Below are 72089 nucleotides of genomic sequence, written 5' to 3' on the forward strand. Positions count from 1 at the left end.
ATTCTCAAAATTATTTTTTTTAATCTACAACATTATCAAGAACTAAAACTGAGGTCAGTCATCCCATTTTTGTTACATTAATAAATCTATTCACTCCAAACATGTTATATTAATTTAAGTCAAATATTTCCCATTAATCCCTAGAGAACATATTGCTATGACACACTTAGCAGAAAGGCCAGAATAGGAGATGTTTAATTAAATGTATTCAAATTTTTCAAAAATGAATATCTTTAGATATTCATATGGCTCTTGATAGGCTCTGAGCCAAGTCAGATATTCTAGAATACATATCCTGAATTTGAGCAAAGGAGAGAAGAGTTATAACCCATCTTAAGGACAGAAATTTAATCTGAGCAAAGCAATTATAAGTCAAGTCATCCATGTTTAGTCAAATTGGAATACCAGTTTTCTTACAGCAAGCCAGAGAGGAGATCAGGGCAGGGATGGCAGAGGCAGTCCTAGGATGTAATGCGACATAAGAAATGTCTCTAATGAAAAAAAAAAAAAAACTGCCTTAGAGAGGGAAATTGGGAATAGAATTGTTATTTGTAAGTTCTTCTGTTATTTCTAAGTTTTTATCATACCATTACTTGTGGCATTTATGACAGAGAATTCTCTGTGTGGTATTACAAGCAGTGTATACTCATCACCAAGAACATGTTTGCTTCAGTCTTTTCCATACCCGCTTCCACCCTTTTTTAACTTCACTTTTTTCTAGATATCTAGGTTTGGAACATGACAGCATTGACACCATGAGTATTGTTACAATTACCATGTTGGAAAGATTAGTTTGTGTAAGCAAACAAACTCTATTTTATCACTGTATATATCAGATATGATGCATTTTATGTATATAATATATATTATATGTATACACACATACACACATACCGATATTTAGTGATATAAATAGCATCCACTTGTTCTGCTCACTATTTTACGAGTCAGCAATTTGGCTAAGCAGTGCATCTGCTGGGCTTGACCTGGCTCATTCATGAATTGGCAGTCAGCTAGCACTCCATGCTTTACTTACCTGTTTGGCAGGTGGCTGTCCCGTGATTCAGCGGTACTGATTGTGTGTCTCTCATCACCCTATGTCTGATCATTGGATAGGTTGGTCTGGGTTTGTTCACATACTGGGTGTGACAGGGTTCCAAAAGCAGCAAGCACAAAAGCCCCAATTCTTTAGTGTTTTGTAAACTCCTGCTTTGCTCACAATGTGATGTCTCATAAGCTAAAACAAGTCACATGGCTCTTATCCAAGGGCTACATCCATCTTTTAAGACAAGGGGACAATGCTTTGGCCACAAATAGGGGAGCTCTAACTCAAGCTTCAACAGTGAGGGAATATAATATCTGATGTATCAAGAAGCCCAGAGATAAGGTATCACTCCATGATAACTGATTTGGGAGCTCAAGAATGACACTGAATCTCTTTCAGATTCTTTTACCTCTCCTCTCTGATATCTGCAGTATTCATAGCATGTATGGACTTAATGTGATGACCACAGAAGTTCCAGACATCAGTTTTTACAAAGAAAAAGAAAAGGCATAGAAGATAGTCTCTTCTGAGGTTTTGTTATCTGAGGAATAGGAAAAATTGTTCAGAGTCTCTCAGAGACCCCCTTGTAGACAGCGTTGGTTATGTTGATGTCACAGAACCAGTCCTGAAACACTTCTTTCCTCAGACATTTCAGTGCCATGAATACCTTAGACTGAACACCTGGCAAGGACTGCACCATAAATTCAACAACTGTTTATTGTGTGCCTGCTATGTGTGAGCATATGCCAGGCACCAGGAATGCAGCAATGAATGAAATATTCTCAGCCCTCATGAAGTTTACATCTGAGTCATAAGGACATGCAGTGAATATAAGTACAAAGAACATATAGCTGATAATAAACAAAATCTACTGAGGAAAAAAAAAAGTGTTAAGGAGGGTGCTGAAAGAGGATGGGGTAGGGGCTCTAATTCATATAGGAGAGCTAGGCGAGGCCTGAGTGGCTGGGTGATCTTTGATCAGAGTCTTGTAAGACAGTGTTTTGCCATGGAGGGAACTGAAGACCCCCCAGCAGAAGAGAAAGCACTTGCAAAGGTCAGGCCTTAAGGAGGTTTGTTTGAGAAACTGTAAATAGGAAAGTGAAACTGCATCAGAATGATCTAGGGATATGCTGAGTGTGAGAATCATATGCAGCCTGGTAAATGATCATAAGGTTCATGAGTTTTTCTTGAAGTGAAAGGGGAAGCCATTTGAGGATTTTGAGCTCATTGGTGACATTCCTGACTTTATTGTAAAATATTCTGCTACGTTTCTACTAGTCAATATGGGGCGGGGCAGAAGTAGCAGAATACCAGAATGTCCCAGGTAAGCACGTGAGGTGACTTTGACCAAGGGGGGACGATAGAGAAGTGCTCTGGTTCTAGATACATGCTAACCACAGAACAGAGAAAATATGATGAGAGATTTGATATGTATCATGTAAGTATCTTTTCTGAGCTGTAGCTTCCTCATCTGTAAAAATAATGGCTACATCACAGTATAGTTGCAAGGATTCTGTGATATACTTTATATAAAATTTCTAAAAAGTCTCTAATGTCAGTCTCTCACCTCATCCCAAAATGATTATAATTCATCATGCTTGCACATAGAATTTCTAGCTAGTAGAAATTTCACATACCATGTTGTTGGTGTTTCAGTCGTGTCTGACTCTTGTGTACCCCATGGACTGTAGCCCTCCTGGCGTCTCTTTCCATGGAATTTCCCAGGCAAGAATACTGGCATGAGTTGCCATGTCCTTCCCCAGGGGATCTTCCTGACTCAGGGATCAAACCTGAATCTCCTGCATTGCATGCGAATTCTTTACCACTAAGCCACCAGAGAAGCCCTCACATACCATAAGTCTCCTAAATGAGGAGATTGGGATGGATTTGGGCAGATCTTGAGGAACAGAACTTGAAAGAGAACCTGGAAGCTCAAACACTGTGAACAGAAAACAACAAAGCAAGTGGAATGTAATAAGATAGAAGTATTTGCCTGTAGCTGACTTTTATTTATTTGTTTGTTTTTCCTGTACTGTCAGTGATGGATGAGTAAGCCAGCCACATACAAAAGTTCCTGGACTAAAACATCCTCTTCTCCACTAGGTCTTCTCATTTTGAATAAACCTTAACTTTCCTGAGGGTTCCAAATAAAATACCTAGAAATATCCTGGTGCATATCTAATTCAGGGGCTAATTCTTGTGATACATTTGCCACCCCATAGCTTTCCCAGGAAGCATACATCAGTGATATCTTTATCACTATATCACTGCACCTATTGTAAGCTCAGATTTGTGTAATGTTACTTATTTTGTTTTCCAACACTGATTTTAATAGGACTTTGAATCAGCTGAAAATGTTATATATTATTATTTCGTCTAATAAACAAAATCGTATTTTACACTGGTATACTTCAAGCGTATCACAAAATCAAGCCTGGCTATCTCTACTCGTGCCTTTAATTATATTAGGATTTCAGAAAATTCTGTTATAAATGTATTCCCATTTATGTGGATTTAGTTTTAAGGTATATCAAAAGATTTGGCTTCAGTATAGCCCTCACTATTCTATGGAATATTTTTCTTGCTCTCAACAATATGGCCTGATTATATGGCCACGAGAATACAGAGATTTAAATGGCTATTAAGTGACACCAGATTTTATGGAGGATAATTTGATCCATAAAATTTATATTTGTGAAATACACTCAAGAACTGCTTTATACAAGGCATTTTATATCTATTGCTGCTTTTCTTTTTCCTCCTGATACAGAAAACTGGCATGTTATTTTTATTGTAGGCATAGACATGCAACTAGAAAGCAATTACTTTTGTTTCTTTTAGAAATTATTCCAGCCAGGATCTGGTTAGACCAGCTGTTGTATGTGTTTAAATTAAGTCTAACAAATCAGTACTTAGAGCCACTAGCACATTTTAGATTATAGATCATAGCAAATCTTCAGCAACCTGATTTCATATTCAAAGATGGATTTTGGCTACTGACTATACGGTTCATATGTTGAGATAAAAATGTGGTTATTTAGAAGCTGGCCAGGCTGCTTCAATAGATCAGTGCTGCGAAGTATCTTGCAAAGGACTTAAGTAGGCAGCACAACATAAATTCTGCCTTTTCATAATGATACCAGAGCTGTGCAACTACATATATTTTAGTGTTTATGGAAAATGTGAAAAAATGATGCTACCTTATTTCTAAAATTACATATAGTCTTGGTCGCAAAACTGGAAAAAAAAAGTATAACCATATTTTGTGTATATGAAAATGATTTCAATATTCAAATGTTTATGTATATGCTCTATAAGTTGAGCAATATGAAGTTGCAAGTATTCAACCATTCTTGACCCTCAAAAATGGTAATTTCCTTTGATTCAACTTAAAATTTGTGAAAATCCGGCTACCTGAAAAATCTAGGATTGTATTTTACTTCTAACTTATTAGTTTCATGATTATCTCAAGTTGGAAGCAAATCAACATTTCAGTCAGGGGCCTGCCTATTCTGAGACCGCAGCAAACAGTTCATTACAAGTAAAACACACAGAAGAGGAAGCAGCAGGAGGTTTTCACTTCCTAGGTCATCACTGCCAGATCAGATTTAGGATTTTATTTTAGCCAACTGGCAGTGATTAAAAGCTTCATTTTAGGCTTTGGTTCAAGATACAGAAAAGATGGAATTCAAGGATGAAAGTTGAGGGAAGTGACCAAGAAAATCACAATTTATTCATTACATATTTGGGCTTTGCTGGTGGCTCAGTGGTAAAGAACCCAACTTCCAATGCAGGAGACAAGAGTTCGATCCCTGGATCAGGGATATCCCTTGAAGAGGAAATGGCAAACCATTCCCGTATTCTTGCCTGTGAAATCTCATACACAGAGGAGCCCAGAGGGCTACAGTACACGTGGTTGCAAAGGATCAGACATAACTGATTGACTGAGCAGGAACACACACACATAGATGTATTTATATTTAGATCCTATCCAAATAGTTTCTTGGACCAAGTGGGCAAGGGCCATGCACTTAATTAACAGGGCTGCTTCACTGACTGGGCCGGCAATAAGTGACTTGACAAACTGACAGAGGAAAGGCACTTTCCTCTGTGTTTTGATAGTTCCTCTACTGTGCTTTATTCTTAGCCTCAAAAATGAGCTTTGTTCTTGAATGTTCTTTATCCCAAAGAGAGTAATGGGGTGACAGTGACCTTATGATGTATGTGAAATGGTCCACAGCCAGCTCAGTGCACTCTAGGGAAACACGGAGAGACTGATGTTGTGCTTTTAGATGCTGGTGAGGCAAGCTGTACTTTTATGCTGATTGAGTGTTTTAGACATGACTTATATCCCATGAATCTAGGGTCATTTTTATGACTGCCTGGACAGTTCCAGTCAACAAAGGTGATTACAGGAGATGTTACCTTTTATATTTTAAGTACTAGCAGGTATTTTTCTTCCATGAGAAAGAGTCATACCCTTATCAAAGCAATTTTAAAACTTATCAATAACTTGGTAGCATAATAAATAGCTAAATATGGTTATAGGTTTAGAGGATAAATTGTGTTTACTTTTTTCCAAGAATTTCATCACAGCCAACAACTCAGGTGAGACATCCTTTACCTAATGTGTAAGTCATAAATATGTCATTGTCCCTATACTAACATCCAGACTATGTTCTCATATATTTTTCAGGGTTGTTGAATGTCCTGTACAATAATTCAGCAAGTTGGTATTAAAAGTGCATCTTCTGCTTCTTTTGGGGTCATAACAATGTACAAAAGATATTCCTGCAGAATACAGGCTCCAATTGCATGTTGGAAAGTTTTTCTTAACAACAACAATAAAAATTATGTGCACTAATAAAAGTAGTGGAAATCATTATGGGTATAAATAAAATAGATAAGATAGTGTGAAAATTCTTTATCTGAGGACATATGCTGAAAAATAAATGTGTCTCCCTATAAAAGATAAAAGCTTGAATAACTCGCTTACTTGCACAAATTAAAATTTAGGATTAAAGCAATGATCTGGAACAGCTAAGAAAAGAGTGATTCAGTAGGAGAAGAAGGACCACAATCTAGCCATTGAAAACAGCCAGTCACTGGTGACAAATCCGTCAATTAAAATTCTTCAAATTCCTTGGAGTCAACATGCATGATCTGCAGGTAACCTGTTTTTAATCGGTTGGATTTTGTGACTTTCCTCTTTTAAAATAATAAAATAACAAAAGCCAAAAGAATACTTATATTTCTAGTAGAGATAATGTGAAAGTTTGTGTAAGTGTCAAGCAAATTGGTTATCTTAAAGTATTTTCAAAGTGATAATTAGACATAGGCCTAGAAAGTAATACAGCTTGCAGATACTGAATCAGGCTACCATTTCCTACTCCAGGGGATCTTCCAGACCTAGGCATCAAACCCAGGTCTCTCGCATATCCTGTATTGGCAGGTGGATTCTTTACAACTATCACCACCTGGGAAGTCCTAGAAAGTAATACAGCTTGCAAATACTGAATCAGGCTACACTTTTAACATCTTTTTTTCCTTTTTTATTGCAGTTTAAATGAAAATATATTGTATTTTTGTGTTAAAACTGGATATGTTTTGTGAGTTAAGAACTGGGTTCAGTCTCTACAGATCACTTATATAGTAAATAATTCAAAATATTGTAATATGTAGAATGCTTCTGGTAATAGAAAATACATTGTTAAGGACTATTTGCATATCTATCGTACTGACTCAAATTTCAGCATTCTGAAGACTATCGAAAGTTTAAATACAGACACAACTATAGATTTTACTTTATATTCTTTATTCTAGACACATTTTACATGCAGAACCATCAGTCACAACTCCGTCTTCTTGCATATTTGCATAATACCCTTTCTTTTCCAGTCCATTTAGCAAATAGAACCATGCCTGATATATCATAAACAAGTGGGAAAAAATCAACTGCTTCACATGGTTGATACATAATTTTTAACTTCATTCTAGTAATAGCTTTTGAAAACAGTAGATTGTGAAGAAAGTGGATCTTTTTAGGAGGCAACAAACTATATATATTCATATACACAAATATCACTTGAAATATGAAGAATTCTTCGATTTTGACCTTTTATGTGTGTGTACAGGCATCCCTCAGTATCTCTGGGGCATTGTTTCCAAGACCCCCAAGGATACCGAAATCTGCAAATGCTTAAGTCCCTTATATAAAATGCTGTGGTATTTTATATCACTTATAACATCCTCCCAAACACTTTTAAAATAATCTCTAGGTTACTTATGATACCTAATGCAATATAAACGCTATGTAAATAGTAGTATACACAATGTGAATGTGAATAGTAGTAAACACAATGTGAATGTCAATAATTGTCTTTGCAGCAAATTCAAGTTTTGCTTTTTGGAAATTCTGGAATTTAAAAATCTTTGTTCCCCATTTGGTTGAACTTGTGGTTGGCAAATGGGGAGCTCGCAGATAGGGAGGGCCAACTGCCCTGCCTTTCCGTGTCTTTTACTTTCATTTATATGTATATATATTTAATATAGATAAATATTGATATATTTTTATATATTTAGATCATGAAATACCTCCTTGGTTTCTATCATCTCCATTCTATCCATCTCTCTTTACCTACTTCGTTGTAGACAAAGTGTTATGCCAGCAGGTTGCATAGAATTTTAATGGTTGCATCATATTCTAAAAGCCAAATTTTCATTCTTAATTATTTATTTTCTCTATACCATTTTTTGCTAACTTACTTAGGTATAGTTGATGCAGTATTTATTTTGCTTTTATTTTCTATTTGCTGATGGGATTCTGGCTGACTGCGCTGGCTGTACACCTTTATTTTGTTAACACACTTCTGACTTCTACTGTTTATCAGCTGGATTTCAGAATGTTCCCAGTAGGGTTTGTTTTCTGACTTCAAGAAGTCTTTCGTTCATGTTAATACTTGTCTTGGAAAAAATTGTATATACATTTAGTCTCATGCATGCATAACTATGCGTCTTAGATTGTAAACACTAGTGACACAAACCATGAAATTACAAATAGAAGATCTCAATAAACCTTGACTGAATGAATGAATCATGCCTAAATCTTATAAAAATAAAAATTATATATGCATCAATTTTTCTTCAGCATCTTGAAGACAGTATTGGTTTGGTTTTACTTGATAATTTGAAAGATTGCAATTTTAGAAGAGTGAATCTTTCTATTTTACTCACTTATGGAGGCCAAAATCACCCCACTACTCTTGTTGTTTATGAATTTTGCATTCAATATTACTCTGCAATATCAAGTCACTTCTCAGGGGTCTTTTAGGGCTTGAATAAAGAATTACCAGTTGACTCTAAATTTAGCTTATTGCCATGACTGATCAAGAAACAGTGACAAACAAGTTTTCTAATCACTTTTAAATGTAACATAAATTGAAAGTTCTAAATTGTTTCATTTCAATAGAAAGTTTCACACATGGCTGCCATTTATTATTGTGTAAAAAGATCCTGGTTAAGAGTAAAGATTTCTATATATAATTTTTAATATCAGTTTTGTTACTTAACCACAAATTTTAAATTTCCTCACATGAAAATAGAACTCAATACTATTCATCTTACTCACTCATAGTAATTGGGAGAGTTTCTGATAACTCATTTTGGAGAAAGAACTTTGAAATGAATATTACTAAAATAATGAGACAGAAAATGATTTTAAAAGAAAATAAAATGTGTAATTCAATGTCACGCCACATAGGTAAATATGAGTTTTGTTTAGTTTTATACAGTTTATAATTTAATACAAAAAATATTCATCTCCCAATATTTCCAATAATTTGGTTCAGAAACTAACAATACAGATGACATCACAATTTGAAAGTCTTAGTTAAAACACTAATGTTTAAAATTATTCAAAGTAACCATGGTTGCTTCGAAAGCCAAAAAAAAAAAAAACAATAAAAATAGTATATGATTCTTGTGAATCACACTTTTCAGAAGGAAGAAATAATGTCTGCCATTATACAAAGAATAAGCAATAAACACAGGAAATGTGTGTGGACACTATAAATAGTGAGCATGTTTTGAAACTATAAACACTGTGTATGTATATATATATAAAAGTAAAGTGTGCAAAATAATAATTGGCCAATGTTTTACTTTCAACACCACAGTATAGGAAAATACATTTTCAACACTGAATACAGTGTCCCATCACTAGTATATAATAGGGGATTAATCATTTCTTAGCTATTAACACTTAAAAAAAACACTAGTCATTTGACACAAGACTGCCATTCTCATGGGGAGGAAAATACATAAAATATTTTCTAGAAATAGTAAAAAAACAGCCTCTTTATTAAATTTATACATTAACTATACATATTTGACAGGTACTACAAGTCAATTTCATTGAATTTTTGCAATTATGCCATATATATATATAATTAATTAGAAGATCAAAAATCATATTCAGTTGAAATTATAAAATGAAGAATGCCTTGTGGATATATTTACAGACATATTTTATAAGCTATATTAGGGGACTAGTTATATATATATGTAAATAATTTAAATCTCCATTAAATACAGTTTATTTTCAGTAAGCATTTTACCAACACATATGTGTGTATAGGAAGTTGCACAAATTGTAAATATGCAGTTTGATGAGCTTTTACAAAGTGGCCACCTGTGTGTGACCATCACTCAGGAAACAATATTACCAGCAGCCCCACTGTGTGCCTCTACCATACTGTCCAATCTAAGTCCTGTAATAGTTAATTTTACATGTCAATTTGACTAGGCCACAAGGTCCCCAGAGATTTGCTCAAACATTATTCTGTGTGTTCCTGTGAGGTGCTTTTGGATGAGATTAACATTTAAATCAATAGATTAAGAATTAAGCAGATTGCCCTCCATAACATGGTTACCTCATCCCATCTGTTGAAATCCTGAATAGAACTAAAAGGTTGACCCTCCCCTGAGTGAGAATTCTTCCTGTCTGAACATGGTCTTTCCTCTCCTTAAAACTCAAACCGAACCTTTGGCTTTTCCTGTATCTTGAGCCTATAGGCCTTAGAACTGAGGCTAAACCATCAACTCTGCTGGGCCGGCAGCTTGCCAGCTAACCCTGAATATCTTGGAAATTTCCAGCTTTTATAATTATGTGAGCTGATTCTGTATAATAAATCTCTCTCTCCATCCCTCTCTCTCTCTCACACACACTGTATTTCTAGAAAAACCTAATAAAAATACTATTTTAATTTATGCCTTAGAATAACTTTGCCCATTTTTGAACTTTATATATGTGGCATCATGCTACGTGTATTATTCTATGCTTGGCTTCTTTCACTCATCAATATATTTGTGAGATTTATTTACAGTATTGCTAGTTGCTTGAACTTCAGTTTATTTTTATTACTGTATAGATTTTTAGTCAGTGTGTACATAATTCATTTTCTGTTCCAATTCACTATGTAATAATTCATATTGGGTTTCCATCTTAGGGCTGTTACTAACACTGAAGTTACATAATTCTACTACATGTGTCTTGATGAACACTTTTGAGTATATACTTAAAAGTACAACTGCTAAATAGTGAAAAAGAAAAAGTGTATTTTCAGTTTGAGTATATGACCGTATTTATTCACACTCTTATCAACATTTTAAGGGTGTTTCAATTGCTCCACAGCCTCTATAAATTTTTTGGTTGTTTAACTTTAGGGTTCATAGTAGGCATGGACAGGTATTATACTGCATTTTAAAATTTCATGTCCCTGATTACTAATAACATTGACTTTCTTATTTATTTATAGATCCTATTTCATGGCATACCTGTTAAATATTTTTCTGCTTTCCTGTTAGATTGTCTATCATTTTTCTTATTAATTAGAATAGATTTTTAAATATATTGGATAGACTTTTTTTTCTCAAATGTATGTGTATATCCTTCAGAAGTGAAGGAGAAATACTTTTCTCAAACAAAAATTTAGTGAATGTGTTGCCCATAGACTGACCTTGAAAGAAATGCTAAAAGGAGTCCTTCAGTGAGAAGATAGGTCAAAAATACAATCTACTTGAAGAATGGAGAGCATTGAAGGAGAAATAAGTGAAGATGAAATAAAAAGTTTTATCATATTCTTAATTGATTTAACGGGCAACAGGACTTTTTCATATTAAAAGGCATTGCAACAATGTATTGCATTTTATATGCTTGTGGATATCTCTTATGTATGCCTATATATAAGGGCAATGAAGGAGAAAAACATGATAGAAGTTATAAGTGGAAATATTTAAGAATATTTAGTTACTATAAGGTACTCACATTGCCAGTTAAGTGGTTTAGCGCTATTTGAAGTTGAACTTTGACCATTTTAAAATGTACAATGCAAAAGTTTTTCACTGAAGGAAAGTGGCAAAAAGCATAATTAATATGCTAAGAAGAGAGAATGGAATCATATAAAATATTCAGTTTAACATACAAATGGCAGAAAATGCATAGAAGACAAAAATAGGAACAAAAAACAAGAGAAATAAGTAGAAAACAGTGCTGAATATGGTAATTATATGTCTAACTTCATCAATAATCATTTTGAATGTCAGTGGTATAGTGCATCAATTAAAGAAAAGGATTGTCACATAGATCAAAATTCACAGCTCAACTGTATGTTGTCTAAAAGAAATTCACTATAAATATGGAGAAACATATAAATTAAAACTACATCGATGGACAAAAATATACCATAGTAACATGAGTCAAAGGAAAACAGGAGTAGCTATATTAATTTCAGATTGAGCAGACATTTCCTTATCAGAAATAGGAAGGGACTTACATGACGGTGAAGGGGTCAGTTCTCCAAGAATATATAACAAATTTTAATGTGTATGAACCTACGTGGCAATAACATGAGGCAAAAACTGATGAAATTGCAATGAAAACAGATAAATCCAACTACTCTGGTAGTTGGAGACTTCAGCACCTCTTGACCAGAAATAGATCCAAGAGGCTGGAAATCAGTAAGAACATGGTTGAACTCAACAACATCATCAATCAGATGGATGTAATTGACATATATAAACTCCTTCACTTCCCAGGTGGCTTAGTGGTAAAGAATCTGCCTCTCAATGCAGGAGATGCAAGAGACACAAGTTCAGTCCATGGGTCAGGAAGATCCCCTGGAGGAGGAAATGGTAACCCACTTCAGTTTTCTTGTCTGGAAAATTCCATGGGCAGAGGAGCCTGGCCAACTACAGTCCATGGGGTTGCAAAGAGTCGGACATTACTGAGCACAAACACACACACACTTCTTCATCTAACAAGAGCATATACACATTTTTCTCAAGCTCACATTGATTTTTCACCTAGATCACAAACTAGGCCATAAAATACACCTGAACAAATTTAAAAGAATAGAAGTCATCCAATGGCTGCCCACAAATCACAATGGAATTAAACTAGACCTTAAATGATTGATAACTGGAAAATCCCCAATTAAGTGGAGATTAAACAATAACACTTCTACATAAAACTTGGCTCAAAAAAGAAATGTGAAGATAAATTTTAAAAATCCTATATTAAATGAAATGGAAAACACAATTTAAATTTTGTTTTAATGAAGCAAAAGCTTAAAGGGAAATTTGTAGCATCAAATGTACATATTCAAAAAGAAAAAAAAAAGAAATCTCATAACAATTTAAGGTTTCATGTTGGGAACCATGAAAAAAAGAGTAAATTAAATCCAAAGTAAGCAGGAGAAGTGGGGGGAGCAGAAATCTGTGGAACTGAAAACAGGTAGTTAATATAGGAAATCTAAAAGTTTATTTTTTGAAAAATCAGTGAAATTGATAACCTTTCAGCCAGGCTATTTAGAGGAAAAAAGAGAGAGAATACAAACTACTGATATATGAAAAGGAAACCATCACTACAGATCTTATGAAATAAGAAGGATAATAAAGAAATATTATGAACAATTGTCCTCACAGATTTTATAACCTAGATGAAATAGATCAGTTCCTTAAAGTATGCAAACTGTGAGAAATCATTCAAGAAGAAATAGACAATATGATAGGCATTTATCTATTTTGAAAATTAAATCAATGACTAGTAACCTTCCAAAGCAGTGAGCACCAGGCCCAGAGTGGTTCACAGATAAACTGCATTAGACATTTAGGAAAGAAATTACACCAAAAATATGCAACCTCTTTTGAAAGATAGAAGCAACGGGAATATTTCCTAACTCATTTGATGAGGCCAACATTACCTTGATACCATAGCAACACAAAGACACTATAAAAACAGAACAGAAAATCTCAGAAATAGACACCTATAAATATGGAACTTTTTCTCATGTCCTCTTTTTCTTGCATACTACACAATTAACATGCACAGGATTAGATATCACTGCTTCCCTGATGGCTCAGCATAAAAAATTCACCTGCAATGCAGTAAATGCCAGTTGCATCCCTGGGTTGCGAAGATCCCCTGGAGAAGGAAATGTCAACCCACTCCAGTATTCTTGCCTGGGAAATCGCATGGACAGAGAAGTCTGGCGGACTACAGTCTATGGGGTCACAAAAGAGTCAGACACAACTGAGTGACTAAACAACAGCAACAACAAGACTAGCTATTAATGTTTACTCACAAGGTTGTTGGCATAAACAAGTGAAGATTACAACACAATAATTCTAAATTTATTTTTTCTCTTCTTAGACAATAAAAGACACATTATGTTTATTATACTGTCATGAAACATTTATTAAGATCTTGTAGGCACTTAAAGCTTTATAGGAAAAAATCATATATAGTAGGCTATGTGATAATAATGCAATTAATAAAGCCATAACTAGGAAATTTTCATAATTACAAGCTTCAGAACACAATTAACCCATGTGTAGAATAGGAAATCATATTAAAAATTAGGTAATGTTTAACTAAACACTATTGGGAAAAACTATGTAATTGGAAAGATCTGATTGTGTTTAAATGTCCTGCCTTAGACACAGTTCAAATGTGTTCAAAAACAGCTTGGAAATAGCAAAAAAATAAAGAAAGCCTTATTTGTCACGAACATCAAAGTTCAAATGCTTGCATTATGCAAATTGTGTTTATGTATGGTAGCACATAAAAGCGACCATAGAAAATAATAAATTACAGTACTTATTATATTGTACAGTTTCCAATTAAATAAACTACAAAACTAGAATTGTGAGCCAAAGAGTGTTTGCCACTTGATTTGAGCCCTACAACCTGCAGTAAACAAGTTGTTTATTTTCCATGTAAATTGCTTTTCTGAATGCTCTAACAGCATATGCTAAAAAGAAACAAAAATATAAACAGAAACCTCAATAAGCATAACTTGAAAATGTGGAAAGTTGTCTGTGCATATGTTTTAAAGTCAGATTGAAATATTTTCATGAAGTTTCAGGAGAATTCCTGTTTTAGTCTAGTGCAAATAAAATACCCTTCATCTTACTTATTGCAGTTTGAAATGTGCTGTAGTGTAACAATTAAAGGAACTTTATAATAGATATTGAACTGAATAAAATTAGAAATGCTGATTCAACAGTCTTGCAATTTGTGGCATCTTATTAATCTCTAAATGATTAAAAAGTTGAGCATTAGTCAACAGACTGTAGTTCTAAAATACTCATCAATTTGCATTTTCATTATGTACAGAATATGTTTAAACTGCTTAGCAGTGAAGGTTCACCAACACTATCCAGTCAATTTATTTAAAATAAACCCTACTAAAAGATTAAGTTAGCATAAGAATACATTTTCAGTGTAAAAAATTGCTTTGGCAAAATGAAAAGTTTCAATAGAAATATGATAACTTAAATATCTAAAAGCTAAAATGTCAAGAAAGTTCATGTTCAAAGTTAAAGAACTGTGAATATAAGTGATGACATTTAGAATTCATTTAAAATATACATTTTATTTGAGAAGTTTTAGATTTATGATAAAATTGTCAAGATAGTACAGAGACATTCCATATATCCTACACAGTTTCCCCAGTTATTAACATGCTACATAAATAGAGTATGTTGTTGAGTCACTAAGTCATGTCCTGCTCTTTGCAACCCCATGGACTGTAGCACGCCAGTCTTCCCTGTCCTTCCCTAACTCCTGAAGTTTTATTTGGCATGATTAAAGAATGAATATTGATACCTTATTTTTTAACTGAAGTCCTTATTTCATTTAGGTTCCCTTTCTTTTTACCTAATACATTATTCGGTTTCGGAATGATATCCAAGATACTACACTGCATTTAAGAGTTACATCTCCTGATCTTTCTCTTTAGAACAGAGTTATGTGTTTTGGGAAGAGAACAGAGGTAAGGTGACCTTGTATCATGACATATCAATGATACAGAATATCAACATGACTTATTGCTGTTAATTTTAATCTTCATTACTTTACTGAAGTAGTGTTTATAAGATTTCTGCAAATTCATTGTGTGTCTGATAGTCACTCAATCATGTCCGACTCTTTGCAACCCCATGGTCTGAAGGCTGACACGCTCCTCTGTCCATGGAGTTCTCCAGGCAGGAATACTAGAGTGGGTTGCCATTTCTTTCTGCAGGGGATCTTCTCAACTCAGAGATGAAACTTGGTCTCCTGCACTGCAGGCAGTTTCTTTACCTTCTGAGCCATCAGGGAAGCTCCTTGAGCGAGAAGTATCAACATAAAGTATTTGGAATTCTTTTTCATAAGAGATTTATCTCTTCTCTTATGTTTATTTATTTATTTAAGTCACTATGAGTCACGATGTTTGTTTCATTATTTGGGTTATAATCTAATATCATGTAATTTTGTTGTTAATACTGTTCCAGTCTTGGCCATTGAGAGCTCTTTGTGTTGGCTCCTCTCCCAACTGTCTCTTTGATCTACTCCAATCTGTGTGTGTGTGTGTGTGTGTGTGTTAGCACTTTCTTAATTTGTGGATGCTCCAGGCTTATTGTGCACCATTCTTACTTCCAAATTATCCTAGAATCAGTTATTTACCAGAGGAACCTTGCTCTCTTTAAATGAAGAATAATATTAGAGCATACTGCCAGTGGTGATCATTGTCACCAGATCGTACTGGCTCTAGATGATCTCAGCTAAGTAGGTGTATAGATGTATACACACTAACCATCATACATAATAACATATCTGTAATACTTTGTTGAAGATTTTTGCATTTATAGTCATGGGCAATATTGGTCTTGTTTTCCCTTTCTTAAAAAGTGTCTATCTGTTTTATGTATTTAAAGTCACTTGTGTAATGCTATGGAGAAGGAAATGGCAACCCATTCCAGTATTCTCGCCTAGAGAATCCCATAGACAAAGGAGCCTGGTGGGCTGCCGTCTATGGGGTTGCACAGAGTCCAAGATGACTGAAGCAAATTAGCAGCAGCAGCAGCAGCAGCAGCAGCAGCAGCAGCAGCAGCAGCAGCAGCAGCAGTGCAATGCTAGCCTCATTTGAGTTAATAAAGTGTTCTCCTTGTCTGCTCTGGAAGAGAGTATATGGAATTTGTACCATTTCTTTCTTAAATGTTTGATGAAACCTGTTGGGGCCTGGTGCTTTCTTTTATGAAATCTTTTAATTTTTTTTCTTTTCTTTAGTTTTATCTGTTGCTTTATTTTTTTAGTATTTCAAAAGAATATATTTTTTAATTCTAAATTTTTTTCCCTATTTTATGTTACTTTTAATATAAATTTAAACACATTTCATAAGCATGATAAAGAATCCATCTGCAGTGCTGGAGGCCTGAGTTCCATCCCTGGGTTGTGAAGATCCCCTGGAGAAGGGAAAGGCTACCCACTCCTGTATTCTGGCCTGAAGAATTCCATGGACTATAGTCCATGGGGTCGCAAAGACTCGGACATGACTGAATGACTCTCACTTTCAATAAGCATGGGGCTCTTCATGTTATTTATTTCTCCCTGTGTTGGGTTTGGTAGTTTACATTACTTTCAAGGGACTGGTTTCTTTGGTATGTTGTTATGCGTGCACACATGTTTTTCATGGTATTCCTGTATTATATTTGGAATGCCCATGGAATCAGTAGTGGTGACTCCTTTTCTGATATTTTTTAATTGATGTTTTCTCTCTCTCTGTTTCTCTGTATATCAATCATATTCCTCTTTTCAAAGAAGCACTTTTTAAAAAATTTTAATGTTTTTCCTGTTGTTTCTTGTTTTTAAATTTATTTTATACATGTTTTATACATTAATGTAATTATATATGCTAGTTTAATTTATTATAACTTCCTTTCTTTTCCTTATAGTAGGATTAAATTACACTTTTCCCCTAGTTTCCTAAGAAAGAAACTCAAGTTATTCATTTTATATATTTCTTTCTTTCTAACATATTTATTTAATGCTATAAATTTCCCTCTAACACTTGCTTTCACTGAATCCCACACATTTTGTCAAGCTGTGGCTTTACTTTCATTTTGTTTAAAATATTTCTTAATTTCCTTGAGACTTCATCTAAGACTCATATGTTATTATGAAATGTGTTATTTAATTTCTAAATATATGAAGGATTTTTTAAATCTATATTTCTGTCACCAAGTTCTAGTTCACTTCAGTTTTTAACTGGTGAAAATATGATTATCATGCTTTAAACCTCTTACAGTGTGTTTTTTTTTAACAGTTGTTTGTTTGTTTGTTTGTTTGTTTGTTTTGTCTGTACCATGTAGCAAGCAGGAACTTAGTTCTCCATCTAGGGATCAAACTCACACCCCATGCATTGGGAGTATGGAGTCTTAACCACTGGACCACCAAGGAAATCTCAGTTACAGTGTTTCTGATGACCCCTAATGTTGTCTACATTGATATATACTACGCTTAAGAGGGATGCATATTTTTCTGTTGTAAAAGAAAAAAAAGTCTGTAAGTGTCCAAGTATATCACATTGCATGCATAATAAGTTGCTTCAGTCATGTCTGACTCTTTACAACCTTGTGGTCCATAGCCTGCCAGGCTCCTCTCACCATGGGATTCTCCAGGCAAAAATCCAGGAGTGGGTTGCCATGCCCTCCTCCAGGGAATCTTCCAGACCCAGGGATCAAACCTGTACCTCTTTTGTCTCCTTCATTGGCAGCTGGATTCTTTACCACTAGCACCAACTGGGAAGCTCGTAACACATAGATTGATAGTGTATCCACTTAAACTATATCTTCACTGACTTTCTTCTGCCCAATATAAAGTTAATAAGAGATATGTTGAAGTCTCTAAACCTAGTAATCGATTTTTTAATTCCTTTTTTTAGTTCTGTCACTTTTTGCCCTACTATATAGACCCTCTGCTTTTGGGCACCATACACCATTAGATTATGAAGTCTTCTTGAAGTATTTATCCCTTTATCATTGTGTAATGTCTCTCTTTATTCTTGAACATTTCTTATCTTGTTCTACAGTGTACACTAACATTTTTCAGTGTTAAATATGTGAGAGAGTATAAATATAAAATATACCTATTTATTTGTTTTTGTTAAGAGGAAATCTTACCACCATTTAAGTTTTTTTTCTGTAAAATGTGGGAGAAAATATGAAGATATTTTATTGCATAACTACAGTATTCCACATGAAAATCCAAGGCTAAATACAATTTAAATAATTTTCCTTTTCCATCACTTTTCATCTCTTAAGATTGAACAGCCTCAACTCTGGTAGGTCTCATTTATAAAGATACACAATAGCACAATACGTCATAGTTTCTCAATTAGAATAGAAGTAAAAATATTTGTATGACACTTAGACAAAAATGTTTTTCCTACATGTTCAGCATGTTTAAATGTCTCTTTTTTTAATGACGTTAACACAATTCCTCAAGGTAAATGCAAGATATTTTTTTCATTTTTTACTCTTTAAGCAAGGACCCAGTTAATGTATGTAAATCTGCTACATATATTAAAGCTGTAATCTTCTGAAAGAGATGGGAATACCAGACCATGACCTGCCTCTTGAGAAATGTGTATGTAGATCAGGAAGTAACAGTTAGAACTGGACATGGAAAAACATTGCTAAGTCACTTCAGTCATGTTCGACTCTGTGTGACCCCATAGACGGCAGCCCACCAGGCTCCACCATCCCTGGGATCCTCCAGACAAGAACACTGGAGTGGGTTCCCATTTCCTTCTCCGATGCAGGCAAGTGAAAAGTGAAAATGAAGTCACTCAGTCATGCCCAACTTAGCGACCCGATGGGCTGAGGCCTACCAGGCTCCTCCATCCATGGGATTTTCCAGGAAAGAGTACTGGAGTGGGTTGCCATTGCCTTCTTCGTGGAACAACATACTGCTTCCAAATAAGAAAATGAGAACGTCAAGGCTGTATATTGTCACTCTGCTTGTTTAGCTTATATGCAGAGTACATCATGAGAAACGCTTGGCTGGATGAAGAACAAGCTGGAATCAAGTTTGCCAGGAGAAATATCAATAACCTCAGATATGCAGATGACACCAACCTTATGGTAGAAAATGAAGAAGAACTAAAGAGCCTCTTGATGAAAGTGAAAGAGGAGAGTGAAAAAAGTTGGCTTCAGGCTCAACATTCAGAAAACTAAAATCATGGCATCTGGTCCCATCACTTCATGGCAGGTATATGGGAAACAGTGAAAACACTGCCTGCAGTCCATGGGGGTCTCGAAGAGTTGGACACGACTGAGTGACTTCACTTTCACTTTTCACTTTCATGCATTGGAGAAGGAAATGGCAACCCACTTCAGTGTTCTTGCCTGGAGAATCCCAGGGATGGCAGAGCCTGGTGGGCTGTCGTCTATGGGGTCGCACAGAGTTGGACACGACTGAAGCGACTTAGCAGCAGTAGCAGCATGGCAGTTCTATTTCCAGTTTTTTAAGGAATCTCCACAGTGTTCTCCATAGTGGCTGTACTAGTTTGCATTCCCACCAACAGTGTAAGAGGGCTCCCTTTTCTCCATACCCTCTCCAGCATTTATTGCTTGTAGACTTTTGGATAGCAGCCGTTCTAACTGGCATGAAATGGTACTTCATTGTGGTTTTGATTTGCATTTCTCTGATAATGAGTGATGTTGAGCATATTTTCATATGTTTATTAGCCATCTGTATGTCTTCTTTGGAGAAATATCTGTTTAGTTCTTTGGCCCAGTTTTTTGATTGGGTCATTTGTTTTTCTGGAATTGAGCTGCAGGAATTGCTTGCATATTTTTGAGATTAATTCTTTGTCAGTTGCTTCATTTGCTATTATTTTCTCCCATTCTGAAGGCTGTCTTTTCACCTTGCTTATAGTTTCCTTTGTTGTGCAGAAACTTTTAATTGTAATTAGGTCCCATTTGTTTATTTTTGCTTTTATTTCCAATATTCTGGGAAGTGGGTCATAGAGGATCCTGCTGTGATTTACGTTGGCAAGTGTTTTGCCTATGCTCTCCTCTAGGAGTTTTATAGTTTCTGGTCTTACATATAGATATCTAATCCATTTTGAGTTTATTTTTGGGTATGGTGTTAGAAAGTGTTCTAGTTTCATTCTTTTACAAGTGGTTGACCAGTTTTCCCAACCACTTGTTAAAGAGATTGTCTTTTCTCCATTGTATATTCTTGCCTCCTTTGTCAAAGATAAGGTGTCCATAGATGCGTGGATTTATCTCTGAGGTTTCTAGCATCACCAGCTCAGTGGACGTGAATTTGAGCAGACTCTGGGAGGTAGGGAAAGAGAGAGGAGTTTCTCCTGCTACAGTCCATGGAGTGACAAAGAGTTAGACATGACTTAGCAACTGAAAAACAACAATTGTAAAGTTATATAGGAACAAGATTTTTTTTTAATATATAGCTGGTTATGATTTATTTTCTTTGTCTTTGTAAGGATTTTCAACTACACCACTGAATCAATGGACAAGGCAAGTAGCTTTCAGAAAACTTTATACTGCACAGTCCTCGCAACGAAAGCCCCAGACTCTGAGCCACAGAAAAATCTGAAACATAGTTGGCCAGAAGACTGTAAAACAGGGTCAGATTTTCATCTAGAATTTAAATTTCTAGTGGGGAAGGATCCATGATATTCTTCTAGAGATAATAGCTTTGGACAAGGAGCAAATATACGTTGAGGAGGCAACAAAGAGAAACCTACTAAGATGAACAAAACGGTAAACATTTAGTCAGTAAATTATAATCTCTGTCTCCAAGAATGCCAATCTCTCACCTTATAGAAGCATTGGAAAATTAATTTAATAAATCAACTTTCTACAGATGTTCTGTATTTTGACAATAGTGTTTGAATGCAGGGAAATGGTTATCTGAAGTTCTGAATATGTACCATGCGTTGCATTGAGGTTTATTATTAAGGCACTCAATCCTTGCAGAGAGTTGCAGAAGTGTGATATTAATTTGCAGAAACATGAATTGGAAATGTGCTATCACTGTGTCTCATTCTAGATTCAGTCATTATCGTTGGAATGAAGTCTTATTATTTCATTTTCAGGTTTTCATTAAGCAGCTTTATAATACAGATGAAACATTAACATTTTAATGCTTTTGTGAATAAAATTGTTGTTGCACTTGCTCTTGGAAGTGGACACAATCCTGTTACAAGTGCTGACTCTCCATTGTAATTAAAGATTGTCTCCTTGACGAAAACCCTGATCTCTGAAATAATAGATAGTATTGCTTTTAAGTATTGTATCATTATTCAGAAAGCATTTTGCATCTATTTTTACATTTCTTTTAATATTATCCCCCAAATTATCAGCATCCATGCTTAAACCCAATGGAAATTTTTCAAATCATATCTTTCTCATCATCTCAGTTATCTTTGACACTGATGACTTCCTTGCTCATGAAATACTCTCATCTCTCTTCACTGAAGATTCTGGATTTCTTTATGCATATATGGATACACAATAATCCATTTTGTATTTTATTTTTATCTTCTCATCTCCCAAGTTCTGGTTTTCTTCAGGTTACTCTCCTAGAACCTCATTATTATCACTATCATTCACTGTAAAATGGGTGTAAAGTGTAAAGCACTTTACATAGAGCATCAATTCTCACTTTTACACCATCAAGTAGTGTGTAGCCTAACAACTTCATATAGATGATGATTTTCATAACTTGCCAAAGTAACTTACTTGTGACTAGAACTCAGGTCTACATGAAGCAGAGATTGAGTTCTTAGTGTCTATTGAAAGTTCCACCATATAAATAATTCACATAAAACAGCCTATACATAAAATACCTTACCTGTAGTACATATGGATGCAGGGAGAGACACTCCAACATGAAGCTAATACCCAACCTCTTCAGTTAAATATAGATATCTGAAGTTCAACATAAAGTTTAATGATTTAATAGACTATTTCCCTAACTAGCACAATTTCTTTCCTCCTGCTTTTTCTTTTCACTACCAAATTCACTTTACTGCCTCCGTCCAACCTATCATCATCAATCCTTAAATTTCATCTTATTAATATATGTTGCATCCATTTACTTCCTCCCTTTTTGCTACTGCAATTTAAATGACCAAGTTCACCATCTTCTCACACCTGGATCAGTTCAGTGCAGTCCAGTTCAGTCGTTCAGTCATGTCCAACTCTTTGCAACCCCATGGACTGCAGCACTCCAGGCCTCCCTGTCTGTCACCAACTCCAGGAGCTTACTCAGACTCATGTCCACTGAGTCGGTGATGCCATCCAACCATCTCATCCTCTGTGGTCCCCTTCTCCTCCTGCCTTCAATCTTTCCCAGCAATGAGGGTCTTTTCCAAATGAGAGAGTCAATTGCTAGGCAGGTTGATAAGTCTGGGGTCCCCAAGGAGGAGAAAGGGGCGTGGGGTTCTCAAGAAGGAGATAGGGGTCTGTAATTCTCAAGGAGGAAAAGACAAACTTTTTTTTTTTCTTCTCTCTCAACATTCCTTAGCCACATAAAATGTTTTTTCCTTTAAGCCCAAAACTGATGATTACACAACAAATAACTAAGTTTAAACTCTGTTCTAGGGATTATATAACAACAATGTATCCTGCTTCAGGACAGTTTCTCTTTCCTGAAAACCTTCTGACTAATCCTGATATTTTAGAATGTATATTATGGGAGTGGGTCTGATAAGATCTTTCTATTGTTAAATTCTAATCCTGTTATCTTAAAATGTAAACTGTGGGAGTGGGTATGGTAAAATTCTTACAACCTTGAGACATCCTTTTGATTTATTGTAATAACTAATTTAAAAAGTATATAATTCCCTCGCTAAAGACTACCTAGGGGAACACTCTCTGTCTCCCTTCTGATGTCTGCGTCAGAAGCTTGCTCTGTCCATTTTCACTTTAATAAAACTCTTATACACAAGCTCTCAAGTAATCAAGCCTGTTCCCCGGTCTCGAAGTTAAATATTCTTTGCAGATCACAAATCCAATGCCATTCACCACAAGCTATCACAATGAGTCAGTTCTTTGCATCAGGTGACCAAAATATTGGAGTTTCAGCTTCAACATCAGTCCTTCCAAAGAACTCAGGACTGATTTCCTTTAGGATGAACTGGTTGTACCTCGTTGCAGTCACAGTGACTCTCAATAGTCTTCTCCAACACCACAGTTCAAAAGCTTCAATTCTTCGGTGCTCAGTTTTCTTTATAGTCCAACTCTCACATCCGTACATGACTACTGGAAAAACCACAGCTTTGACTAGATGGACCTTTGTTGGCAAAACAGTATCTCTGCTTTTTAATATGCTGTCTAGGTTGGTCATAGCTTTTTGTCCAAGGAGTAAGCAATACATTTAACTAAGATGCCCCTTTTACATAGTTCTTTTTAATTAAATGTAATTGTTATATGTCCTTTCCTACTTCCAGAGAGCAGAAAATGTTTCTTCCCTTTAACTTCCTTCACTTGTGAGGCTAAAATGAAATCATCTTAAAGTGGTGACAAGATCCATATGTCTGAATTTGGCATAAAGTAATTATCACATATTAAGTATACTTGAAGAATGGTGATTTTTTTTCACATTCAGGTTTTTGCTTTGCTTTTTATTTTATCTAAAAGACTGTTGCCTACATTCATTACTTTCCTTGTTTATTTCTTTCAAACTGAAACATTTGTTTACATCTTAAGTTATAATTTTTTGTTGTGCTTTTTTTTTTTTTAATTGATCATGGTATCTAGTCCCATTCTCCATAGCAAATAAACAGGGGAAAAGTGGAAGCAGTAACAGCTTTTATTTTCTTTGGCTCTAAAATCACTGTGGATGATGACTGCAACCACAAAATGAAAAGATGCTTGCTCCTTGGAAGGAATATTATGACAAACCAAATATTCTGGATATTAACCTTTCACTATATGACTTGAAATATCCCATTCAGTCGATTGCCTGTACATTTTGTTGATTATTTTGTTCTTCTTGCAGAGCATTTAGTTTGAGGTAGACTCATTTATTTATTTTGCTTTTGTTGCACTGGCCTGTAGAATTATACCCAAAACATACTCTTGAGGCTGATGTAAAGGAAGTCATCTTCTGTGTTGTTGTTGTTTTTTTTTAATTAGGAGTTTTATAAAGTCAGGTCTTACATTAAAAATTTTAATCTATCTGTATGTAATTTTTGTAGCCCAGAGTAATTTTTTGCATGTTCTAATAGCTGTCCAGTTTTCCCAACACCATTTATTGAAGAGATTTTTTCCATTGGATATTCTTGCCTCCTTTGTCATAAATTAATTGAGCTTATCAGCATGGATTTATTCCTGGGCTTTCCATTCTAACCCATTGATTTATGTGTCTATGTTTGTGCCAGTATTGCTGTATCCTTTACTATAGTTCTTAGTGAAAGTGAGAGTCAGTAAGTCATGTTCAACTCTATAATCGCAAGGACTATACATTCCATGGAATTCTCCAGGCCAGAATACTGGAGTGTGTAACATTGCCCTTCTTCAGGGGATCTTCCCCACCCAGGAATGAAATTCAGGTCTTGCACACTGCAGGCAGATTCTTTACCAGCTGAGCCACAAGGGAAACCCACTATAGCTCTTCAGTTCAGTTCAGTTCCGTTGCTCAGACATGTACGACTCTTTGCAACCTCATGAATCACAGCACACCAGGCCTCCCTGTCCATCACCAACTCCCAGAATTCACTCAGACTCACATTCATCGAGTCAGTAATGCCATCCAGCCATCTCATCCTCTGTCGTCCCCATCTTCTCCTGCTCCCAACCCCTCCCAGCATCAGAGTCTTTTCCAATGAGTCAATTCTTCGCATGAGGTGGCCAAAGTACTGGAGTTTCAGCTTCAGCATCATTCCTTCCAAAGAAATCCCAGGGCTGATCTCGTTCAGAATGGACTGGTTGGATCTCCTTGTAGTCCAAGGGACTCCTGAGAGTCTTCTCCAACACCACAGTTCAAAAGCATCAATTCTTCAGCGCTCAGCCTTCTTCACACTACAACTCTTACATCCATACATGACCACAGTAAAAACAATAGCCTTGCCTAGACAGGCCTTAGTCAGCAAAGTAATGTCTCTGCTTTTGAATATACTATCTAGGTTGGTCATAACTTTTCTTCCAAGGAGCAAGCGTCTTTTAATTTCATGGCTGTAGTCACTATCTGCAGTGATTTTGGAGCCTCCCAAAAATAAAGTCTGACACTGTTCCCCCATTTATTTCCCATGAAGTGATGGGACCGGATGCCATGATCTTTGTTTTCTGAATGTTGAGGTTTAAGCCAACTTTTTCACTCTCCACTTTCACTTTATTCAAGAGGCTTTTTAATTCCTCTTCACTTTCTGCCATAAGAGTGGTGTCATCTGCATATCTGAGGTTATTGATATTTCTCCCAGCAATCTTGATTCCAGCTTGTGTTTCTTCCAGTCCAGCATTTCTCATGATGTACTCAGCATAGAAGTTAAATAAGCAGGGTGACAATATACAGCCTTGACGTACTCCTTTTCCTATTTGGAACCAGTCTGTTGTTCCATGTCCAGTTCTAACTGCTGCTTCCTGACCTGCATACAGATTTCTCAAGAGGCAGGACAGGTGGTCTGGTATTCCCATCTTTTGAAGAATTTTCCACAGCTTATTGTGTTCCACACAGTCAAAGGCTTTGGCATAGCCAAGAAAGCAGAAATAGATGTTTTTCTGGAACTCTCTTGCTTTTTCCATGTTCCAGCAAATGTTGGCAATTTGATCTCTGGTTCCTCAGCCTTTTCTAAAACCAGCTTGAACATCTGGAAGTTCATGGTTCACGTATTGCTGAAGCCTGGCTTGGAGAATTTTAAGAATTACTTTACTAGCGTGTGAGATGAGTGCAATTGTGCAGTAGTTTGAGCATTCTTTGGCATTGCCTTTCTTTGGGATTGGAATGAAAACTGACCTTTTCCAGTCCTGTGGCCACTGCTGAGTTTTCCAAATTTGCTGGCATATGGAGTGCAGCACTTTCATAGCATCATCTTTCAGGATTTGAAATAGCTCTACTGGAATTTCATCACCTCCACTATCTTTGTTCATAGTGACGTTTTCTAAGGCCCACTTGACTTCACATTCCAGGATGTCTGGCTCTAGATGAGTGATCACACCATCGTGATTATCTGGGTCATGAAGATATTTTTTGTACAGTTCTTCTGTGTATTCTTGCCAGCTCTTCTTAATATCTTCTGCTTCTGTTAGGTCCATACCATTTCTGTCCTTTATCATGCCCATCTTTGCATGAAATGTTCCCTTGTTATCTGTAATTTTCTTGAAGAGATCTCTAGTCTTTCCCATTCTGTTGCTTTCCTCTATTTCTTTGCATTGATTGCTGAAGAAGGCTTTCTTATCTCTTCTTGCTATTCTTTGGAACTCTACATTCAGATGCTTATATCTTTCCTTTTCTCCTTTGCTTTTCTCCTCTCTTCTTTTCACAGCTATTTGTAAGGTCTCCCCAGACAGCCATTTTGTTTTTTGCATTTCTTTTCCATGGGGATGGTCTTGATCCCTGTCTCTTGTACAATGTCACGAACCTCAGTCCATAGTTCATCAGGCACTCTGTCTATCCAATCCAGGCCCTTAAATCTATTTCTCACTTCGACTGTAAAATCATAAAGGATTTTATTTAGGTCATATCTGAATGGTCTAGCAGTTTTCCCTACTTTCTTCAATTTAAGTCTGAATTTAGTTATAAAGAGTTCATGATCTGAGCCACAGTCAGCTCCTGGTCTTGTTTTTGTTGACTGTATAGAGCTTCTCCATCTTTGGCTGCAAAGAATATAATCAGTCTGATTTCTGTGTTGACCATCTGGTGATATCCATGTGTAGATTCTTCTCTTGTGTTGTTGGAAGAAGGTGTTTGCTATGACCAGTGCATTTTCTTGGCAAAACATTCCATGGCGAAATGTGCCTGTTACTCCAGGTGTTTCTTGACTTCCTACTTTTGCATTCCAGTCCCCTATAAAGAAAAGGACATCTTTTTTGGGTGTTAGTTCTAAAAGGTCTTGTAGGTCTTTATAGAACCGTTAAACTTCAGCCTCTTCAGCATTACTGGTTGGGGCATAGACTTGGATTACCATAGTATTGAATGGTTTGCCTTGGAGATGAACAGAGATCATTCTGTCGTTTTTGAGATTGCATCCAAGTACTGCATTTCGAACTCTTTTGCTGACCATGATGGCTACTCCATTTCTTCTGAGGGATTCCTGCCCGCAGTAGTAGATATAATGGTCATCTGAGTTAAATTCACCCATTCCAGTCCATTTTAGTTAGCTGATTCCTAGAATGTCAACGTTCACCCTTGCCATCTCTTGTTGGACCACTTCCAATTTGCCTTGATTCATAGACCTGACATTCCAGGTTCCTATGCAATATTGCTCTTAACAGCATCGGACCATGCTTCTATCACCAGTCACATCCACAGCTGGGTATTGTTTTTGCTTTGGCTCCATCCCTTCATTCTTTCTGGAGTTATTTCTCCACTGATCTCCAGTAGCGTGTTGGGCACCTACTGACCTGGGGAGTCCCTCTTTCATTATGCTCATTTTGCCTTTTCATACTGTTCATGGAGTTCTCAAGGCAAGAATACTGAAGTGGTTTGCCATTCCCTTTTCCAGTGGACCACATTTTGTCAGACCTCTCCACCATGACCTGCCTGTCTTGGGTTGCCCCACGGGCATGGCTTGGTTTCATTGAGTTAGACAAGGCTATAGTCCTAGTGTGATTAGATTGACTAGCTTTCTGTGAGTATGGTTTCAGTGTGTCTGCCTTCTGATACCCTCTTGCAACATCTACCATCTTACTTGGGTTTTTCTTACCTTGTGCCTGGGGTATCTCTTCACAGCTGCTCTAGCAAAGCACAGCCGCTGCTCCTTACCTTGGACAAAGGGTATCTCCTCACAGCCCCCTTTCCTGACCTTCAACGTGGGATAGCTCCTCTAGGCCCTTCTGTGCCCATGCAGCCACTGCTCCTTGGACTTGTGGTTGCTCCTCCATGCCGCTGCCGCTGGCCTCAGATGCCCCTGACCTTGGACATGAAGTAGCTCCTCTCTGCCACCGCTCCTGGCCTTGGACACAGGGTAGCTCCTCCCGGATGGTGTGGGGTCTTAGTATAGCTTAAAAGCAGTGAGCATGATATCTCCAGCTTTGTTGTTTCTCTAGATTACTTTGGTTATGCAGTGTCTTTGTGGTACAAAACACCATGAGTATTGTGATAGTAATTCCATTAAATCTGTAGATTGGTTTGGGTAGTATTATATTTTTAAAGTATTATTTTTTCCAACTTATGGGCATAATATACCTATTAATAAATTGGTGTCATCTTCAATTTCTTTTGTCAATTTTCTTATAGTTTTTAGAATATGGGTATTTTACTCACTTGGTTAGAATTATTCTTAGGTGCTTTCTTTTTTTTTTATAATTTGTCCTTTTTAATTCTAAAATACATTCTTATTTTTGAAGCAATTGTTAATGGTGTTATTTTCTTAATTTATGTTTCTGATAGTTTGTTCTCAGTGTATAGAAACACAAAGGATTTCTATTAATTTTGACTTCTGCAACTTTACTGAATTTATTTATTAGTTCTAATAGTGTTTTACTGGAGTCTTTAGGGTTTTCCAGCTGCACATGGAACACCAGACTGGTTCCAAATCGGGAAAGGATTACATCAAGGCTGTATATTCTTATCCTGCTTATTTAACTTATATGCAGAATACATTATGGGAAATGCTGGACTGGATGAGGCACAAGCTGGAATCAAGTTTCCTGGAGAAATATCACTAACGTCAGATATGCAGATGACACCACCCTTATGGCAGAAAGTGAAGAAGAACTAAACAGCCTCTTGATGAAAGTCAAAGAGGAGAATGAAAAAGGTGGCTTAAAACCCAACATTCAGAAAACTAAGATGATGGCATCTGGTCCCATCACTTCATGGCCAATAGATGAGGAAACAGTGGAAACAGTGACAGACTTTATTTTGGGGGGGGGCTCCAAAATCACTACAGATGGTGACTGCAGCCATGAAATTAAAAGACATTTGCTCCTTGGAAGAAAAGTTATGACCAACCTAGACAGCTAATTAAAAAGCAGAGACATTACTTTGCCAACAAAGGTCCGTCTAGTCAAAGCTATGGTATTTCCAGTAGACATGTATGGATGTGAGAGTTGGACTATAAAGAAAGCTGAGCGCTAAAGAATTGATGCTTTTGAACTGTGGTGTTGGAGAAGACTCTTGAGAGTCCCTTGGACAGCAAGGAGATCCAACCAGTCCATCTTAAAGGGAATCAGTCCTGAATACTCATTGGAAGGACTGATGCTGAAGCTGAAACTCCAATACTTTGGCCACCAGATGCAAAGAGCTCCCTCATTTGAAAAGATCCTGATGCTGGGAGAGATTGAAGGTGGGAGGAGAAGGGGATGACAGAGGATGAGATAGTTGGATGGCATCACCGACTCAGTGGACATGAGTTTGAGTAAACTCCGGGAGTTGGTGATGGACAAGGAGGCCTGGCATGCTGCAGTCCATGGGGTCTCAAAAAGTCGGACATGACTGAGCGACTGAATTGAACTGAGTGATATACAATATCATGACATCTGCAAATAGTGATAGTCTTACTTCTTTTCCAATTTGGTTGTCTTTTATTGCTTTTTGTCAACTAATTGCTTTGGCTTGGACTTACAATACTACATTAAAGAAAAGTGCTGTGAGTGATCATCCTACTCTTGTTTCTGATCTTAGAAAAAAAGCTTCAGCTTCTTACTGTTGAGCATTATGTTAGTTGTGAGCTTGTCATACACGGCCTCTAGTATGTTGAGGTATGCGCACTCTATACTTGTTTTATGGAGAGTTTTTTCATCACAAATCAATGTATTTTGTCAAATGCCTTTCCTTTTTCTATTATGCTGATCATATGTCTTTCATTTTCCATTTTGTTAATGTGGCATATCATTTGATTTATTGATTTGTGAATGTTAAGCCATCATTGAATTCTTACAATGAATCTCACATGAACTAGTGTCTGATCTTTTTCAATGCATTGTTGAATTCAGTTTGCTAATGTTTTGATCAGTGTTTGCATTTGTGTTCATTAATGTATCAATTTCTACATCTGTAAGACAAGGATAATAATAATATGTGCTTCATTATTTGTTATAAAGGCTACATGCTTTAAGGTTTTTACTGAAACAAAATTAGCATTTAAGTTGGCTAGAGAAGAGACTCTAAACAAGAAGACTCTAAACATGTAACAGAAATCAAAATCCTAACGTATATTTGGGTATGTATTTTCTAAAAACATTAAGTGTATGTTATATTTCAATAAATACATGAGTAAAAAGTAATGCTTAAATAAATGTTAGAAAAATAAACAGATATACAAACATGTTCTATGACATTTCAGTAAAAGATGCTAACAGAATCCTGGCTGATAATCAAATGATCAATTTTGTTATTCTCACAGCATATATTTCTGTATAAGATCAGTACTTGGAAAAAAAATTGCAATTGAAAGAGTAAAGGATATGTTCAGTACTGTCCTATTTAGTTGGTGAAAGTATACCAACATTTCATGTAAATAGCTTTTGAAGACAGTGAATCGTTTTTGGTTTCATAATATAAGGCAATTTTATATTTTTCTGGATTTATATGTAATACATAAAACAGAAATCAGGTTCACAGGTGGCACTAGTAGTAAAGAATCTGCTTGCCAATACAGGAGACACAAGGGATGTAGATTTGATCCCTCGGTCAGGGAGATCCACTGAAGTAGGAGGTGGCAACCCACTCCAGTATTCTTGCCTGGAAAACTCCATGGACAGAGAAACCTGGCAGGCTGCAGTCCATGGGGCCATAAAGAGTCGGATACCAAAAAAAAAAAAGAGTCGGATACAACTGAGCCTCTGAGCACACATAAAGTAGATGTAATGTTTTCAAGTGTATGTTAAGATACTTTGAAATGAAAACTTGATATAGATTTTATATAATAAGAGAAGCAAGTATGACATGTATTTAATTATTTAAGTTAAAGCATAACAGTTCTAGAGTGTACTGAATTGTGCAACAAATGCCACCTATCCAAACAAAAATAATTATGAATTTAATTTTCTCTTGGTCCTATTGAGTATTGGTGCATGCACCCTGAAAATGAGAGTGATTAATTTCTTCATAGGCCAGTGCAAATTAAAAACTAAGGCTTTTCAAAAGAAAGGCTAGAACTGATATAATCTGTTCTCAAATTTTGATCTTCTTTAGTTGAGATTTCCATTATTCCATGTCAGCAGGGAGAGTGCTAATTACTCATTTAGGGATGCTAAAGTGGCCCTGGGAGGTAGATGAGAAGAGGTAAGACCCTAACTAGAAAACATGTCCCCTACAGGGATTATTTTTAGCAGCTCTTTCCTTTGAAACCCTGAGAGGTAAAGTTTTTTATAGTCAGTTAAAAAAAATTCAATTAGCTTATAAGTAGAAATAACAAGCATTATTAAAATTTTAATGAAAAAGTTACTTCATTAGGACTTTCCATTGACCCCTAGAGCCCTTAATCTTGCCATACTGGGTGGCAAGTTCAGCAGGTCCCTTCTAAAGCCCTGCAACTTGGACTAAAGCCATCTACTTGTGACCACTGGAGATGGATGAGCAGAGATCCCCTGCCAATCAATACCAGTAGTGCTGTTTTCAAGAACGGTACTCAGAGAAAGGACAGAGGAAAAGAAATGACAGAGCTGCCTAATCCTTACCCAAGAAACAGATCAGATGCAGCCATATAAACAGCACTAGCCAAGTGGAAATCCTGAGAGGGATGTAAATTCTCTCCTCTGCTCAGTGAACTCCTTTGAAGGGCTGGAATGAAACCACAGCAGCTTCTCCAGGGAGTCTACATCACGAGCTTGAACTGTGAATCTAAAGGCAAGAAAACGCATTGCCTCTGATGTCTTTTTTCTCCCCCATGGAAGCTGATTGCCCAGTCTCGGTTCTGCACTGGTGGTAAAAGAGATGCCTTTGTCTTGGCCATCCTCTGCCAAACACACACTGGCAATTCTTGTGTCTCTCCCCAGTGTATGAACTGCCCTTCAAACAGGAAACATGAGTGAACAGATCACAGTGCCTCTTCTTGGACATAACACATCATGTACATTTCTGGAACTTAAGTAACCTAGATGATTGCACTTGTGCCTGACTGAGCGACCACCTCCTACCCTTCTGAACAAAAAAACTTTATTCTCTAATATATCTTTGCCCTCTAAGGTAATTCTCTTTCCTGAAATCTCCAACATCTTTTCTGCAGCTTAATCTGCTTTAGATCCCTAAGGGCATTATTATTTTCTCATATTCACATCTCTGTCTTTTAAATTTTTTCTCAAACTCCTTAGCAAAAATTTAATCAAGCAAATTTTGTGTTACCAGGATGGAAAAGAATTTATCATCCAGGTAGCAAGCATAAGAAACCTTCAATGACTACACTAATACAAGACTATTGCACATATGCTTAGTTGCTCAGTTCTATCCGACTGTTTGCAAGACTTTGGACTGTAGCCATCCAGGTTCTTCCATCCATAGCATTCTTGAGGCAAGAATACTGGAGTGGGTTTCCATTTCCCCCTCTAGGGGATCTTCCCAATCCAGGGATCAAACCTACTTCTCCTGTATTGCAGTAGATTCTTTATCTAGTGAGCTATCAGGGAAAATGTAAGATTAGATGCACTTTAAATTTTGAAAAATGAAAAGAAATGGTCCTAGACATAATCAGGAACATAATACAATGAAAATGATATAATTCTTAAGGTGTAATTTTTTTAATGTGTTGGGAAGGCAGTTTAAAATCAATCTTGAATTTTTATATAGTGTCACTTAGCTTTGGCTGAAACATTTTTTCCTCTGGTCATTCTGGATGATGGAATAATAGAACAAAAACAACCAAGAAACAAGGATGGGCACTGGTGGAGTATATTGTGGTTCCAGGCATTAGGTTAAACTCAAGCTGAGGCAGAGTTTTTTCATTCATTCAGCCCTGCCTGTTAGGATTAAATACTCAAGTTAGAGAATATAATTGATGTTCATTTACCAGTGTGTTTCCTTAGTTTTTCCCTTTGTGTGTGTGTGTGTGTGTGTGTGTGTGTGTGTGTGTATATATATATCACTCTAAGAATTTTCTCTGGTAGCAATTGTAGGAACGATTGTCTAGGTTTGAAGGTGTAGAATTCTTAACACTTCTTAAAAACCAGATACATTACTTTGCCAACAAAGGTCTGTCTAGTCAAAGCTTTGGTTTTTCCAGTAGTCCTATATGGATGTGAGAGTTGGACCATAATGAAAGCTGAGCACAGAAGAATTGATGCTTTTGAAATATGGTGTTGGAGAAGACTCTTGAGAGTCCCTTGGACTGCAAGGAGATCCAACCAGTCAATCCTAAAGGAAATCTGTCCTGAATATTGATTGGGAGGACTGATGCTGAAGCTGAGGCTCCAATACTTTGGTCACCTGATATGAAGAACTGACTCACTGGAAAAGACCCTGATGCTGTGAAAGATTGAAGGCAGGAGGAGAAGGGGAAGACAGAGGATGAAATGGTTGTATGACATCACTGATTCGATTGACATGAGTTTGAGTAGGCTCCAGGAGCCGATGATGGACAGGGAAGCCTGGTGTGCTGCAGTCAACAGGATCACAGAGTCAGATACGACAGAGTGACTGAACTGAACTGAATCTATATCCATTTGTTTTAATCCTTTAATTAAAAAATTAAGTATGTACATGCCTAATGATTTTAAGGGCTTCCCAAATGGCACTAGTGGTGAAAAACTTGTCCTCCAATGCAAGAGACATAAGAGACACGGGTTCCATCCCTCAGTGGAAGATCCCCTGGAGTAGGGCATGACAACCTACTCCAGTATTCTTGACTGGAGAATCCTATGAACAAAGGATTCTGCTGGGTTACAGTCCATAGGGTCATAAAAATTCAGACTCAACTTGGCATATAATGATTTTAATTTTGGGAGGTGCATCTATTTATTCATTGACATATGGGTGCTTGTAACAGGATGAGGTTTACTGCTGCTGAAATGCTAAATCCAGTAAAAAGATTTGAGAAAGCAAAACAAGCAACATTATTTTACTGGAAGCCTTGTTAAATTGCTTGTTATCTAATTTTGGTTGACCAAATTAGGTAAAGTCAGAGAATCATTAGAATTTAATGTGCATTTTAACTGTATCTGAGTTTATCAATCAGTTATTAAAACAGCTCAAAGTTTATAAGTTCCAATTAGAGACAAACACTTAAAAATAATTTTGGATGTTAAATAGGAGATCCCAAGCATTTTATTTCTATTCTGAAAGAATATCTTAATGAATTTAAAATGATTTGAAAAACAAACAATAGAATGAACATTTTCTAGAAGCAACAGCATATTATTTAAAGACAAACTACTTTGTTTATAAGGTAAATATAATTTGTACTACTAATAACTTACTTGAGGGTAATATGTTTGTAATCATATATGTATTTATATTTCTTTAAAACAAAGTTTCCTGGCATATGATCTAAGTTTGGTTGTTTAGTGGCTCACTCAGGTCTGACTTTTTGCAACCCCGTTAACTAAAGCTTTCCAGAATTCTTTGTCCACGGGATTTCTCAGGCAAGAAAACTGGAGTGGGTTGCCACTTCCTTCTTCAAGAGATCTTATTGACCCAGGTATCAAACAATACACAGAACTGTACAAAGAGCTTCACAACCCAGATAATCATGATGGTGTGATGACTAATCTAGAGCCAGACATCCTGGAATGTGAAGTCAAGTGGGCCTTAGAAAGCGTCACTACAAACAAAGCTAGTGGATGTGATGGAATTCCAGTGGAGCTATTTCAAATCCTGAAAGATGATGCTGTGAAAGTGCTGCACTCAATATGCCAGCACATTTGGAAAACTCAGCAGTGGCCACAGGACTGGAAAAGGTCAGTTTTCATTCCAATCCCAAAGAAAGGCAATGCCAAAGATTGCTCAAACTACCCCACAATTGCACTATCTTACATGCTAGTAAGTAATTCTCAAAATTCTCCAAGCCAGGCTTCAGCAATACATGAACCGTGAACTTCCTGATATTCAAGCTGGTTTTAGAAAAGGCAGAGGAACCAGAGATCAAATTGCCAACATCCGCTGGATCATGGAAAAAGCAAGAGTTCCAGAACAACATCTATTTCTGCTTTCTTGACTATGCCAAAGCCTTTGACTGTGTGGATCACAATAAACTGGGGAAAATTCTGAGAGAGATGGGAATAGCAGACCCCATGACCTGCCTCTTGAGAAATCTGTTGCAGGTCAGGAAGCAACAGTTAGAACTGGACATGAAACAATAGACGGGATCCAAACAGGAAAAGGAGTGCATCAAGGCTGTATATTGTCACCCTGTTTATTATTTAACTTATATGCAGAGTACATCATGAGAAACGCTGGACTGGAAGAAACACAAGCTGGAACCAAGATTGCTGGGAGAAATATCAGTTATGCAGATGACACCACTCTTATGGCAGAAAGTGAAGAGGAACTAAAAAGTCTCTTGAATAAAGTGGAAGTGGAGAGTGAAAAAGTTGGCCTAAAGCTCAAAATTCAGAAAACGAAGATCATGGCATCCGGTCCCATCACTTCATGGTAAATAGATGGGGAAACAGTGGAAACGGTGTCAGACTTTATTTTTGGGGGCTCCAAAATCACTGCAGGTGGTGACTGCAGCCATGAAATTAAACGACGCTTACTCCTTGGAAGAAAAGTTATGACCAACCTAGATAGTATATTCAAAAGCAGAGACATTACTTTGCTGACTAAGGTCCGTCTAGTCAAGGCTATGGTTTTTCCTGCGGTCATGTATGGATGGGAGAGTTGGACTGTGAAGAAGGCTGAGTGCCGAAGAATTGATGCTTTTGAAGTGTGGTGTTGGAGAAGACTCTTGAGAGTTCCTTGGACTCCAAGGAGATCCAACCAGTCCATTCTGAAGGAGATCAGTCCTGGGATTACTTTGGAAGGAATGATGCTAAAGCTGAAACTCCAGTACTTTGGCCACCTCATGCGAAGAGTTGACTCATTGGAAAAGACTTTGATGCTAGGAGGGATTGGGGGCAGGAGGAGAAGGGAACTACAGAGTATGAGATGGCTGGATGGCATCACTGACTGAATGGATGTGAGTCTGAGTGAACTCTGGGAGTTGGTGATTGACAGGGAGGCCTGGTGTGCTGTGATTCTTGGGGTCGCACAGAGTCAGACACGACTGAGTGATTGAACTGAACTGATCTCCTGTACTGCAGGAGGATTCTTTGACACAGAACCACCAGAGAAGCCTTATCTATCATTTTAGAATTCACTAAAAATTGTTGAGAATTGCTGCAATTTTCCAGATCAGTTTTTCTCAATCAGGGATGGTTTTTCTTGCCAAGGAATATTTGACAATGTCGCTGCGACTGGCACACTAAGCGCAGGCCTCTGCTACCGGCGCACTAAGCACAGCTGAGAGGAGCTACCCCACGTCCTAGGTCAGAGGCAGAAGCCGGGAGGATCCCATGCCCGAAGGGCGGCGGCCAAGAGGAGTTAACCCACGTTCGAGGTCTGGGGCAGCGGCTGAAAGTGGCAGGCTGTGACGGCACAGGAATGGCCGAGAGGAACTACCCTGTGTCTGAGGTCAGGGGCAGCGGCCAGGAGGAGCCACCCAGGTCCAAGGCCAGGGGTGGCGGCTGGGAGGAGCCACCCCGCATCTGAGGCCAGGGGAACAGACATGGAAGAGCAACCCCACTTCCAAGGACTGGTGGCTGCATGGGTACAGGAGGGCCTAGAGGAGCAATCCTACACTGAAGGACAGGAAAGGCAGTGGTGAGGAGATACCCCTCATCCAAGTTAAATTGCAGCAGCTGTGCTTTGCTGGAGCAGCCATGAAGAGATACCCTATGCCCAAGGTAAGAGAAACCTAAGTAAGATGGTAGGTGTTGCAAGAGGGTATCAGAAGGCAGACACACTGAAACCATACTCACAGAAAACTAGTCAATCTAATCACACTAGGATCACAGCCTTGTCTAACTCAATGAAACTAAGCCATGCCGCAGGGCAACCCAAGGCGGGCAGGTCATGGTGGAGAGGTCTGACAGAATGTGGTCCACTGGAGAAGGGAATGGCAAACCACTTCAGTATTCTTGCCTTGAGAACCCCATGAACAGAATGAAAAGGCAAAATGATAGGATAATGAAAGAGGAACTCCCCAGGTCAGTAGGTGCCCAACACGCTACTGGAGATCAGAGGAGAAATAACTCTTGAAAGAATGAAGGGATGGAGCCAAAGCAAAAACAATACCCAGCTGCGGATGTGACTGGTGATAGAAGCATGGTCCGATGCTGTTAAGAGCAATATTGCATAGGAACATGGAATGTCAGGTCCATGAATCAAGGCAAATTGGAAGTGGTCAAACAAGAGGTGGCAAGGGTTAACGTTGACATTGTAGGAATCAGCCAGCTAACATGGACTGGAATGGGTGAATTTAACTCAGATGACCATTATATCTACTACTGCGGGCAGGAATCCCTCAGAAGAAATGGAGTAGCCATCATGATCAACAAAAGAGATCAAAATGCAGTACTTGGATGCAATCTCAAAAATGACAGAATGATCTCTGTTCATCTGCAAGGCAAACCATTCAATATCACGGTAATCCAAGTCTATGCCCAAACCAGTAATGCTGAAGAAGCTGAAGTTGAACAGTTCTATGAAGACTTACAAGACCTTTTAGGACTAACACCCAAAAAAGATGTCCTTTTCATTATAGGGGACTGGAATGCAAAAGTAGGAAGTCAAGAAACACCTGGAGTAACAGGCACATTTGGCCTTGAATGCGGAATGAAGCAGGGCAAAGACTAATAGATTTTTGCCAAAAAATGCACAGGTCAGAGCAAACACCCTCTTCCAACAACACACCCTCTTCCAACTCTACACATGGACATCACAAGATGGTCAACACTGAAATCAGATTGATTATATTCTTTGCAGCCAAAGATGGAGAAGCTCTATATAGTCAACAAAAACAAGACCAAGAGCTGACTGTGGCTCAGATCATGAACTTCTTATTATCAAATTCAGACTTAAATTGAAGAAAGTAGGGAAAACCACTAGACCATTCAGGTATGACCTAAATCAAATCCCTATGATTATACAGTGGAAGTGAGGAATAGATTTAAGGGCCTAAATCTGATAGATAGAGTGCCTGATGAACTATGGACTGAGGTTTGTGACATTTATAGGAGACAGGGGTCAAAATCATCCCCATGGAAAAGAAATGCAAAAAACAAAATGGCTGTTTCGGGAGGCTTTACAAATAACTGTGAAAAGAAGAGAGGTGAAAAGCAAAGGAGAAAAGGAAAGATATAAGCATCTGAATGGAGAGTTCCAAAGAATAGCAAGGAGAGATAAAAAAGCCTTCTTCAGCAATCAATGCAAAGATAGAGGAAAGAACAGAATGGGAAAGACTAGAGATCTCTTCAAGAAAATTAGAGATAACAAGGGAATATTTCATGCAAAGATGGGCTCGATAAAGGACAGAAATGGTATGGACCTAAGAGAAGCAGAAGATATTAAGAAGAGTTGGCAAGAATACACAGAAGAACTGTACAAAAAAGAGCTTCACAATCCAGATAATCACGATGGTATGATCGCTCATCTAGAGCCAGACATCCTGGAATGTGAAGTCAAGTGGGCCTTAGAAACACGAACAAAGCTAGTGGAGGTGATAGAATTCCAGTGGAGCTATTTCAAATCCTGAAAGATGGTGCTGTGAAAGTGCTGCACTCAATATGCCAGCACATTTGGAAAACTCAGCAGTGGCCACAGGACTGGAAAAGGTCAGTTTTCATTCCAATCTCAAAGAAAGGCAACGCCAAAGAATGCTCAAACTACCGCACAATTGCACTCATCTCACATGCTAGTAAAGTAATGCTCAAAATTCTCAAAGCCAGGCTTCAGTAATACGTGAACCGAGAACTCCCTGCTGTTCAAGCTGGTTTTAGAAAAGGCAGAGGAACCAAAGATCAAATTGCCAACATTTGCTGGAACATGGAAAAAGCAAAAGAGTTCCAGAAAAACATCTATTTTTGCTTTATTGACTATGCCAAAGCCTTTGACTGAGTGGATCACAATAAACTGTGGAAATTCTGAGAGAGATGAGAATACCAGACCACCTGACCTGCCTTTTGAGAAGTCTGTATGCAAGTCAGGAAGCAACAATTAGAACTAGACATGGAACAACAGACGGGTTCCAAATAGGAAAAGGAGTACGTCAAGGCTGTATATTGTCACCCTGCTTATTTAACTTATATGCAGAGTACATCATGAAAAACGCTGGGCTGGAGGAAACACAAGGTGGAATCAAGATTGCTGGGAGAAATATCAATAACCTCAGATATGCAGATGACAGCACCCTTATGGCAGAAAGTGAAGAGGAACTAGAAAGCCTCTTGATGAAAGTGAAAGAGGCAGTGAAAATGTTGGCTTAAAGTGCAACATTCAGAAAACAAAGATCATGGCATCCAGTCCCATCACTTCATGGGAAATAGATGGGGAAACAGTGGAAACAGTGTCAGACTTGATTTTTGGGGGCTCCAAAATCACTGCAGATGTTGATTCCAGCCATGAAATTAAAAGACGCTTACTCCTTGGAAGAAAAGTTATGATCAACCTAGATAGTATATTCAAAAGCAGAGACATTACTTTGCCGACTAAGGTCCATCAAGTCAAGGCTATGGTTTTCCTAGTGGTCATGTATGGATGTGAGAGTTGGACTGTGAAGAAGGCTGAGCACCGAAGAATTGATGCTTTTGAACTGTGGTTTGGAGAAGACTCTTGAGAGTCCCTTGGACTCCAAGGCGATACAACCCGTCCATTCTGATGGAGATCAACCCTGGTATTTCTTTGGAGGGAATGATGCTAAAGCTGAAACTCCAGTACTTTGGCCACCTCATGCGAAGAGTTGACTCATTGGAAAAGACTTTGATGCTGGGAGGGATTGGGGGCAGGAGGAGAAGGGGACAACAGAGAATGAGATGGCTGGATGGCATCAGTGACTCGATGGATGTGAGTGTGAGTGAACTCCAGGAGTTGTTGATGGACAGGGAGGCCTTGCGTGCTGCGATTGATGTGGTTGCAAAGAGTTGTACACGACTGACTGACTGAACTGAACTGAAGACGTATTTTTTCTTGTTGGGGTGGTACCCTATTTGCTTCTGGTTGGTGGAGGTCAGAAATGCTATTAAACATTTTACAATGTAGGATGACTTTATGCTGCAAAGAACTATCATATTCAAAGACCAGCACTACCAAGGCTGAGCAACTTTGCTCAAAATTGTATAGTATACTAAAAACAACAATAACCCTATGAATTTCAGCTGTTATGAAGGTCAAAATTTAGAATAACATTCTTCCTCACCTAAATTCTGTATTTTTTACTTGTTTTTCTAATAAACCTGATCTAAGAAACTAAGATAAAAGATTTTTTTTAAAATTATTTGTCTAAAACTAATATGTTAGAAAAACAATTAATTTTTCTTCTGTGTAAAGTAGTGTTAACAAGTCCAAGCTCACTTTGCAGACTCACAATAGTCCAATGAATCAGAAATGTGAGAGGTTGAGGCAAGGAAGAGAGTTTAATAGGTGATCCAGCTGACCAACAAGATGGCAGACTAACACATCTAAATAACCATCTTATCAGGGTCTGGATGTGTTTCCTTTATAGATCAGAGGTCAGGGAAGGTAGGGAATTAAAGTGAAAAGGACAAATGTCTGTATGGTCAAAGCTATTGTTTTCTCAGTGGTCATGTATGGATATGAAAGTTGGAACATAAAGAAGGCTGACAGCTGAGAATTGATGCTTTTGAACTGTGGTGTTGGAGAAGACTCTTGAGAGTCCCTTGCTGGTCTTGTTTTTGCTGACTGTATAGAGCGTCTCCAACTTTAGCTTCAAAGAATATATCAGTCTGATTTGGCTGTTAGACATCTCATGATGTCCATGTTTAGAGTCTTCTCTTGTGTTGTTGGGAGAGGATGTTTGCTATAGCCGTGCATTCTCTTGGCAAAACTCTATTAGACTTTGCTCTGCTTCATTCTGTACTCCAAGGCCAAATTTGCCTGTTACTCCAGGTGTTTGTCGACTTCCTACTTCATATTCTATCACCCTATAAAGACAAGGACATCTTTTTTGGGTGTTAGCTCTAGAAGGTCTTGTAGGTTTTCATACAACCATTCAACTTCAGCTTCTTCAGCATTACTGCTTGAGGGCTGACTGTGGCTCAGATCATGATGTCCTTATAGCCAAATTCACACTTAAAATGAAGAAAGTAGGGAAACCACTAGATCATTCAGGTATGATCTAAATCAAATCCCTATGATTATACAGTAGAGTGAGAAATAGATTTAAGGGACTAGATCTGATAGACAGAGTGCCTGATGAACTATGGACAGAGGTTTGTGATATTGTACAGGAGACAGGGATCAAGACCATTCCCAAGAAAAATAAATTCAAAGAGGCAAAATGGCTGTGTGAGGAGGCCTTACAAATAGCTGTGAAAAGAAGAGAAGCAAAAAGCAAAAGAGAAAAGGAAAGACATACCCATTTGAATGCAGAGTTCCAAAGAATAGCAAGGAGAGATAAGAAAATCTTCCTCAGTGATCAGTGCAAAGAAATAGAGGAAAGCAATAGAATGGGAAAGACTAGAGATCTCTTTAGGAAAATTAGAGGTATCAAGGGAATATTTCATGCAAAGATGGGCTCAAAAAAGGACAGAAATTGTATGCACCTAACAGAAGCAGAAGATATTAAGAAGAGGTGGCAAGAATACACAGAAGTATACAAAAAATATCTACACGACCCAGATAATCACAATGGTATGATCATTCATCTAGAGCCAAATATCCTGGAATGTGAAGTCAAGTGGGTTTTAGGAAGCATCACTACGAACAAAGCTAGTGAAAGTGATGGAATTCCAGTTGGTCTAATTCAAATCCTAAAAGATGATGCTGGTAAAGTGCTACATTCAATATGCCAGCAAATTTGGAAAACTCAGCAGTGGCCACACGACTGGAAAATATTAGTTTTCATTCTAATCCCAAAGAAAGGCAATGCCAAGAAATGCTCAAACTATCGTACAGTTGCACTCATCTCACACACTAGTAACGTAATGTTCAAAATTCTCCAGGCCAGGTGTCAACGCTATGTAAACCATGAACTTCCAGATGGTCAAGCTGGATTTAGAAAAGGCAAAGGAACCAGAGATCAAATTGCCATCATCCATTGTCATTGAAAAAGAAAGAGAGTTCCAGAAAAAGCATCGATTTCTGCTTTATTGACTATGCCAAAGTCTTTGACTGTGTGGATCACCATAAACTGTGGAAAATTCTGAAAGAGATGGGAATACCAGACCACCTGACCTGCCTCTTGAGAAATCTGTATGCAGGTCAGGAAGCAACAGTTAGAACTGGACATGGAACAACAGACTGGTTCCAAATAGGAAAAGGAGTACGTCAAGGCTGTATATTGTCACCCTGCTTATTTAACTTCTATGCCGAGTACATCATGAGAAATGCTGGGCTGGAGGAAGCACAAGCTGTAATCAAGATTTCTTGGAGAAATATCAATAACCTCAGATATGCAAATGATACCACCCTTATGGCAGAAAGTGAAGAAGAGCTAAAAAGCCCCTTGATGAAAGTGAAAGGGAAGAGTGAAAAATTTGGCTTAAAGCTCAACATTCAGAAAACTAAGATGGTGGAATATGGTCCCATTACTTCATGGCAAATAGATGGGGAAAGAGTGGAAACAGTGAGAGACGACAGAGGGTGAGATGACTGGATGGCATCATCAAGTCAATGGACATGAGTTTGAGTAAACTCCAGGAGTTGTGATGGCCAGGGAGGCCTGGCATGCTGCAATCCATGGGGTCGCAAAAAGTTGGACGCGACTGAGCGACTGAACTGAACTGAACTGAATTGGACTACAGGGAGATGCAATCAATTATTCAATCCTGAAAGAAATCTGTCCTGAATATTCATTGGAGGGACTGATGCTAAGGTTGAAGTTCCAATAATTTGGCCACCTAATGCCAAAGGCTGACGCATTGGAAAAGACCCTGATGTTGGGAAGAATTAAAGGCAGGAGGAGAAGGGAATGACAGAGGATGAGATGGGTGGATGGCATCACCACCTCAAAGAACATGAATTTGAACCAACTCCAGGAGATGGTGAAGGACAAGGAAGCCTGGTGTGCTGCAGTCCATGAGGTAGCAAAGAGTTGTACATCACTGAGCAACTGAACAGCAATAAATCTTGCAAATATCTCTCAAAATGGCAAGTCTCAGGCAGCAGATGTGTTAGTTTTTTCCTACCATCCACAGGTGGACAGGGTTTTGAACAAAGGCACTATAATAGTCAGTCAGAGGGGCACACATGTATAAATACACACATAATCCTCAGCAGATTTAGAAAGAAGGGAGGATAGAAGAAAGAAAGGAAAGAAGGATAACTTTTTTTTTAATTAAAAATAATCCTCACCTCCTTATATCAGTTCAGTCAGTCAGTTCAGTTGCTCAGTCGTGTCTGACTCTTTGCAACCCCATGAATCACAGCACGCCAGGCCTCCCTATCCATCACCAACTCCCGGAGCAAACTCATGCCCATCGAGTCGGTGATGCCATCCAGCCATCTCATCCTGTAGTCCCCTTCTCCTCCTGCCCCCAGTCCCTCCCAGCATGAGTCTTTTTCATTGAGTCAACACTTTGCATGAGGTGGCCAAAGTACTGGAGTTTCAGCTTTAGCATCATTCCTTCCAAAGAAATCCCAGGGCTGATCTCCTTTAGAATGGACTGGTTGGATCTCCTTGCAGTCCAAGGGACTCAAAGGAGTCTTTTCCAACACCACAGTTTAAAAGCATCAATTCTTCAGTGCTCAGTGTCAAAGAAAAAGAGGGAAATTTGATTGCACATGAAATTAAAATTACTGCTGTTGTGGGAACTTCACTAGTGGTCCAGTGGTTTAAGAATCTGTTTTTCAGTTCAGGGGGCATGGTCTTCATCCCTGGATGGGAAACTGCATGGTCCCACATGCAGACCAACTAAGTCAGCACGCTGCAAGTAGAGAAAGCCTGCATATCCCCTTGAAGACCCAGTTTAGTCAAAATAATAATAATAATTACTGCTGTTTGAGCCACTGCTACTGTTGGGAAGATTGCTATAGCCTTATGAAAAAGAGATTCTGGTGTCAACATCATTGACACCTCTGGAACTGACCACAGCTAGTAGGATTTCTCTTTCTTCTGCTTTCTAACCTCATGTGGATGTTTTCTAAACAGATCCTTCGTGTTAAATATCATAAAGGACATAGGTTAGGCAGAGGCATCTGATTAGTGAATCAGTATCTTTATAAGGTGATAACAGTGGTCTGTTGTGTATATATGTATATATAATATATATAACTATTATCAAATGAAAGAGCAAAAAACAAAACTTTAAATCATTATGTCAGGAAAAACCTAACAAGTTCTCCAACATTAATTGAACTCTAAAATGTAAACAAAGGGTGTGTTCCCTTTATAGATTCAAAATGTTTCTTTTCTATAGAAATCTCTGTTTTAACAATAATAGCTTGTATATTTGTTTCATTTTCATTTAACATTTTATTCTCCACTATCCTGAAGTTTCAAGAAAGCCAACAACTGTGTTGTCAGGAAACATGCCTGCATCTTTTGGAAGGACTGAAATATATAATGATAAGCAATATACAGAATGGAATCACATAAATTATTTTTCTTTATTCCATTGCAGTGAAAATCCTCTACAGTAGAAGATATCAAAAGAACATATCACATTTACTTCTTTTTGTATGTGTTACTTGAAATCTAACATTCCCTGGTAGATGAACATGAACAGTTCAGAGATGTGAACATTTGTAAGATTTGATCCAAGGTCACTTTTGCCTTTAAAAAGTACCAAAGCTTCTACATATGATACTTCTCCATTATAATAATAAAATAATTTTAAGGTCACCAAACAGCATTGATTCATTTTTTAAAATAAGAATCTAAACTTTATAAGAACAGAAAAATCTTTATTGAAGATATCAATAAAGAAGGCATTTTAGGATACAATCCGTAAAGGATGTTTCCACTGTGTAAAAAGGAGTCGTTGCTGTTGTTGAGTCACTAAAGTTGGGTCCAACTCTTTTGCAATCCCATGGCCTGTGGCCCCCCCAGGTTTCTCTGTCCATGGGATTTCCCAGGCAAGAATCCTGGAATGATTGTCATTTCATACCTTAGGGTATTTTCCCAGCCCAGGGATCAAACTCACATCTCCTACATGGGCAGGTGGGTTTTTAGCCACCAGGGAATCCTTGATGAGGATTAGAGTTTGTAGGGTTAGAAAAGTTTTAATTATTTTGTTCTTTTCAGTTAGTTCTGATAAATCTTGAGAAAATTAATTGAATGCTTACCTATGACAAAGGTTTCTTTCTTTATGTATATGATTTTTTTCATGAGAATAATTTTATTCTAATTTTACGGCACCACATAAAAAATAAAATTAAGAGTAAAATATCCCTAAATACATGTGTATTTATGTATATCTATTCTGAAAGAGGAGAGTGAAAAAGTTGGCTTAAAGCTCAACATTCAGAAAACGAAGATCATGGCATCCAGTCCCATCACTTCATGGGAAATAGATGGGGAAACAGTGGAAACAGTGTCAGACTTGATTTTGGGGGGCTCCAAAATCACTGCAGATGGTGATTGCAGCCATGAAATTAAAAGATACTTACTCCTTGGAAGAAAAGTTATGATCAACCTAGACAGCATATTCAAAAGCAGAGACATTACTTTGCCAACTAAGGTCCATCTAGTCAAGGCTATGGTTTTTCCAATAGTCATGTATAGATGTGAGAGTTGGACTGTGAAAAAACCTGAGGCTGAAGAATTGATGCTTTTGAACTATGGTGTTGGAGAAGACTCTTGAGAGTCCCTTGGACTGCAAGGAGATCCAACCAGTCCATTCTGAAGGAGATCCACCCTGGTATTTCTTTGAAAGGAATGATGCTAAAGCTGAAACTCCAGTACTTTGTCCACCTCATGCAAAGAGTTGACTCATTGGAAAAGACTAATGCTGGGAGGGATTGGGGGCAGGAGAAGAAGGGGACGACAGAGGATGAGATGGCTGGATGGCATCACTGACTTGATGGACATGAGTCTGAGTGAACTCCGGGAGTTGGTGATGGACAGGGAGGCCTGGCGTGCTGCAATTCATGGGGTCACAAAGAGTTGGACACGACTGAGCAACGGAACTGAACTAAAACTTTATAAAATAAATCTCATAAATCATATTATATTCAATAATGTTTTATTATTTTAAGTGCAATGACTCTATATAGGTAAATATACATATACTTTTATAAAAATGGCTGTTCAAATTAACACTGTTTTCTGAGGTTACACATGTATATATTCCTTATGAAAGCCATGAGACAGATAAATCATTCATCTATTTATCTATGAGATTTTCATGAAGAAATTACTTTTAAAGAGAGATATTTTAAGAAGAAAATCTATCTGACATGACACATTTTATAAACAAAAATATGTATCCACACAAGTCTGTTTATAAGTACCAGTGGACATATTCACATGAATTTATTTAGAATTTGATATAACAGCATTCGATTGTCAGAAACTGCACCTCTGTGCCTGTGTTATTCTCCATACTGTGGAAAGTCACATTGCTTTTGTCAGTACAACAGGCTTAAAGCTCAAAGTAATAACAACCCCTGAGGAGCAGCCCTCAACCAAAAGATATATATATATATATATACACATGTCAGTTCAGTTAGTCACTCAGTCTTGTCCGACTCTTTGCGACCCCATGAATCACAGCACACCAGGCCTCCCTGTCCATTGCCAACTCCCGGAGTTCACTCAGACCCACGTCCATCGAGTCAGTGATGCCATCCAGCCATCTCATCCTCTGTCGTCCCCTTCTCCTCCTGCCCCCAATCCCTCCCAGCATCAGAGTCTTTTCCAATGAGTCAACTCCTCCCATGAGGTGGCCAAAGTACTGGAGTTTCAGCTTTAGCATATTCCTTCCAAAGAAATCCCAGGGCTGATCTCCTTCAGAATGGACTGGTGTGTATATATATATATATATATATATATATATATATATATATACACCATATATATATATATTTCAGAATCACATGTTTTACACTGTTTCCCCGTGCCTCCTACAGGAATAAACTCAGTCACTTATAGTCAGCTGGCTTAATAATGAAAACTTTAATGGCTCTAATTGGATATTTTAATTCCTTTATCAATTCCCCATTGCACAACTTATGTTTCTTGTACATGCCAAATAAATTGCTTACACATAGCTTTGTGTAAGGTTGAATAAGCCTATTGACAAAAAAGGACAACACTGTTGATAAACATCCTGTGCTCATAGGATCTCTATAACTTCACAGTTGATAAGAATCTCCAATATTGTTCAATATGATGAAACAGTAAAAAGGTAAAGAATATTTTATTATTAGATATAAAACATACAGGTAATATCTAGCATTTAAGGGGTAAGCTGGCAGTGGTAATGATAAGAACATGTAGTTTTTGGATGGTTATAGTTAAGTATTATTAATGCACTGAAAAAAAAAAAGATGAAACTATCAGTCTAAATCACCCAATGATCATTTCAGGGCATTGTGTGATTGTCATACAGCCTTGATGATAATACAATAAAACTTATCAAGTGCAATTGAAAGGCAGATTGTCCCAAAAACTAGTTCCATAACTGATTATGAGCAATAGAAGGGAATGTTCAATTCACACCCCTGGTAAGTTTCCTGAGCCAACAGAACATGCTGAGGAATGGGTTTTGAGGGAGCTAGATGAGAGGGAGGATGCAATAACAGATTAGGAGATTTTAATTTTAACCAATGTTATTTCCATCAGTAGTGCATGACAGTTTGGGATGCCCCACATCTTTGATTTATATTTGGTCTTCTCTGAAGCTTTCATTTAAGCATTTTGGTGGGTAGAACATAGCCTTGTATTTTGATTTTCTTTTTAATTTCTCCTAATGTCTAATGAATTTGATCACCATTTTTTTCTTTTTAAATTATGAAAGTATGATACAACATTTACAGGACTTGGAAAATAAGAACAAAATTACACATAGTTTCACTATACATTACAATTACTTTTTAAATAGATAAGATTTTTAGTTGGAGTTTCAATATCAAACTCTCAAAAAGTAATAGAATGAATATACAGAAAGGTAGAAGGTTAATAGTAGACCTGAAAAGCACCATAAACCAATTCAACATAACTAAAATTTATACAATTTTCATGCAACAGTAGGATACAGGTGCTATTCAATTTCCCATAGACTATAAACTAGGAGACACTGGAACATATCCAGGGGAATAAAAAGAGATGTGAAAATTTCATGGACTAAAGATATTGAAATCATACAGAGTCTGTTTTCCTATCATTGTGGAGTTAAGTTAGAAATCAATATCAAAAGATATTTGAAAATAACCCACATATTTTCAAACGCAATGTGACATTTACCAAGAGGGATCTTTGACTTCGTCATCAAAAGCCTCAATAAAGTTGCTGCTGCTGCCGCTATGTCGCTTCAGTCATGTCCGACTCTGTGCGACCCCAGAGAAAGCAGCCCACCAGGCTCCCCCATCCCTGGGATTCTCCAGGCAAGAACACTGGGATGGGTTGCCATTTCCTTCTCCAATGCCTGAAAGTGAAAAGTGAAAGTGAAGTCGCTCAGTTGTGTCCTGATGATGCTAGTGGCTTGTAAACTGATTGGCAACTCTCAGAAACTGATAGTATCAAATAAGCATTGTTAAAATCCTACCACCCCTGGCTAACCTTTTCTGTCAATTCTTTGAAACTGCATCTTTAGGGCTGGTCATGTTCCTTCACTGTAGCTTCTGATTATCCTCAAGCACAAACCCTAAAATCCATACACAGTCTCTAAGTTCAAGTACAAAGGTTCGCTTCAGGACAAACCCCAAAGTGATGTAGTGTTTCTTACTATGTCTGTAGTGTCTACTGGGTGTAACCCCCCTGGACAGGCTAGCTGCATGGCAGCACAATATGGGGGCCCACATGGTCAACTTTTCTATAGCTCCACTTGCTCCCTATTCTGTCTGAACACCCCCCCCCCCCACACACACACACACAGTCAACACTGAATTCTGAAGTCAGTGAGGACTTCAGCCTGTCTTCATTCTGAAGTTGTACTCTTATGTAACTGAATCCAGTTCTTCACCATTAATTCAACGCAGCTTCCAAAACATGTCAGGCATATTCTTAGGAAGCGTCCTGGGATGGAGCAGCACGGTCCTGGCTTTCAGGCTCTGGAGACGGTGCTGGCACGGCTTCTTTTTTCTGGGCTGCCAGGAACTCATGAACTGCTCGTTCTATCTGTGGTCTGAAGATGTGGTTCTCCTTTTCGGGCCCCTCCGCCACCTCTCCACGACCTAGGCCCTCTGTTTCTGAGAGGAAGCCTTCCTCGGGCCCCTTGGCGGACCCACTGCGCAGCCGTAGCTGACGGCGGGGGCGGCGGCTGGCACCAGCGGGGCCGGCGGGGGGCGGCGGCCCCATCAACCCGGCCTCACTGCCCCCGGCGACCCGCAGCTCACTGCGCTCACCGTGGAGCAACTCAAGAGCCCGGGGCTGTTTGACAGGTTCCGCCAGGACTGCCTGGCCGGCGTGGACACCAAGCCAGCTTACCAAAACCTGAGGCAAAAAGTGGATAATTTTGAGTCAACACATCTGGACAAGCAGGAATGGAATCCCACGATGAACACAAACCAATTGCAAAATGGTCTGAGGCAGAGTGTGGTTCAGTCAGGGATGTTGGAAGCTGGAGTCAATAAAGTTAAAAGACTGAAAAAACACAGAGGGTAATTGCAGAGAAGAAAGCATTAAATGAGAAATTAATATCAAAAATACTTTTAAAACCCCTGTATTTGGAAATTAAATGTGCATTTTTAAATGGTGGATTTATCCAAGAAGCCATGACAAGAAAAATTGGAAAATATTTGTAATAGAATAAAAATGAAAAGAGAATTTACCAGAATGTATTACATGTAGCTGAAGCTGTTCAATGCAAACAAATACTGTGTGGAATACTGAATATATAAACAAATAATGGACACTAGCATACAATTTTGTGAAATTTGAACAAAATCTGTACTTTAGTTAATAATACTGTATCATATCCTAATTTCCTATCTTTTCCTTTAACAATCATAGTATTTCTGTATATTCTCAGAATTGGATTAAAAGTTTCAAACCTCATTCAAAAAATTTTTTTAAAATCACTAAGGTAATAAACTAACTGGACTTTTAACAGTAATATTAGATTCTAAAATACACAAGTTTTGAGTGAATATAAATTAGAAATCTACCATTCCATTCATAGTAAGTCAAACAAGTGGAATAAAAATGTCATAATTTTTTTTAGCTAGGCAAAAATTCATAGGCTTTCTAAAATATATATATTATATTTTACATATATAAGTTTTTCTACTATTCTTGATAAAGGCTTACTGCTATTTAATATGGAGAAGGCAATAGCACCCCACTCCAGTACTCTTGCCTGGAAAATCCCATGGGTGGAGGAGCCTGGTAGGCTGCAGTCCATGGGGTCTTGAAGAGTCGGACCTGACTGAGTGACTTCCCTTTCACTTTCATGCACTGGAGAAAACCTGTAATCACTTTTTAAAATCCAGATGCATATCAGAAATATCTTGGAAATTTTTGAAAATACAAATGTATAGGTATTGCTTTTTGTTGTTGTTATTCTTTCTCAAGCCTTGATTGCCTTTTTATGCATTGTGAAATCAACAAAGCAGAGTTTCAAAACCCTTTGCCCATTTTTCTATTTAAGGGTCAGCTTTTTTATTTCCTTTTTTTGATTTATAAATTTAGAATATGAGTCTTTTGTTGGATGTATGCATTACAATTATTTTTCTCCTTATGGAAGGTGTGTTCTCACTTAAATTGTATTCTTTTGCATCAGTTATACAAGATTGGAAACTTGAAAGTACTCACAAGACCCTTCAGTGTTTACTCATCTAAGCCTCTAATAAAAGCAAAGGTTAGAGAATTTCTTCATGGAACATATACTCAAGTGACTCAGGATTTTTACACATGATAAATATACCTGGAGCCAGTATCATTACACAGCTGGAATTTCTACTTGAAGCATGGAAAAGTCAATGGCTTACAATTCATGAAATAATGATAATATTGAGATGACAGAGTACTGAAAATAGGTAAAAAAAAAAAAAAAAAACTCAACAAGATAAGGATGTCAGTATTAATAAATCACATAAGACCAGAGAACAAATAACCATGTTTGAGTGAACTCTGGGAGATATTGAAGAACAGGGAAGCCTGGCATGATGCAGTCCACTGGGTCTCAAAGAGTCAGACATAACCCAGCAGCAGAACAACAACAATAAAGTTTTCCAGGAAGCGCTAGAGACATGCTCTTCAATAAAACCAATAATAATGGTTCTCTTATAGGGGCATGAGCATCACTGAGAAGCCAGCATTGATGGGAGGGGGTTGTTATAGCGCTTCAGTTCAGTTTAGTTCAGTCTCTCTGTCGAGTCCGACTCTTTGCAACCCCATAGACTGCAGCACGCCAGGCCTCCATGTCCATCACCAGCTCCCAGAGTTTCTCAAACTCATGTCCATTGAGTTTCTCAAACTCATGTCCAACCATCTCATCCTCTGTCAGCCCCTTCTCCTCCTGCCTTCAATCTTTCCCAGCATCAGGGTCTTTTCAAATGAGTCAGTTCTTCACATCAGTTTTGGAGTTTACCTTCAGCATCAGTCCTTCCAAGATTCTTCTTCAACACCACAGTTCAAAAGCATCAGTTCTTCAGTGCTGAGCTTGCTTTATAGTCCAACTCTCACATGCATACATGACTACTGGAATAACCATAGCTTTGACCAAATGGACCTTTGTCACCGAAGTAATGCCTCTGCTTTTTAATATGCTGTCTAGATTGGTCATAACTTTTCTTCCAAAGAACAAGTATCTTTTAATTACATGGCTGCAGTCATCATCTAGAGAGATTTTGGAGAGCAAGAAAATAAAGTCCATCACTGTTTCTGTTGTTTCCCCATCTATTCGCCATGATATGATGGGATCAGATGCCATACTCTTCATTTTTGACTGTTTAGTTTTAAGCCAGCATTTTCACTCTACACTTTCAGTTTCATCAAGAGGCTGTTTAGTTTTTCTTCACTTTCTGCCATGAGGGTGGTGTCATCTACATACCTGAGGCTATTGATATTTCTCCTGGCAATCTTGATTCCAGCTTGTGCTTTATCCAGCCCAGCGTTTCTCATGGTGTACTCTGCATAGAAGTTAAATAAGCAGGGTGACAATATACAGCCTTGAGATACTCTTTTTCCTATTTGGAACCAGTCTGTTGTTCCATGTCCAGTTCTAACTGTTGCTTCCTGACTTGTATACAGATTTCTTAAGAGGCAGGTTAGGTGGTCTGGTATTCCCATTTCTAGAATAATTTTCCACTATTTTTTGTGATCCACATAGTCAAAGGCTTTGGCCTAGTCAATAAAGCAGACATAGATGTTTTCTGGAGCTTTCTTGCTTTTTCGATGATCCAACCAATGTTTGATCATCTGGTTCTTTTGCATTTTCTAAAGCCAGCATAAACATCCGAAAGTTCACGGTTCACATACAGTTGAAGCCTGGCTTGGAGAATTTTGAGCATTACTTTACTAGCGTGTGAGATGAGTGCAATTGTGCGATAGTTTGAGCATTCTTTGGCATTGCCTTTCTTTGAGATTGGAATGAAACTGACCTTTTCCAATCTTGTGGCCACTGCTGAGTTTTCCATATTTGCTGGCATATTGAGTGCAGCACTTTCATAGCATTATCTTTCAGGATTTGAAACAGCTCAACTGGAATTCCATCACCTCCACTAGCTTTTTTCATAGTGATTCTTCCTAAAGCCCACTTGACTTCACATTCCAGGATGTCTGGCTCTAGGTGAGTGATCATACCATCATGATTATCTGGGTTGTGAAGGTCTTTTTTGTATAGTTCTTCTGTGTATTCTTGCCACCTCTTCTTAATATCTTCTGCTTCTGTTAGGTCCATACCATTTCTCTCCTTTACTGTGCCCATCTTTGCATGAAATAGTCCCTTGGCTTATCTCACTAGAATTAATGCAGTTAATAGGATTCTGCAATAGCAGAGGCCAGGTGGTTACATTGTACTTTTAGAAGGAAAGTGGACATATGACGGTAAGAAGCAGACTGGAAACCAGGGAGTATTGACTACCAGGAATTTGTGGCTGTGGATAATACACCATGCTGTCCCTGAGATCAAAAGTCATGGACAGCCAACAAGGATATTGATTGACCTACATAATCTTCAACCAAAAAATGAATTAGTTTCACCTTAACCAGTTTCCTGACCTAAACTAGTTTCAGTCCTTGAATTCTTGAAACTAAGTGGAGCCAAGGTCATCTAGAAGAAAGACCATGTGCTACCACAAGGAGAGCAAAGATTTGGTAGAAAACTTCCCTGCCAATGCAGGAAACATAAGAGCCACAGGTTCAATCCCTGGATCAAGAAGATCCAGAGAAAGGCATGGCAACCCTCTTCAGTGTCAACTGCCTAACATAAGCTGGTCTTAGTTGCTCCAACACACTCCTGGGGAACCCAGACCTTCATCTCAAGGAGTCTGAGCCCCTGATTTTGTAGCTAAAAATTACCATTTATGGTTATCTGCTGATAGGAAGCACCAATCACTTTCCCCCATAATTCTGTTTCCCTGCTCCTATTGGTTTATCAGTACAAGAACTCTGGCTTTTCTACCACTAGAGCCACCTAGAAGGCCCAGAAATTTGTGAGCTGGTTGTTAAATATAGCCATAGTTAAAAGTTAAATTTTTTAAATTTGCAATTAAACAAGTTACATGAAGACCAAAGGCAATAAATATTCAAAACTCATACCGTCCTATTTACTTTTTTGGTTGTCACTTATATTTCTGAGATCTACTATTTATTTATTTGGAAGTCATATGAAAAGTCCATGGACGGCGGAGCCTGGTAGGCTGCAGTCCACGGGGTCGCTAAGAGCTGGGCACGACTGAGCGAATTTACTTTCACTTTTCACTTTCATGCATTGGAGAAGGAAATGGCAACCCACTCCAGTAATCTTGCCTGGAGCATCCCAGGGACAGAGGAGCCTAGTGGGCTGCCGTCTATGGGGTCGCACAGAGTCGGACACGACTGAAGCGACTTAGCAGCATATGTAATGGTATGCTACTGTGCATCTCTCTCCAACTCAGTCCCTAACCACACAAGGATAGCTTGAAATTGGCCATGATGAGAGTTTTATACCATGGAAGTTTGGAAATGCTACAAATCAAGGATTGGTTTATTTTTTTGCTGACTGTCCAGAACAGCAGCCAACAGTTTATAGCCTACAGGCATAATATGTCTTATGGCCTTTTTCTTCTAAAGACTACAAGCTAAGAAGCTTGTTTATATTTTAAACAAACAAAAGAGAAAAAATGTATAAGAGGAATTGTACATGGCCACAAGACTTAAAATGTTTATCTTCCTTTACAGAAAAAAAAAATGCTGATCTAGATTTTACGAAGTGATAGAGAAGATGTTAATAGTGGAGATGAAACTTCAGAGTATGTAAGGTCTATAGCACACAAAATGAAGGAAATAGCTTCAAAAACTATTGCCTGACATCATAATTTGATTATGCCAAAGAACAATAGTGCAGTTTTGACAAAGGTCTTGGCAGTTTCATTTTGCTCGTGTGCACACGCGTGTATGCACCTGCATGCGTGCATACTCTCAGTTGCTCAGTTGTGTCCTTCTCCTTGTGATTCCATGGACTGTCACCCACCAGGCTCTTCTGTCCATGGGGATTCTCCAGGTTAGAATACTGGAGTGGGTTGCCATTTCCTATTTCAGAGGATCTTCCCGACCCAGAGATTGAACCTGAGTCTCCTGCCTATCCTGCATTGGCAGGCAGATTCTTTACCACTGTGTCACCTGTGAAGTCCAAATTTGTTTGTACACCATGAAAAAAAACATATAAATGAAGATTCAGGTTGTAAGTGTACTTAGAGAGCCAGTAGTTAAGCAATTACTAGCACACCACTGAAGGTACCCCACTGACAAGACACTTTGGCCAGGACCATTGCTATTTGAAGGTAAAGGGGTTCGACCATGGGTAGTAGAAGAGGGAAATCCTGAGCTTCAACGGTGACTTCGCAAATCATTTCATCAGAGAAGAGTGTGACTTTTGCACATTAGCCTTTTTGTTATAAATATCTTTCTTAGAAATTGTGACTGTTCATCACCTTGAAGGAGTGATAACAGGATGGAGCACAAATGGAATTGAGAAATGAGAAGGAGACCCCATCCAGGAGCTGACAGTGCCACACTCAACTCCCTCAGTGTTTTAAACATGCCTCCACTGATTTCCCCTGCCAGTATCTTTGTCTTTGTGCCTGAGGCCTAGTGTCAGTGCCAGAAGGTCACTGTCAGCTCATGGCAGGCCTCTAATGCTCAGAAATGAGCAGCCCTGGGATCATTCCTTCACTATTGACTGGAAGTGCTTGATGTATAACAGTTCCTTTGACTTCACCCATCCAGTGGAATAATTCTGAGACAATGATTTGTACTGTTTCCTAAAGTACCCTTGTGGGTTTGAGTTCCAGTCACCCACAGTGGTTGCTAACTAAATAAAACATCTTTGAATGACTGCTTCCCTTCTTTGTTCTGAGTTTTCAGTTCCCTTCTGTTGTTTTTGGAGTGCCCATCTGAAATGTTTTCACTGAAATTCTTATCTCAGGGTCTGCTTCCCCAATAACCCAAACTAAGACCCCCAGCAGCAGCTCAGAAATCCTCCTAAGTGCTTTCTAAAAGTGTTGGCAGTCTCTGAAGAGGAGCAAAAAAATCTAGGCCACAAATCATGTTTATGTGATTGAAAAAGCAAAGTAAAATAAAGTGAATATATTGCACTTATAATCATACATGACAGTGGATTGTTATCTTTTTTTCTTAAATCATTTGAAAGGTCATTAGAATAATCTCTGATGAGTGGAGTGGAAAAAATTAAAAAGTATAAAAAGTACTATAGTTAAATTCAGGCAAGAACTTCTGATTGACATATAATTTTTCCAGGGCCTATCTACCTGTCTGTCTATCTCTCTATCTAGTTATTTATCTATCTGATGGTCATTCTGAGTTGTAAAGTAATAAGCTCCTTCCTATTTTTGTGATGAGTATTAAATATGTCATTAAAGGAGAAGAGAATTTTTTTTTTAAATTTTGTTTTGTTTTTTCCAAATGACAGAGAAACACTATAAATTCTCTAGGTCATCATTTCCTAAAATATGCCCAGGGAAACATTAGTCCTATAGCTCTTAAAAATTAGTAAAGTCAGGGACTTCCCTGCTGGTCCAGGGACTAAGAATTGCCTTGCAATGCAGGGGGTTCAGATTTGATTCCTGGTCAGGGAACAAAGGTCTCACATGCAGGGAGTATCTAAGCCCACACACCACAAATACTGAGCCCAAGCACCACAACTACTGAGCCCAAGCACCACAACTACTGAAGCGCACACACTGCGGAGCCCGTGAGCCGCAGCTGACTGAGCCCAAGCACCATAACTAGAGAGTCCTGTGCTGCAATGAACAATCCCACATGATGCAACAAAGATCCCACATGCCACAACTAAGATGCAGCCAATAAATAAATTTTTAAAAAATAATAAGAATATATCTTCTGGAAAAATAGTAGTAAAGTCAGAGACCATGAGAAATATTGTCTTTCCCCTACACTTCACTCATCCCAGTTCTCCTTCCTGTATTCACAATGCAAATGTGAAATTCATATTTTAAATAAGCATTTTTTCTTAATTATTGTTTTACTTAGTATTCCTCTAACTTACATTACCAAGAATTTGTAGATAAGTGTGTATATATGTGTGTAAAAATACATATTAGGTTCTCGACTTTATATTAGGAGTCAAGCAAGTCTCAAGAAATATTTTGTTATCTCAAATAGTATTTGCCATACATTTCATGTATTTAGTACAATAAATCAAACATGACCACTATATATTAAGTACACAGTCTTGCCTATCATAAATAGAAAACCTTACATTAATTGACCAATTATTTATCAGTATCAAAAATGTCCAAGATGTAAATTTTTTGTAGTTGTACTCAATCAATGGATATTATATGTCACCTCAAAACTTATTTAAGTGATATAAAAGATAATTATGTTTAAGCATTGAATAAACACAGATCTTATGAGGGATGTGTAGAAAGTGGTTTATTTTCTTACCATGAATAATTTGAAATTTTGGAGGAAAACAAGATCTATGTGAAATTAGGAGAGCACAAAAGTTACAATGCATAACTGAATGCTAAGCACTATTCTAAAGTAGAAGTGTAGAGGGAGGGAACATACATATACTTATGGATGATTCATTTTGATATATGGCAGAAAAGGACACAATATTGTAAATAAATTATCCTCCAATTAAAAATTATATAATTAAAAAAGAAGTATATCACAATTTTATAGAAAATCAGTATAAGTATAAATTTATTCCTCTGAATAATTCTTACTGTTGTAATAGTAGTTAATTATTTTGAGACTGTGTCACTATTTATTTTACTCATACTGGATTGCTCCATAGTTTGATTCATGATTCACACCAGTTTCCCTTGATTCAGTGAGAACTTTCTGCAAAGGCACAGTAATCTTCATGTTAATATAGCTGGGAATTTCAAGGGCATACCTGATATAACAATGTGTTGTCATAAATATTTCTGACATTTATGCATTATACTTTCTTTAAAAGCAAGTTAATATTTCAAAAATAAATTAATAGTAACATCATTTCTCAGCTCAATTATAAAATATGCTAATGTGTCAGACATTCTTAATGCATCAGGATTGGCTGGGGACTTCCATAGCTAAAGTGCAAAAGAATTTTAAGAAGCAGTATTCCATGGTGAATAATTTAACCATATGGTCATTGGCTTTGATTTAGTCCAGCAATGGGTGTTAAGAATTTTATCATGTAACTGGAATAGATCTATTACTTCTAAAAATGACATTTTACAGTAAGGGAAATATAAATAGTATGATGAAAATTTCACTTATTATATTTCTCTCCAAATTTTACCATGGCCTTTTCAAATTCTCCAAGGAAACATATTTCCTTTGGCATATTAGAAATGACTTATCCAATTCAGCCTTAATTCAAGAATCCTGACAATGTTAATGTGTAGGAATTGTATTTTGGATGAATTTTAATAAATCAGAAATTATCAGTGAAATTTCCCACAATTAAATTTTGCTTCGGCTTAGATACCAGAGAACAGAGAGAGAGAATGAGAATGAGAACAAGAGTGAGAGTTGGAAGATAAAACTATCTTGCATTAATGAGGTAAAGTGTTAAAGTTCAATCTGCAAGCACATTTTTTTAAAAATCCAGCAACAAGTATTATATATATATATATATGTGGGGGTGTATTAAAATATATATTTGTTTATTTATAACATAAGGGTGTGTGTAAATTAACACTTGGTTTTGAGTCAACAATTTTGTCTTCTACTGGGTAAAATAATATCCATGACACTGAGTATTCACTTCACCTGGTTGCCTGTAATAACATATACACACTACTGTATTAAAATGGATAGCCAACAAGGACAGGAACTCTACTCAATATTCCATAATAACCTATATGGGAAGAGAATTTGAAAAAGAATAGATATATGTATATGTCTATATCAGATACTTTGCTGTACACGTGAAACTAACACGATATTGTCAATCAACTATGTTGCTATTGTTGTAGTTTAATGGCTAAGTCGTGTCTGACTCTTTGTGACCCCATGGACTATAGCCTGCCAGGCTCCTATGTCCGTGTGGTCTCCCAGGCAAGAATACTGGAGTGGGCTGCCATTTCCTTCTCCAGGGGATCTTCCTAACCCAGAGATCAAACTGTCATCTCCTGTGTCTCCTGCATTGTCATGGGGAATTCTTTACCACTGAGCCACCTAAAAGAAATAAATCAATGCACTTTCTGATAGGGAATGTAAAGGGAATCCTGGGCTTGCCACATGAACACCTGAAAAGCAAAAAAGGTTATAATTAGGATGAAGGACAATGAAGTTCCTTGACTGAGCTTTGGTAAAATTTAGGCTGAAACATTTATGTATCCCATTAAATGTTTGTATTTAAATGTAGTAAAGTGTAACAGTATGACTTTGCATAGGCTGTATCAGGTTTTTTTTTAGCACCTGTGTCTTTATTTAAAAAATAGGGGTAATAATACCTATCATCGGTTTTTCATGGTTTCGTATTAATATCAAGGAGTGATGGTAATTGAAAATGCCTCTACAAATACACAGGTTTATGTTTCCTTCTAGTTTTGCCTCTAACTGTATTTGTCACCCAAATCCGTTAGCCCTGCATGAGAGCGTATGAGGAATAAATTGAAGCAAAGAAAATAAAAAAGATATAAAAATGGGATTACCATTTAGCGAAGACATGAAATGCATTTTTCAGCTGACACTTACAAATGAAAAGCAGTGGCACGAGCGAAAATGCAGTGTCGGCACTGACATTCTGTGGCCGAAGAATGCCACAGAGAAAAATGCCGCCTGTGTGTCGTAACCTTGTACAGAAATCTGAACAATTGAAAAGTATCCCACGGAGTGTGAATGTCTTCTGCTATGATTGAAAGATAAAACCATCAGACACCAGATTCCAAAAATTAATGTCATGATTATGTGTTTAATTGTAGCGATGGGCTACTTTATCATCCTTTAAAATGGCGTTGTTAGTGGAATCCATTTGGTCAATTAAACAGATCAATGCTGATTTTAGGTACAATTTTGGCTTATTCCTCCTGGAAATGATTACAAAATCACACTTTACTATCTCTCTCTTACCCTGTTTTTAATTCATCTCATGTTATTTCTTCCTGCTGGTGTTCATTTTCACTGCTCACACTGTCAGATAGGTGTTTTCCCCCTAACTGTCACCAGCGTCACTCTCTGCACAAGGTGACACTGTCATAGTCATTTTGTCACCTAAATCAGCATGACCCTCCTCTCTCTTGACCAATACACTAACATCTGTCATCTCTGATAGCCTGGTCCCAATTAAGACCTTTGTGTCAAAATAAACTTTATTGCTATCACAGTCAGGTTTTAATAAGGAGAGCAGTGGATTAGAATTGCTTGATTGGAAAAAAAAAATTAACATGCACTTGTGGCAATTTCATTACATCCATCTTTTTCATTCTGTTTCTTATTTACACAGTATGTGTGTATATACATATATATATATATATATATATATATATATATTCCACTACTGTTTATGCTCATTCCACTCTTTCCTTGGATGTTTACAATTAAACATGATGTTCATGCAATTAGCATTGAGGCCATGAGAAGGAAAAGATAAAACAGTGACTTCTTAACCATTACTGCTCAGAGATATAGGACAGTCACTGTATTCATGAGGCACTTCAGCTATTTCAAGTGTAATATTCTTTCTGTCATGGTTGCTACTCAGGTGTAAACCATATTTCAGTTTAATTCTAACTCTCCTACATTCTGACCCCATGATCCAAACCAAGTTGCTTAACTTCTTAAACATGTTTTCTTATAAACAAACTAGCACTATAGGTCTTGAGGGTTTAGAAAGTGAAAGTTGGTCAGTCGGGTCTCACTCTTTGTGACCCCATGGACTGTACAGTCCATGGAATTCTCTGGGCCAGAATACTGGAATGGATAGCCTTTCCATTCTCCAGGGGGTCTTCCCAACCCAGGGATCGAACCCAGGTCTCCCACATTTCAGGTGGATTCTTTACCAGCTGAGCCACCAAGACGTCATATTATTTATTTACCCATTCATTCATTACTATACTATTTCTTGCACATTACATTGTAAACTCCAGAACCAAAGGACCATCTCTACTGGTTTAACTTTGTTCCCAGTGCCTAGTACTACGCCCAGAAAATAGTAAATAATAAATATTTGAAAGACTGCCTAAAAGATTAAGCTGTATCTGTATCAAAAACTAACATAAATGAATAGGAACTTGGATAGTCTTCCGAAAAGTAATTTTGTAGATGACATGATAAATTTCTATGCATAGTGATTAAATCCCACTATTAGACACTAACATATATGTAACAGATTTGAAAATATAGGAGGGTTGACTTGAGCCAGGCAATAGCTTGACTTATAAAACACTGAGTTAAACCACCAATTGAGGAACTAAACTTTATATTTCCCAGAAAACACATTTTTTTAACTCATCTGAATGTAGATGGTAGATTCTGTCATGTGGTTTTGGGGGGATGGGCAACTGCTTTTGCTTCACTTCAGTTTAAGTGTCACTATTAAACAACTGTTTAGCTCCATTCAAAAGTGGTGAGGCATAACACAGAGCTCCCATTCCGCTATCACTGGTGTCGCTAACAGGGCAGTGTCCTTACCTCATTCACCCTTAGCTCTACCCAGGGTGCTTGACATCACCAGGCTGGACCAAAGAGGAAACCATCAGGCCACACCTCCTTGGGCACAGTAATTAAAACAAGTTATTATATATTACAAAGTTGCAGAATGACAGTTTAGATTTATAAATTGTATTACTTAGCAAATGTTCATAATATTTATATATTTCTACTAGAATAGAAGTGATGTAGAAGAGCAAATTTAAAGAACAGTCTACTTTTAGTGTATCTTGAAATACACTTGTAAATAAGATCTGTGCACACTAATATATACATACACAGTAATTAATATGATATACATATATACTCACACTAAAGTACATGTGTTCACATAGACGTATAGAAATATGGAATATATATATATATACATATATGTATGTGTATATATATATATATATATATATTTACACAGAAGACTAAAGGTCTTCCCAGATGGTGCTAGTGGTGAAGAATCTGCCTGCCTGCCAATGCAGGAGACCAAGATGTGTGGGTTCGACCCTTGGGTTGGAAAGATCCCCTGGAATAGTAATGTCAACCTGCTCCAGTGTTCTTGCCTGGGAAATCCCATGGGCAGAGGAGCCTGGCAAGCTACAGTCCATGGGGTCGCAGAGAGTCAGACACTTGGACATGATTGAGTGACTAAGCATGCTAACAATAATACAAGTGCATATGAATGTCAAATAATACAAAACAACTACACTCTTAGGTGTGTATATCAAATAACTGAGATAAATTTTCAGTTCAGGGATTTTATCTCTTTTTTGTTGTTATTGTTATCCCCTGATCCAGAACAAAGCACAGATGCTAACCGATATTCAAAAAGTTATGCTTGAGAAAGTAAATGAATAACTTTTTTGATATTTCATAAAATATTTACTCAGTAATGAAAATATAATTTCTAATGGAAAATAATTTAAACAAATAGAGTTTATAATGGAAAATAAAAGGCATGTTAATATCCATAGCATTATAGATAACATGATTTATATGTATATGTCTATACATTAATTTTATGGTGGAAAGAAATGCTGTGAAAATGTAATTTAGTAATGGTTGGTAATATAGCACTAGGGTGAGGAGAAGATGTATACTTGATATTTAGAACCATATTCACTTTATTCCATACAAAGATCACAAATTCTACTTTATACTGGGTTATGTCAAAATATTATCAAAACTAAAAATATATTTTAGTTCAGAAAGTGTAATATGAGTCCTGTTTACTTTCAAGAGGTAAAAACAGTTTTACTAAGAAACTTGCTGCATACCTCTCATTTTACTACACCCACATCAGGTGACTCCATTTCCTAAAATATTGTAGTTTTCCCTGCGGTAAGAAGTTAGGTTCTTTAATAGCCATTTAAATCATAAGAACCTACAAAGACCTTGCATATTTTATTATGTTACTGTATTTATTGATTGATATATTTGTAACTGTTTTCAACATGCTGTGGTGGTATAAAGAGAAAAGCAAATAGAAAATTTAAATATTTAAAATATAGGACTTTTGAAAATTGTGTTTTGGCTATGTATAAATCATTTTATATGGAAAATTTTGGCTCCCTTGGGCATCCCAGGTGGCACTAGAGGTAAAGAGCTGGAAATTTCAAGAGACATAAGAGATTCAAGTTTGATCCCTGGATCAGGAAAATCCCCTGGAAGAGGGCATGGCAACCCACTCCAGTATTCTTGCTTGGAGAATCCCATGGACAGAGGATCCTAGTGAATTACAGTCCATAGGGTGACAAAGAATCAGACATGACTGAGGCAACTTAACAGAGAATCACAAAGTGCTTTTTAGAGTGAAATAGATTGATTCATCTAAAAGGATATAATTAACAAAGGAAAAAAAGAAAAACCAACTAACAAGATATATTCTATAGTAATATGTTTTACATTCCAGACTCAAGAGATAATTCAAATAACCAATCATTATAAAGCATAAAAATTATAATTAAAAGAATAATTAAGTCATTTGAAAGCTCAAGTTATTATAAAAGGGTTTTCTTTACCTGAAATATTTATATATATTTTTGAATATATTAGAGAAAATGCTTTTAGACTTTGCTTTTAATTAGTCTTTGGGGGATATTGTGTGCTAAAATATTATCAGCGCAAATGTAAAGTTTCAAAACATGAAAGTGATTAGTGCCCTCATGTTTTAAAAATACTGACTATTACACTAATTGGAATTGTTAAAGAAAAGTTAGTAAAATATTTTCCCAGTAGAAAATTTATATATTAATTATTCAAAAATATAAAATGTAACATTAAATATTCTCTCTTACTTTTCCTACAGGATATTTTCATGAGTTATTTTCACTTTGAAAATATTTTCCCATGAGTTCATATTTTAGGTAATGCCTGAAAAGAACTTTTGTAACAATAGATTTTAAAAATATTAAATTTACATGTTAAAAAGTATTTTCCAAACACATTTAGCTATACTATATTATTATATAATTTATCAAAATATTAATTATACAAAATATTTAACTCTTCTCCTATAATCCTTAGTCTTTACTTAGTGCCTCAGTTTTGAAAATATATTTTAAATTTTAAAACAGATTTAAAATTACAGAAAAATTGTGAAGATAGTCTCCATGTATCTGTCATCCATTTCCCCCATTATTAACATATTATAATAACATCATATATTTTTCACAACTAATGAACAACTATTATACATTATCTATGTTCAACAGTTTATTCAAATATATTTATTCATATTTCCATAATTTTTACCTAATACTATTCTGTTTCAGAATCCCCTCCAAAAACCTATATTACACTTAGTCATCCTGTTTTCTAGGTGCCTGTTAGCTGTCACAGGTTATAATTCTGTTTTTAATTAGCACATTTTTTTAGGAATTGCCTTAGTCTTCTCCAGTTTGCTCTCTCTCAGTTTCTCTCTTTCTCCCTCTCCTCTCTCTCTCTGTTTCTCTACTTCTGTTTCTGTCTCTCTAGTCTAAAGTGTGGAGCTTGAGTTACATAATTTTTAGATAACATGGAAAATCATTATATAATCATTTTAACATATTTGGATAGGGCACAGAATTTTATCTAACTAATGATACATTCTTAAATTTCTTTCCAAGTAAGTCAAATAATTCAGAATTTTTATTGTTACATTAGTCAACTGAGGCTAAGATACATTGTAGCAACAATCAATTTTAAAATGTAAATAGCTTTTAACAGGGCTTTCTGGTGGCTCAGTAGTAAAGAATCCACCTGCAATGTAGGAGTCACAGAAGACACAGGCTTGATCTCTGAGCTGGAAAGGTCCCTTGGAGGAGGGCATGGCAACCCACTCCAGTGTTCTTGCCTGGAAAACCCCATAGACATGGAGGCTGGTGGGCTATGGTCCATAGGGTCACAGAGTCAGACACAACTGAAGCAATTTAGCAGACACACACACGCAGCATTTAACAATAATGATTTCATTTTCCTTCATTCAGCATGCTCATGGAAGGTCATTACATATCTTCTTCACGTTGGGACCTTGCTCAAGGGATATGCACTGCCTATGAAACTGCCAGCCTTTGGGGTAATAGAGAAGCATAAAATAACACTATACGATGGCCCTAATGAGTGAGACAGACAACAACCAGACTGCTGAAATATAGTGCAAGCAACCCAGTGGTGGAGAGATAAGGGAGGTTATGGAAGCCTCTCTAGGTTAGTGAATTTCTAGACAGAATCTGAAGAAGAGTAAATTAACTTAGCACTAAAGAAATACAAGAACACTCCAGGCTAAAGGAGGAATATACCTAAGTGAAAAAAAAAAAAAAAAGTGATGGTATCTCAGTTCTTTAGGGAATCATGAGTATTTGACATGGTTAAAGGGCAAATTGGTCTTCTCCGATGGCTCAGCTGATAAAGAGCCCTCCTAGCTCAACATTCAGAAAACTAAGATCATGGCATCTGATCCCATCACTCCATGGCAAATAGATTGGGAAACAGTGGAAACAGTGGCTAATTTTATTCTGAGGGGCTCCCAAATCACTGCAGATGGTGACTGCAGCCAGGAAATGAAAAGATACTTACTCCTTGTAAGGAAAGTTATTACCAACCTAGACTGCAGATTAAAAAGCAGAGACATTACTTTGCCAACAAAGGTCTGTCTAGTCAAGGCTATAGTTTTTCCAGCAGTCATGTATGGATGTGAGAGTTGGAATATAAAGAAAGCTGAGTGCAAAAGAATTGATGCTTTTGAACTGTGGTGTTGGAGAAGACTCTTGAGAGTCCCTTGAACTGCAAGGAGATCCAACCAGTCCATCCTAAAGGAGATCACTCCTGAGTGTTCACTGGAAGGACTGATGCTGAAGCTTAAACTCCAATACTTTGGCCACCTGATGTGAAGAGCGGACTCATTTGAAAAGACCCTGATGCTGGGAAAGATTGAAGGTGGGAGGAGAAGGGGGAGACAGAGGATGGATGGTTGGATGGCATTACTGACTCTATGGACATGAGTTCGGGTAAACTCCAAGAGTTGGTGATGAACAGGGAGGCCTGGCGTACTGGAATCCTTGTGATTGCAGAGTCAGACATGACTGAGTGACTGAACTGAATGTATATGTTCAGTGCTACCCTCTGTTTGTCCTACCCTCTCCTTCTCCTGCTATGTCCACGTCTCTTTATGTCTGCATTTCCATTGCTGCCCTGCAAATACGTTCATCCGTACCATCTTTCTAGATTCCATATATGTAAGTTAATAAGTGATATTTGTTTTTCTTTTTCTGACTTTGTTCACTCTGTATAAAAGGCTCTAAGTTCATCCATCTCATTAGAATTGACTCAAATACATTCTTTCTTGAAAAGAGCTGACTCATTTGAAAAGACCTTGATGCTGGGAAAGATTGAGGGCAGGAGGAGAAAGGGACGACAGAGGATGAGATGGTTGGATGGCATCACCGACTTGACGGACATGGGTTGGGGTAGATTCTGGCAGTTGGTGATGGACAGGGAGGCCTGGTGTGCTGCAGTTCATGGGGTCACAAAAAGTCGGACACAACTGAGTGACTGAACTAAACCAAACCAGTGCAGGAGATGTAAGAGACTTGAGTTCAATCCTTGGGTCAGGAAGATCCCCTGAAGGAGGGCATGGTAGCCCACTCCAGTATTCTTGCTTGGAGAATCCCACAGTCAGAGGAGCCTGACAGGCCATGGTCCATAGGGTTGCAAAGAGTAGGATATAACTGAGCAACTTAGCATGCACACAAAGGACAAATTGAGAGGGTGAGGGAGGGAACAGAGGAACTTTGACTAGTTGCATTGTTTTTTGTACATTACTTTGTGGATTTGAAAATGGTATCTGTGATTCCTGATGAAGCCATCTCTTAAAAATGTAGTATTAAGATTAAATATTAATTTATGGCAGATTATGAACTTTAGTCATCAACCAGCTTACTACATTCAGCCTGCCCTTTGGAAAAATAAGCACTATTGACATGGAGAACATGAGACAAGAAGTATTCATTTCCAGAAAGGACAAGTAGGCAGGGAATGTGCCATGGTGACAAAATTGGACAGTTTTAGGACTTCAGTGGTGAGACATGGAGGACGAGGGTCCTACAGAGCAGAACTTAAAGATGTGGCTGGCAGGATTGTCTCTCTCCATGCTTCATGGGTATTCTTCTAGAAGGTCTTCAGTCTGTGAGGAGATGGGAGGTAAGGATTAAAAAAAAATAAGAGGAATAAAGATAAGATATTCCTTGTGTCCCAAAGGAAGGGCCCTGGTTCTCTGGATCTGAAAATAGCATGACTGAGATCTCTAAGTATTCTTTAGTCTCAGAGCGCAGCACATAATTTAATAGGAAAGTGAGCCTCTGTTTGTCCCCAAGGGGCCAAATGGTTGGTCAAGACCAACTCCAAGTGATGACTACATAGGAGTTAAGGCTGAGGGTTGACTGAATCTTTAGGAGACTAGAATTGTCTATGAAAGAGTCCTTTGGGGCATTTATCTCTGCCAATAAAGCTGAAAGTCTTTTCCTATTTGAGCTGAAACAGACTTTACTGTACTGAGAGGACCAGTTCAGATATTGAGGAAGTCACTCCTCTCTTCCCCTTCACACACACACACACACACACACACACAATGATGTGAGACTAAGTAAACAACAGAGGCCAGTAGAGAGCCAACTTCCCAAAAAGAAGGTCAATGTTTTCCTTACAGATTCGAGAGGAAAATTCCATAGGCATCAGAGTCCTGGACAAAAGATATTCTAACAGTCAAATAGAAGGTAGAGGAAGGTGAGCCTAAAATAAAGCTGCAATTGGATCTGACTGAGATTTCAATTCCTTGTTGGTCAGAAAGATTGTCAGATGAACAAGTAAAATGTAGAATGGACTGAATTAGCCTCAGAGGAAATTCAGAGTAAAATACCAGATTGGTATATAAAAATAGAGTTGATATGTACAAACCTGAGCCTTGTAGATTACATATGTTAGGAAATGTTGTACTCATCACATGAGCCAGGCAGTCTGGGTATTATTGTGAAAGCCAGAGGGAGATATCAAGGGATTGGCATTTTTGAAATATCACTTGGCCTGCATTATGGATGATGGATTGAATAAAGAATGGTTAAATGTTATATGGACAAGGAGGTTCAGTGGGTCACTGGTGCAAAAAAAATTTCATTCTTGGTGTTTTATGAGGCACTCCTTTTCCACAAGAAGCAAAATTTAAGCCTACTTAAAAATTATAAATATAGCACCCTTTTTAGTATGGTTCATCACTGTTTTTATGAACTCCATTGGTAATGTTTGATTTGGTTATACCGAACTATATATGCTAAACAATCAATCTTATTTGTGTTTGATTATTAGATGATATAATTAGATTAGTGATTCCTTAGATCTTTTCTCTTTCTAATTTTTAATAATTTATTTTTATATCTATAGAGTGTTAATGTCTTTATAATTTCATTCTCACAAAACTGTTCAAGCAATATGTTTAAATATGTTGTTGTCATTTTTGTTCAGTCCCTGTCATGTCTGACTCTTTGAGACTCCATGGACTGCAGCACACCACGCTTCCCTATCCTTCACTATACCCCAGAGTTTACTCACATTCATGTCCATTGAGTTGGTGATATCATCCAACCATCTCATCCTCTGTCACCCCTTTACCTGCCCACAATCTTTCCCAGCCTCAAGGTCTTTTCCAATGAGTCAATTCTTCACATCCGGTGGCCAAAGTATTAGAGCTTCAGCTTTAGCATCGGTCCTTCCAGTGAATATTCAGAATTGATTTCATTTAGGATTGACTGGGTTGATCGATTTTCTTGTTGCCCAAGGAACTCTCAAGAGTCTTCTCCAGCACCACAGTTCAAAAACATCAATTCTTCAGCACTCAGCCTTCTTTATGGTCCAACTCCCGCAACTATACATGACTGATGGAAAAAACCACAGCTTTGACTATGTTGACCTTTGTTGGCAAAGTGGTATCTCTGCTTTTTAATATGCTATCTAGGTTGGTCATAGCTTTTTTTTTTCCCCCAAGGAGAAAGCATCTTTTAATTTCATGGCTGCAATCACCATCTGCAGTGATTTTGGAGCCCAAGAAAATAAAGTCTGCCAGTTTTTCAATTTTTTTTTTCCCCTATCTATTTGCCATGAAGTGATGGGACCAGGTGCCATGATCTTAGTTTTTATGAATATTGACTTATAAGCCAGCTTATTCGCTCTCCCTCTTTAACCTTAATCAAGAGGCTCTTTGGTTCCTCTTTGCTTTCTGCCTTTAGAGTATTATCATCTGAGTATCTGAGGATTTTGATATTTCTCCTGGCAATCTTGATTCCAGCTTGTGATTCATCCAGCATGGCATTTTATATGATGTTCTCTGCATGTAAGATAAACAATCAGGGTGACAAAATATATCCTTGACACTCCTTTCCCAATTTTGAACCAGTCTGTTGTTCCATATCTTATTCTAACTGTTGCTACTTGACCTGCAAAAAGGTGACTCAGGAGGCAGATAAGGTGGTCTAATAAATATGTCATGATATTTATCAATAATTAGCCTACAAAATAAAACACATTTTGAATGATAGTATTTAGCTTCAGTTCCTATATATGATTGTCACAACCCTAATTTTGATACTTTGTTAGTGATAATTATAGAGATCATATGTATACCTAGTAGACAGTTTGGTCTATGAATCATATGCCGTTACTCTATTTACTCTTTATATTAAATTATTTTCCTTATATTATAAATGTTATAAAGCTATGTAAAGAAAATTATATATTATCAGTTAAATATTCAATGACTGTTTCTTATTCTCACTGTTAAACTTATGTATTGACTATAGGTAATTTTCTAGCTTGAATATACTAGCCTGATACTGCTAATATTTATTTTGGAAGCATATCTAAGATAATAATAAAAATAGACACTGAAGTAATTGATAACACTGGTTTTGTGATACGTTGACCCTGAGAGATATACTGTGTCACAGACTGATGAGAGAGAAGCATTATAGGCTGGGTGGATCATCATCTCTGGATTACGGATTGCCTGAGTCATCTTATAACTGGTCTCTCTAACTGAGGAAGTAAACTCACTGCCCTGGGCTTTGTTTCTTCTTCTATAAAATGGGGCCTAGAGACACCTATTCAGAAAGTTGCTGAGCACAAACCTTGACATGAGCTGAGACATACAGAAATGAAAGAAATGTGAGAGAAAGCAATGCATATATCTGGAGAGAAAGCTATTGAGACAGGATCATATTTGGCATATTCAACTGGCTAGAACACAGTGAGCAAGGCTGGGAATAACAAGAGATGATATGTGTGGAAAGGTGGCTGCTTATACACAGAAACCATAAAAGCTACCTGAAATCTTTTGTACCTATGCACATCACAATTTTTATGACCTTCTGAGACTACTTTTTCTGGAAAACTAAAATGCATATAAAAATAATATAAGGAAAAAGCAAAAGCACCCCTAGAAAGAAATTCTAACAAAACTTAATATAGACCTTTCAACATTCAAGAACATGCTGAAATGCTACAGACAAAAATTTGAGGACATTGATAACATAATACCTGAAATAAATATTTTCAGTTCATAAATTACAATTTACATATTCAGAATAGGAATGCACAAACAGCATGAAGATATGAAATGAGGACTCAGAAACTCAGGGAAAGAAGTTGAAGAAGAAAATTAAAATGATCTTAAATCAGTTTAGAAGTATAAAAAATAAAGAACTAATTGTATTTTAAGAAAGAAGAGACACAAGTAAAAAATGAGTAGGTAAAGAGAGGATTTTTTTTTTTTAAATGAAGAGATAAGAGAAGAGAATAAATATAGAAGACTTTCAAAGAATATTGAACACATGTGTAACAGGAATTCCTGAAGAAAAAAAGCAAATATTGTCATAGAACTAACATTTTAGGGTATAATTTGGTGATAGCAGTGATATTAACAGAGTAAATGAGCTTCCCAGGTAGCTCAACTGCTAAAGAATCTGCCTGCAATGCAAGACACCCTAGTTTGATTCCTGGGTTGGGAAGTTTCCCTGGAGAAGGAATAGGATACACATGTACTCCAGTATTCTTGGGCTTCCCTGGTGGCTCAGATGGTAAAGAATCTGCCTGAAATGTGGGAAACCTAGGTTCAATCCCTGGGTTGGGAAGAGCCCCTGGAGGAGGGCATGGCAACCCAATCCAGTATTCTAGCCTGGAGAGTCCCTATGGACAGAGGACCATGGTGGGCTACAGTCCATGGGGGTCACAAAGAGTTGGACATGACTGAGCAACTAAGCACACACACAGCAGAGTAAATACTTCCAAAAATTCACCTGCCTGTGAAAGCAATGGAAAAGAATGGCAAAAATAGGAAGAATCACCATTTTAAGAACTCTGAAAATTAGCCAAGGCTTTTAGCAACTTGGAGAGTGCTCAAGAAAATGGTTGAATGTCTATAGGAGCAGTCTGTTTGTGGCAGTTTTATGTGCTTTAATCACTTTCCTATGCCTCAGTTTAAGCAGTAGTCC

At 37.4% G+C, this 72089-nt stretch overlaps 1 pseudogene; it reads left to right on the forward strand.

Annotated features, from left to right (window-relative positions):
* LOC102173487 lies at window positions 2329–60229 on the forward strand (annotated as a pseudogene).

Source organism: Capra hircus, chromosome 16, assembly GCF_001704415.2.
Source record: "Capra hircus breed San Clemente chromosome 16, ASM170441v1, whole genome shotgun sequence".
NCBI classification, from domain to species: Eukaryota; Metazoa; Chordata; class Mammalia; order Artiodactyla; family Bovidae; genus Capra; species Capra hircus.